Source organism: Oryza glaberrima, chromosome 5 (genome assembly GCF_000147395.1).
Source record: "Oryza glaberrima chromosome 5, OglaRS2, whole genome shotgun sequence".
Taxonomy (NCBI): Eukaryota; Viridiplantae; Streptophyta; class Magnoliopsida; order Poales; family Poaceae; genus Oryza; species Oryza glaberrima.
The window spans coordinates 16,928,060-16,979,512 of NC_068330.1; the positions used below are offsets into that span (position 1 = coordinate 16,928,060).

Here is a 51,453-nt window from a genome sequence, read left to right on the forward strand (position 1 = left end):
ACGGAAAAGTTGAAAGTTTATGTGTGTAGGAAAGTTTTAATGTGATGGAAAAGTTGAAAGTTTGAAGAAATATTTTGGAACTAAACACGGCGTCACTACTCATACTCAATCTTTGGCATTGGCGTATCAAGCTGATGACTTGTAGTGGTTAGAATACTTTTGATTTTTCAAGTATGGAAGTGTAAGACATTTTTTCATGTCACACTTTAGTTATGCCCGTAGTTTTGCTGCCCCATCGAGCTCGCCAAATCTAGCCTCGGGTTCGTCGGATCTGGTGAGCGGCACCGCTTTGGGGACGATGCAGCTGATTGGGGCGGTGGCCTCGCCGGCGACCGCTGCCGCTTCGCACGGATGTGGGGGTGTCGCATTAGGCCATGGTCTCTCCCAACGCGCCGCTCAACCCGTGCCTCATCCTGCACCTACAAGTTTTGACGAAGAACATGTGACTTAGTTTGGCTCCGCGGACTTCGGTTAGGAACGCCACACACGCATCTTGGGGGGGGGGGGGTGGAATATCTGATGTGGATGGTTGGGGGCAGAATGCCACCTCACTGCATTGTGAACGCCCTGGCAGTTCTATCATTCCTACTTCTATTTACTCTGAGATTCACCTCAACCTTTTAATCCAAACTCTCAAAGGATGCCCCGATTTGGCCAGGCATTTCGGCGAACGCATGTAGTTGGCTAGGCTCTACTCCATCATTCCCAAAATAAATAAACTTTATATGAAATATGATACATTATAATATTACAAATTTAAATAAATCTCTTTATGGTGCTATATTTTAAAGCTGTATCATGGAGCCTGAGAACGCATGACACGACAAGGCAACCGAATCCGTGCGGGAAAACTCAACGAATAGGCAGGCATCGACGAAAGCAAAATTAAAAAAAATTATCACCTGGTCCCGATCGTTGCCTCGTTGCGCATGGCTGCATGGGCACTTCCGCACGCAAGTGGTGACACTCGGGTAAAGCTGCGCGGCAACCGCATCGTGAGGGTGAGGCCTAGGGCCAGTTGGCCAGACACCGCCGGTGCATGTTATATATTGGATGTATTGGTGCAATGCGATGCGAAACACTCGCTCTCTTACTCGATGGCCCACTAGTCCACCTCTCACTGTTGTTCACCGTCTCCTGGCTCCTGCCCCACCTATGCCCCTCATTTCCACCACACCAATAGTGATTTTTGGGGTCACCTCTGCACCCTTCCAGTCAGTTCGTTTTCGCCCCGTGCTAATATTTTCATTCTAACGGATGAGTAGTGTATAATTTCGGGGAGGAAAAGAATGCATGATTAATTTCTACTTTCTAGTAATAGAAATCTCAGATGAAGTCATGAAACCTACATGGTTCATCTAGAACTTGCGTGGAATTTTAGTGCTTCTTATGAAAGTTTTGGTTTTCCATCTCCAGTTTTCCTCTATGTGTGTGTGAGAGAGAGAACAGCACAAGCACAAGCACAAGCACAGCTACGTTATGTTTGTTCCGATTCTCACGAAAGCAGCAAGGTAGTATAAAACGGCAATCTTTCCGTGCAATGCAGTGAGCTGAATGCTTTACACAAGATTGAATTTCGGAACAAGCTCTACTAGGGCCTCTAGCTCACCTCTCTTCGCTTCCAATTTCAGAAACCAGCTTCACAAAACCCCTCCAAAATTTATGTAATTACCTCCCATCTCTCCATACTGCCATATCTAACACAAAACCCCAAAAGCACAAGGGCTAAAATGCAAAAACAAATAGCAGTAAAATTGTAAAAAGCTTGGCACTACACTAATCATGGGTGGCCAGGTCTTCCCTTTACAACCCAAAATCAACTCAAATCAAATCTCCACTGCTTAAGAGCTTCAAGCATCAGCAACCTTGTCCTCCTCTTCGCTTGGAGAAGCAAGAGCAGGAGAGCAGAAGCAGAGTGGAGTTTAGCTAGCGAGCGCAAGCCACCATGCGCGGGCCACCGCATGCTGCGGCGGTGCTCCTCGTCGCCGCCGCCGCCCTCTGCCTCGGCGGCCGCGCGGAGGAGCTCGAGGCGTCGTCGCCGGAGTTCAACTACCCGGCGGTGTTCAACTTCGGCGACTCCAACTCCGACACGGGAGGGCGCGTGGCCGCCGGGTTCGAGTCCATCTCGCCTCCCTACGGCTCCACCTTCTTCGGCTCCCCCTCCGGCCGGTTCTGCGACGGCCGCCTCATCATCGACTTCCTCAGTAAGCTCACCTCTCTTGTTCTCACCCATTTCCTTGTAGATTCTTCATGTGGGTGGCAGTGCGTCGTTCACATTGCTTGTTGCAATCTTATTCCCACATGGTAACCGGGGGCATCGGCGATGTGGCTTCTGTCTGAATTGCATCAGAAAAATCGTTGCTCGTCGCCGATTGGTTCTTGGTACCCAATCTAGTGTTGCAAGAAACAAAGAATCGGCGTGCTGGTGATACTGTTCGTCGTCGATCTTGACGGCAGTGAGGCCATTTGGTCCGCACGGTGGTTGGGGAAAAGGGCGAATTAGTTAGGACTGTCCTTTGCAGAACATACCAGATCACCAGAACGGCCGTGATGGTGGTTAGAAGATTTAGGATGGGGATTGGGGCATCAATTGCCGATGGTCAATGATATCAGTGTACTCTGTTCTAACACCGGAGGAATTGTGCTGGATGTGGGTGGTCCAATTCGTGCAATTTGTACCGCTGTTACTTGCAGCATTTTGGTGGGATTTTCGTTAGATCTGGAGGAAAGGATGTGCTGTTTCTTGATCCGGTTTCATCGCATTTGGGGAAATTAGGTCACTGTTGTTTTATGCTTTGACTCGCGGTGAGCTTTGCTCTGTCTCCATCCAGCTGCCTACTTGCCTAGTGCCTAATTTCTTGGGTGTACTTAAGAGTGACCCACCAACTACCGTGTGTAATGTGTTTCCACTTATTTAGTTTAACTAGGCTACTGCTTTTCAGTTTATTATTGGAGTTGGTGTGGTGGTGTCACTAAGAAACCATGGGAGTTGGAGGCGTAACTATGAAGGAAATCTAAATGGCCAGCACAATTTTAGTTGTAGAAAACACTATCACAAGTTGCTATTGATCACCCCCTCCCCCCACCTCCTTCTCTTCGTTATTTCACATTACTAACTTTCACAGTTTTTGAGATGTGACCTGCAATTGGTTTGTGCAATCTACAATTATGGTCCATGTAGAAGATTAGTATTCTGAAAACATTCCTCTGAACAATAGGTCTAGTGATATAGTTTTCATATAATCACTATAAACCTGGAACCTTAGATTCTAAATATTGTTGCTTTAGTGGGTTAATGCATTACATTTTGATAGGAATAGCAATAGCATTTCGCTACTATAAATTTCAAAAAAAGCATTTCGCTACTATGACTAGGAAATTCTATTTTCACACTTTTGCACATGAGAAACTTATGTGGGCCACTATCTGACATGATTTTAAACTTCCTCCTGCAGTGGATGCAATGGATATGCCGTTCCTCAATGCATATTTGGATTCTGTTGGTGCACCTAACTTACGTGCGGGTGTTAATTTTGCTCAAGCTGGCTGTTCAATTACTCCAGCAACGGCAACATCTGTCAGCCCATTTTCATTTGGTCTTCAGATTAAGCAATTCTTTGCATTCAAGGACAAAGTTACTAAGCTTCTATCTAAAGGTATGGCAAGGTTTTCCATACGTCACATCTTTAGATGTTGTGGATACAAAGCAAAATGGAAAATGTCTTCTGCAGTATGTACCCATAAAAGTCACGCAGACCGAATGAATTTTGACTGAAGGTGGCAATTTTGTGTTACATAGGATTAATAGGGGAAAATAAAGAACTGCACCTAGAAAATACTCCAAGATGATTAACAAATCAAACTTAAAATAAATTAAAGAGGACATAAAGTTGAGACGTTGAGTGAGTTTCAGTGAATGAAAATTTTCAGAACATTTTAGGCCAATATTGTGTTTCTGGAAAATTGTAGAAGTTTCCATTATTTATCATTGTTCATTCGCAATGATAACAAGTTTTTTTTGGAATCCTTGCAGTGACTAGATTTTAACACTTAGCAAGTTTTTTTCGTAGTTCCATTATGTTTTTTTAATCAATATATATCAGTACAAGAATTAGAATGATATTCTCCTCTGTTAACCTAACCACCTGGTGTCTTTGATTTTCCATGTTCTAATATAGGCTATGTAACTTTATTAGTGATGGAATCTTATTTATTTACTTTGCAGGAGATACGTACAGGAGATATATTCCTCAGTCGGATTACTTTTCGCAGGGACTTTACACGTTTGACATAGGTCAAAATGACCTTGCTGGTGAATTCTACTGGAAAACAGAGGACCAAGTTGCTGCATCCATTCCGACTATTTTGTTGGAATTCGAAACTGGGCTGAAGGTTTGTATACACAGTATTTTCATTCTTAAGCTTTTGCAGTGCATGGAACCTTTTTTTTTTCTTCAATGGTCTTCAGTAGTTTGTAGAATATGGTTTTCAGTCTTTAAAAAATAATCTGTTTGCCTTGGCCAAAAAATAATCAGTTTGCCATTTTTCCATACTGGTCCAACTATGTACTGTTTGATTGAGAAAGGACCTACTCTAAACGTTTTCCTTCTTTTTCAGAAATTATACGAGCAAGGTGCCAGGAAATTCTGGATTCACAACACAGGTCCTCTTGGCTGCTTACCTCAAAACGTAGCTTTTTTCGGCAAAGACCGATCCCAGCTGGATGAACTTCGTTGTGTAGCAAAGCATAATCGTGTTGCAAAGCTTTTCAACTTACAGCTGCATGCACTTTGCACAAAGTTAAGAGGTGAATTCGCTGGGGCTAGTATCACTTATGTTGACATCTACACCATCAAGTACAGCCTGATCGCTAATTATTCGCGCTATGGTATGCAACCAAACTATCTAATTTCCTCATTGTTTGGTTATCTTGAAATCAAATACATGATTTATCATTTCTATAGTCAGTATATTACAATGCTGGGAGCTTTTTTTTAACATTAACATGCTTCAACTAGAAGACTTATGATGAATTGCCACCATCAGTCCTGAACTAGGCTTCTAATTATGAACCTCGCTTGAGGGAAATAAAGATGCTTTTTACCCTTTTTTTTCGCTATTTGCTCATTCCCTTGCACTGCTACACTTTTTTTTTAAAGACAAGGAATTGTACAAGACACTACACAACAACATTTTCTTTCTTTGGCTTTCTTCTACTATGCATTTGGACACATGCTGGATCAGTGATGACTATTGTAGCTAGCTCATAAGAATATTAAGCAGTAGGCTTTCAAAACAATAATCCCTTCAAACAACACTCTTAATTTCTGCCTTTGCATTATTACAGGGTTCGAGAATCCCATCCAAGCATGCTGTGGATACGGAGGGCCACCCTTGAACTATGACAGCAGAGTACCTTGTGGGCAGACAGCGTCTCTGAATGGTAATCTTGTAACAGCCAAAGGGTGCAAGGACAGTACAGAATTTGTCAATTGGGATGGAATCCATTACACAGAAGCTGCGAATTTCCACATCGCGTCGCAGATCCTTACAGGGAGATACTCTGACCCTCCATTTGCTGACAAGATGCCATTTCTCATAAAACCGAAGTTCTAATGAGCAGATCTTTTTTTCGCTTTTATAAACTACGAGGTGTTGTATTTGATTAAAAAAAAACGTTGTATTTGTTACTTGTCAATAGATAATAATCACATATATAGCTCTTTTCAGTTGTTCATATATACTTCGACTACTACTGCTACAAAGCCTCAGCGATGATTAACTAAAAGACATGTAGTGGTTACAGTGACCTGAGTAGTACCCGAAGGTACTGAGTTCAAATCTCCTATGGAGCGAATTTCAGGTTGGGTTGTTTGCAGGGTTAAGTTCCCTATCTCAATGGCCGTATATATCCGATTGGATATGGAGGCCGGGTAAAAAATACCCTTCTCTAAAAAAAATAATAAAAAAAAACTAAAAGACAGGTTTAGTTGCATTGTTGTAGCATGAAATTTTTGCTGGAGAGTTTGCACATTTTGCAAGAACTGTTGCAGCATTGCTGGAAGGATAAAACAGAGCAAAAACTAACAACAAAAAAATGGTTATAGAGAAAGAGGAATCGGGGTAAGGAAGTGCTGATTTGCACCTAATTGCTCAGTGCCTCAGTTATGCTACTACAATAAAAATTAACCGGCACGGTGGTGCACCTGTGTTCATCATAATTCTCTGTTTCGCCTCTAAAATTCCGACAGAAAACCGGGAGATTTAGCCATCTCCTGAGCAAATTTACTGTACAGAGCAGCACCATATGCTGCTCATTTTTTCTCTCTTTTTTTGTTGGAAAGAACAGGTAGCCGCTGCTGCTCACTTCTTGGAGATGTAGGCGTAGTACTGCGCCATGGGCACGACGAAGGCGATGACGAGCAGGCCGCCGACGACGAGCGTGAACTGGCCGCGCTTCTCCTCCGTCTCCTCCTTCGTCTTGAAGTTGGACTCCCTCTTGTTGTCCTTGAACGTCGGCCCGCCGGGGTCCGGCAGCCCGTCGATCGCCGCCGCCAGCCGCTTCGCCGTCGTGTAGATCGCCTCGTTGTACTTCTCGTCCGTCGCCAGCACTGCAGTGCATGCACGATCAGACCTGTTGGTTTTGTTCTGCGTCGTGAACGGCAGAGCACGCCGGCGTCTGGGGCGAAGGCTAACCTGGGAGGTTCTCGGAGACGGTGGAGTCGAGGATCTCGTCGCCGACGGCCTGCACGAAGGCCGGGCCGCCGGTGATGGCGCCCTCCTTCTGGCTGGTGACGAGCACGACGATGCCCTTGTTGTTGCCCTCCTCCACCGTCGGGTACCACTTCTCCAGCACTTGGTCCGCGTACTCGAACGCGTCAGCTTTGCTCTGCAAGGAATTAACGTCACGGACGAGCCGCGCGCCGGCGGCGAGGTGGTCAGAGACGCGCGGTGGCTTGGCGGCGGCGTGATGTGATGCGATGTGATGGCGTACGTACCGTGAGCTTGCGCACGGTGATGAAGTTGATCCTGATGTTCTTGCGGGACTCGAGGTCGCGGACGAGCCGCTTCACGTCGGACTTGGTCACGCGGCTGAGCACGCCGGCGTCGTCCACCACGTACGTGTCCTCCGGCGGCCCGCCGTTCAGCACGTCGAACTCCGACGCCACGGCCGGCGCGGGCGCCGGCGCCATGCTGATTGCCAGCGACAGCGCCGCCGCGGCCAGGCCGTGCTGCAAGAACGTCGCCCAGCTCCCGACGCCGCCACCGCGGCCGCCGTCTCCGCGCCAAGCGGCGATCGCCTGCGGCGGCGGCTGCTGCCTCCTGAGCGCGCAGGAGACGACGGACCTGGCGGGAGACGACGACGACGACGACGCCGACGCGGCGGGGCTCGCCGGCTTCTTCTTGGAGCCGCGGAGAGGGGAGAGCAATGTGGAGGGGGAGAGGAGGGTCTCCATTGCTGCCGTGCCGGCCGCTGCTTCTCCGGGGAGAAGGAGGGAGCTGAGCTGAGCTGAGCTTGTGATCACTAGAGTTTCTGCTGTTTTGTGTATTGGAAATTTGGTTGCAATGGCGTGGGTTGGATTGTGATTGGGTGGATGGGATTCTGGAGCCGGATAAGGCGAGGGGCCAGCGTGGACAGCCATGTCTGGTCGCCATACTACAAGGGCAGAACTGCACAAGGGTTTCTGCCTCCAGGACGGTCGCTCTGCTCCCTCTTACTCTTCTCTAACCAGACGTATATTTGTCCTTTTTATTGCTAGTAAATTACCCATGGCATAGGATAAAAAAATAACCTCTTTGCCGTGTTTTTAGTAGTAGTTATGTTTATTTTTCCGGATTTGCTATAAACCTTTTTTCGGATCAGCTGTATGGCAAAACATTGGTTCAATACCCAAATGCATTACCGCATACAATTCCACCGATACAAATTTGATGGACTATAACATCTGGCATATCTCTTCTCTATCTCTATCTCTACTATTATAAAAATTAAATATGTTTTTACCGATACTTGGTTACGTCATCCATGTATGAGTCAATTTTTAAATTCGTTCGTTTTTGGAAATACAAATATGTATTTGAGTCGGGTTTTAAATTCGTTCGGTTTTGAAAATACAGAAGGAGATGTATAAGAACTTTCTTTAAAAATACTCACATGCTAACTTGAGATGATCGGACTCATAATTATAGCTCATAATTTTCTAAAAAAATATATATCTAAACGAATACTACAGTAAATTTTATCTTAACTAAACCGTATAATAATAATAAGATTAAAATAGTCTTCACCCGTTGCAACGTACGGATATTTTTTCTAGTTAATAATAAATGCAACTACTCCCTCCGTTTCACAATGTAAGTCATTCTAGCATTTACCACATTCATATTGATGTTATGAATGTGGTAAATATCTATCTAGATTCATTAACATCAATATGAATGTGATAAATACTAGAATGACTTACATTGTTAAACTGAGGAAGTATATAAGAAGGTAAACTCCTGCGTATTGACTCAGATTGGAATATGCCGTGTTGGTGTTGCATTAAATCAGCCTTTTTTATACATACAGTCATACAGAAGTACAGAGTATATATACTGTGTACATCATTCTTAAAAGGTTAATTGCATGTTCTAATATTGTACATCATAGTAGTAGGTCTTGTCCCTCTAAAATGTATCAACTAAATCTACAGGATCCATGGAGCCCAACTCATGGCCTCCCTGAGGGAAGCACTCACTATTTAGGACCGCTAGTTTCCGAAGGTCCAGCACGCTCCACCATAGCATCATAAAGCTGTCGGCCGTTCTGTGTTGCAACACGCCAACACCAAATCAAATTCCATATGATACAACAACAAAGTTAGTAAAATTAGTGGACTTACAAAAATCACAGGGAAGAAATGAATTTGCCCTTCGGGTTTTGTTTGGGTCTCCTTGAAATAAACCAAGATAGGAAATTGTGGCCACCACAATTCCCAGTTCACAAATGTTGAGTACCTGTGGGTGCATTCAATTATCAGGCATTACTACTGTTACCATGATCAAAGCGATTTATCGAGCAAGATAGCCCGACCTTTGGCGTGTGATAGACATGTTTTAGTTTTATGGACATAGAACAAGCAACTAATGCTTAGTTTTTGACATATCTTTCACTTACGAAATCATTTCGACTGACTTGCCAAAAGTATTCTGTTCTGGACCACATATGGTGTAAAAGATATACATGCCTACTTACCTCCAACGATTCTTGCCACCGACAAATACATTTTCACCTGACTCCTCTAACTGATCGCCCACTTTCACTTCCTGCAATAACACAAATATAGAATCAAGGACACTCATGAAATTATAGATATGAAGACCCAGAAATACACCTTAATCCACATAAGCTATGATGTGAAAAGAATAACATCATTCATGTGACAGAGAGTCATAACAGATTTTTTTTAAAAAAGGTAAATAATTACAGATTTACAGATCTTAGCAGTAATGCATTTACTTAGCAACATAAGTATTTTACTTGAGAAGATAGAGAACACAAACCAGGGCCTCATCATCGAAGACAAATCGTACTCTAGTAGTCTGCAAAACATTGAGATCCGTGTTAGCATGAAAATGAAGCAAACGATTGCTCAAAAATGACCAATAAAATTCAATCAAAGTACAAAAAGGCAAAAAATAAGGTGCTCTTCAAAAAGAGACGAAAAAATAAGCCATGGGTGCTAGTTGATGATGGAAATGCTTATGAACAACTAGTTTTAATTTGAATTAATTAGCAAGAGGAGCTCTTGCAACACTGCATTCATGCAGTATGGTCCATGAAGTTTGATTTCAGATTACTCAATATGGTCTTAAAGATTATATCCTACGGAGAAAAGATAGTATCACAACATCTTAAGCAGATATTATAAAACCAGAGCTTAATCAGGCTTGCGCTGACCTGGAACAAAAGAAGACACCCCACTAGGCCTACAGGTGCAGCAGCAAGAAGATTGTCTGCATATGCAAATGCACCAGCTATCCCTGTATTTGGATAATACTAGTTAATTAGTTGAATTGAGGAATCGCAATGCTAACAACTAATGCATCTTTAGACTTCACGTATAAGTACAAATCTAGAAATATTCTACTCAATAATCACGGGGCTCACCAAGTATAACAATTGGCAATCGATAGTCAGGGTCAGGGACGATAGTCTCTCTGGTCTTCGACTTTCTTCCAAGCTGAAAAGGAGGACACAGGTTACCAGATCATAAAAAAAAATGTGAACTAAGTTATCTTGTGCACATGAAAAATCTGTAGAATGAAAACAAACTCAAATTCCATTTCACTGGTAAATTAAATTCTTGGGTGTTGGCAAGCCAGGATTTTTAATGCAATTGTGCATGCAATGTTTATAAACTATGCTGGTTCATTATATCCGCTCCCCTTGGATGATTTAATTGGTGCATCAATGCCATTATTTTGTGAAATAAATTTTAAGCCTCTTCAATCATGAAAAAGACAACTTAAATTGAACCACATCAAGAGGTGCTAAAAAGGAAGGGTAAACTATACAAAGTCTAACCACGTTTACTATTGTTGCACGCCGTTGCCTCCCACCATGTACCATAACAGAGTTCCATGATGCACTAGCTAAAGCCGCTCGACACGAAATCACACCTTGAACTGCAGAAGTAGAAAAAAAAACAAATCACCTCACATGTACAACATTATGATAACAGCAATGCAGTATATCATATCGTAGTAAACAACGGCAACTTTTTAATTCAGGACTGATCACAAAAATAGCAAATACATGTGAGACATGACCCTAGCTGCAACAAAGCTGTGACCTTTCACAGTCTCTGTTAATAATTTCTGGTACATGGAGGAGGCAGGTAATCAACCAGTCACCACCACCGCAAACTATTCCAATGAAGGACAGTTCCCCTATCTCGCTTTACATATCAGCAAGTACATGGCTTAAGCACAACTGGAGCCTATTAGTGCTAGCTTCTCATCTCAAGATCTAGAGCAGTTTTCACATGGAAGGTCCTGAATTCCTCTTGCTCCAATAAACATGGCACAAACGAGTCAGTAGCCACTACTCACCACCCTAACAAAGCTCATCACTCAAGAGAAAGAGTGTGGTAACTAAGTTGTCACTATCGTCTACTGGCAGCAAGGGTTATCTACCATAAATGGTAGGAGCCCATGGTAGTGCGAGAAAGAGCTGTTCTTGGATTGGGAGATGGTTACCTTTGGGAGGAGCTGCCAGGAAGAGTGGGGAAGATAATGAGAGAGTGGACATCATGGCTCCCTCAGCTTATGTTCCTGACCTTCTTCGAGCTTTTTGTTTTTTTTCCACCCTCTGAACCTTCTATCGAATAGAGAAGCACTCAAGCTTGTTATTTGATCTGCCTCACTTTTTTTCTTGGGCTTTTTGACGGACCTCGTAACCAAGAACTCCACGTTCGGCCACAAGAGTTGTGCAGTTGCTGAGGGTGTCCACTGCCAATTTGCTGTTTAATACTGTTTTTCACGAATATGGTTTACCTACATACAAATCCGGGGCACGGATCGGTCAGATTCCAAATTGTCACAGATAGGCTAATGGATAGCATATGGCATATGCATAAAGTAAAAAAAAAAAGAAGAAAAAAGATGCAACTTAGATGCTTGGATCACCCTTCACACAATGTGCTCGACAACCATTTATCGCTGTTAATGGCATAAAACAGGATGCGACTATGGGTTGAATATCTGATGGATTAATCCCATTAGACACTCAACATGCTACATTTGTGAATGTCATTTTTTTACGGAAATTTGAGCGGCCTGTTGCAACAAGAAAAACAGAGAGTTTCAATCGCAATGATGACAACAAAACGTTCTTGACAGAAACGAACCAACATCTTTCTGTTTGGTCAACTGATGACCAAAAAGAAACATGAGATGGCTAATAAAATACATTTATGACGAATACAACACTACACAAACAAAAGTTAAATTCAATCCACGCACCAGAAAATAGAAAAACAAACCAGACTTAACAAGGTGCAAAAGCATTTGCATTTGGATTTGTTATTACTCTTCCATCCAAAAAAACAAATTTGACCTACATGTCTGTGGAGTGACACGAGATACAATTATCTATGCCACTAATTTTTTAGAACTTCTATAATTATCTTGGCCACATAAAAGATGTCAGATAACACTTCCATCATACAACTTCTATTTACTAGCTTCAATACCCAAGTAAAAGAGTTTCAAAAGTAACAGACTTGTATGATCAATACATGTTTCCAGCAAAAAGAAAGAAAAATACAGATATTGTCCTCGATGCAACACAGGACACAGACATCTTGACTGCAAGAGAAAATCAACCTTTTGTTTGGCCACAAATACCCCGGTAAAAAAAACAATGGAAGATAATTTGCAACAAAAAATATACTAGTTATTACTGAGAAAAACTGATGCAATCATATGGAGAAAAATAAAAAATTCTGCGACGGGACTAGGTGCCTCGACAGCAGCGAAGTTTGGGAATGCCCTAACCTGACAAGGCCGGGACCCGCCTCGTCGGCGGCGAAGACGTCTCCGTCCCTCAGCCGGGCTCGATGGACGGGTGGAGCACTGGATTCGGAGATTTGGAAGAGAGAGAGGAAGAACCAAGGGTGAGTAGATAACAAGTGAATGGATCGGACTCTTCAGCTACAGAAAGGTGAACTAGTGAATAGTGGGCTTTGATTCTGCAGGGGAGGTGGTCCGTGGTCCGTGGTCCGTGGGCCGTGGGCCGTGCACGCGGAAAGGAGGGCCCACCACCGTGCCGTGCTTATCCACCAAAAAATCGGTTCACCCCGTGTGCGTGCGCGTTCCTCTCGCCACGGCGAACTTCCAGCCTCTCCCGCCGCGGCTTCCGCGCCGTCCGCTCGGCAGTGGCGCCGCCGCCTCGCCGCGCAATGGCCCCCGCCGTGCTCCTCCGCCTCGCCCCCTCGCCGCCGTATCCCCAGAACCCGCCGCCCCGGCGGCGGAGCCCCGCCTCGGCATGCGGCGCCTCGCGCCGCGACTTCGCCATCCACACCGCCATCGCCTCCGCCTCCGCCGCGGCCGCGGTCTCCGTTCGTCCGGCCACCGCCGCCGCCGCCGACGAGGAGGCGCCACCGGGGGAGCCTTCCCAAAATAAGAAGGGCTCCCCTCTGCTGGGCGGCATCGCGAACACCAAGTCGTGGTCGCAGTACTACGGCAGCGGCTTCTCCATCCGCGTTCCCCCTTCCTTCGACGACATCTTGGAGCCCGAGGTCTCTCGTCTCCTCCCAATGTCCCCTCGCGCGTTCGGTTTCCTCAGGCATTGTAGTCGCGCGAGGCCGCGAGCTCAACATTTTGGTTTTAACCTCGGAATTTTATCGACAAATCAGGAGTTCAACGTCGGGATGACCTACTACGGCGACAAGGCGAAGCCCAGGACATACGCTGCTCGCTTCGCGTCTCCGGACAGGTAGGTAAGTAAGGTCCCGTTTGACTTATCGAGCTCTCTAGCATTTCGAGATATGCGTAATGATTATAAATTTTACAATACTATTAATCTCAAATTCGCCTACGAAAATAGCTCTAGGAAGAAATTGGGTAGAATTTGTATCACTAAATGCATTCAACGAGCTAAGATGATTACCCTGTTATTTTTCTGTAATGCAGGTCTGAACTTGTAAGCGTGGTAATTAAGCCATCGAATCAGCTCAAAATCACATTCCTAGAGGTTTGCACAGCAACTTGTTATTTTTCTGTTACTATAGTTTGATTGTTTTGTGTTCTCCCTCCCGAATTTTTCTGTATGTGCAGCATTTATTTTGTCTAAAAGAAAAATAATGGTAGAGCACCGGTTCGTTTTTTTTTTAGTTGGTCGTGATGCAAGATAATGTGATGATTTGTATAATCTGATGTTCTCAACTCTTTGGAATGACCAACGACCCATTTCCTAATCATTAAAGCGGCTTAGCTTTGCACACTAGTTAGTAGTTACTATAAATTGATTTACAATATTGTGCAGTTGTCTCACTGTGTTATGCAAGGTAGTATGATTGATGGCACTTTATATTTTATTTTATTTTTTGATAAAGAGAGGCAGGATCCTCCTGTTTTCATTAACGAAAACGAAATGATGACAAGTTTGATGGTGCTTTATATGTTGATAATTTACCATCCTTTGATAAACACCCCTAAACAATAATAAGAATTATATAGAAATAAATATAGTATTGATAACACATGTCAAGTCCCAATTAATTATATTTATAATGAACAATAGTAGCATGGATTCACAGAGAGGCGAGAAACATTACTTTTTTTGCTCCAACTGACTAGTAGAAACTGGTACTGCACTAGTAGGTGCAGGAGTGTTCATAATGTTTCTTTATATCAACAATTCTCTGTAATCAAGGCCCAAAGACATGTTTTTTATTTTGAATTATTTTATGTTGCACACAATCAGCCAAAAAATTTATGTTCTGACACAAACATTGGTTTGTAGGCCAAAGATATAACAGACCTGGGCACTTTAAAGGAGGCATCAAAGATATTTGTACCTGGTGATTACTGTTATCTTAGACTTCAGAGATGATGTACTTTGCTTTTAAAATAAGTTTCTAAGATGAATAAGGACACGGCGTATTCACAGTTTTCACTTATCAAAGGAATTGCTAACTCTTGATCTAGCTTCTTGTGTGGGCGCTGCTGTATATATGATGTTTCACCTGAATGACCTAACATCTAAAACATCATGTTTACAAATTGAAGGGGCATCTTATCTTAACAATGTTCTTATGATGTTGGTTAATTTTGCATCATTTTTAAAATAAATGTCCAGCAGGGAAGTGCACTATTAACTGCTTTCATAATGAGTTGCACAATGTACTCACATGCTTACTACATTCTATTTTGAACTGTTTCTTTCACATTGTACAACTTTGTCGTTATCTACTGTTGTCTTCGTAAAACTTTATATGATCAATATTGATGCTTGGTTAAAATATTCAAAGAAATATAAACTTGTATCCATTTTTTGTTTCCATCACTTCAAAAAATTATATGAGGAAACATGAAGCAAAAATATTCTGTTATCATGTAGTGCTAGCATAATGTACTCATTTGGAAATATCTGACTTAGCTCTTCCAATTTGTTTGTAAATTCTTTTGTCTCATTTCATAGGTGGCGCAAAATTATACTCAGCTCGAACAATTAAAGTTAAGGATGAAGATGATATAAGGTACTATATGACCTTTTCTATTTATTTTGAGGCAAAAAAAATATTATCCCTCATCAATAAGTGTCCCAATTTGGACAGAATTGTTCTTGTATTTTGATTTTGGTCATGAGAGATTGGTTCTGCAGGACATATTACTTTTATGAGTTTGGTGTGGACAAAGAACATGTTGCTGTAATGGCTACTGTGAATAGTGGAAAGGTATTCACTCATTTCCTTTATGTTTTTGTGGGCAGTTCTGTTCTGGGAAAATGTTTTCCTGTCTTCATGTTTGTTTCTGTTCTGGGAACAACAATGGACCAAATATACAGATGTGCCGAAAGCTTGTAATCTGTAGCTTTATCTTAGAGATTTAATGACATTATCGATTCATTTTCTTTTTAATTGCTGGACTTTGGCATCCTATTTCGGTCACAGTATTTAATTTGAATTGACATGTGGTGTTGTGTGGACAGACATATATTGCCGGTGCCACTGCTCCAGAGACAAAGTGGGACGATGATGGCGTGAAGTTGCGATCGGCTGCTGTATCTTTGTCTGTTTTATGATGGAAAGCAGAATACCAAGCATTTATTCAGAATTTCAGGCCGCAGCTGCATAGATGAATCATATCATCTTATTTTTTGGTCGTGTTTTTTTAGATAATAGATAGATAAAACATGTCCTCTACACCCAAATGGGTGTACGCAGCCAAAGGATAATACAAGAATACTTAGACCCAACAAACAACACACAACAAAGGCATCCTTTAACACAGGTTTAGACCAAGACACACGAGGGAGACTAAAATTCAGTTTCTAAAGTTCCAACCAAATTTAACTCGTCTCTGAAAATGATTTGAAAAAGGAGTTAGTCTTGGCTCCATTAAAAACCACATTATTATTACTTAACCAAACATTACAACATAAAGTTGTGATTCCTAAAAAAAAATGATCCTTTAGTGTAGGTTGAATACCATTTAGCCAATTACAAGAAGATTAGACTTGCTAGTTGATGGTCGAATTCCAAAAATAATAAAATGCGTGTTCCAAATGAATCTTGCAACTTGGCAATAGAATTGAAAACTATCACGGTCACTAGGAGCAATCTGTACATAGAAGTCACTGAAAAAATTCCCATCCTTTGAACCTTCCAGACAAACGCACTGCCACAATCTTTAAAAAAAATATGCCATGCTAACAAATTGTTACCCACTAAAGCCCTTTAAAAAAATATCAAGTGGAACCCTGGAGAACACTTCACTCACGAAAGAATTTTTTGTTTCTAATCAGATTATACAACGTAGGGGTATAAAGTGTTAAGGGGATGATCACCCAATCAGCAGTCGTCCAATCTTAACCGGGATCCATTGTGCCAATTTTAAAAGAGCCACAGGGAAAAAAAAAAGCCTATGTTTTTAACCTCAAGTATTGTCCAAAAATGAGAATAACCCATCTGTTTTCGCACCTTAATAACGGTACTTTTGATAGGTATTTTCTTCTAAGCAAGTTCTGCTAGCTTCACTAATAAGCTTGAAACCACTTGCCAGGCAAACATTTATTCTGGATATCCAGATTTAGGATTCCAAGACCCTTTTTTTTTTGTCTACATAGAGTATTCCATTCAGTAAGTCACTTTGCCAGAAAAATCAATATCAGTAATAATCCAGCTTCTCCAGGATTCTCCTTGGGACATCAAAGAAAGACAACATAATCATAGCCAAACTATTTAGTGGGACGACTCAAGTTTCCCCCACCATCATAGACAAACACTTTCTCTTGGTGACAAGGGAACATGGTTCCTACAACCAATGGCGCAGACCGGTTGGATGCCACGTTACCTCACCCCTAAGCCATTGAACAAGACATAGACCAATCTCGGGTCAACACGTGGCTCTCCAATAGGATGGCAAGCGAAGCCCCACGGAGCTAAGGAGGAGCCCCAAGCCTTGGGGCACAGCGGCCTTGCTAGGGGATAACTCCTTAAATCTTGGACGGAGCTCACCAAAGGGCCTTCGGGGCAGAACCTGAGCTAACATTCATAATTGAAGTTGGATGGATGAGCCATTTCTGCTTGGGCCCTTGATGTCTCCCCATTTGAGGGTGACAAGATGTTTACCTCGGGGCGAGGCGCATGAGAGATAGGGCAACAACTGCCGCACCTACCACCCATCACTTCACCCCTTGCCTACCTTGATAGGGATGTGGGAAACCAAGTGGCGCGGTTGACCACCGCATTCCCACTAGGCCCACTGTTTTTAACATCCTTTACCAGCCATTGTCACGTAGGTCCCACCACCGGGAGGGTGTGGTGAATCCTATTCCCACATGTTTGCGTGCATCAAGCGGGGGTGCGTCACGAGCTTTCACCGCACCTTGTTCCCTGTGGATCCTATTTGGGCCTTCCTGAGGCTGACAGATCGGGTGAGAAGAAAAGTTGCTGACAAGACATTCCACACCAAATCCTTGTAAAGTTAGCTCCTTCCTCGAACTTTGGTCATGTGGTCTTCCCTAGAGAACTAGAAAGGAGATCTAGGAGCAAGGGGGAGGAGGTCGATACCTAGTGGGTAGAACACTTATCCGCATACTTATCAAATTCTTAGAAAATCCAGAGGAGAAAGGAAGAGGAACTACTTTGAGTCTATGATAAATTTGTAAGATGCTTCACAACCAGGAGAGATATCACTAACACAACTGGAGTTGGGTGTTAGCCCGAACCTATATAATTCTTGCTTGTTCATTAGTTACCTCTCCTCTCGGGAGCCCGAGCTCCTTCTCACACATGACTCGCCCCAGGCCAAACTCACAAGAGCACAAGCCCAAACTAGCGACTGACTTATCTATCTTAAATTTCTAGCCATAGCTTGGCATGAGTTAATTATGCATCTCAAATATTTTTGACCATAGGTGTATGATTATCTAACTTCTAGTTCATCATAGTAGCAACAAAGAAATTCATTAATGGTAAGTCGAAATCAATTCCCCATGGATGTGAAGTATGTAGAAACAATTATATGCGTGTATTGATGTAAAAACACGAGGCCTGGGAGATCTGCTTAACTCTAGTGCAGGTCCAAAACTTGTCTTTGGGTGTGTGAGCGTGCCAGTTGATTTGATCCTGCAATTAACAAGAAACTGTTAACAGTGAAATTTGGTAAGCCCGGAGTAGTCATCGGCTTAGAGTCAGCATCGGCTTCGAAGTCCTGAGATTAGCCGATGAGAGTTGTCAAGTCGTCAGTTGTCGGATTCTTGCTATATTCGGTTAAGGAAATTGATCTACTAAAGGAATCTTATCTAGAAGAGACCGAGTTCAAAGAGAATGCGGCGTGGCAAGTTATCTATTAATTAGGAATAGTTTGTTAGTTTCCTTTTATCTTTAGGAAAGTGTGTTTAGTGTCCTATAAGGACTTTATCTTTTCCTTTTATCTTTAGGAAAGTTTCTTTCTTGTCCGACAAGGACTTGTATCAACCCATGGGTATAAATATGTACACCTGGGGTCTATGTAATCTATCTCCACGATCAATACAATTCGGCGCATCCCCACCCTTTTTACTTCTACTTTTGTTTTACGTTCCGGCGGAACTTGGCACCCGACGCAGGGTTGCATCGGTGTTCGATCTCCGGCTAAGGGGTAAGTCCAATGTTCCGCCGGTCTAGGCAATTGTATCGTCTACGTCGGCGTCGTTCAAGGCTGCATCAGTACATTCGACCTCTTGGATTGCTCTGGTTTGGATGATATATTTGCCTACATGTTTATCATATGTCTATGTTAATCTAGTCCTAGCATATCAATTTAGCTCTATCGGCTACTTCTCGTTTTACGGTTTCTGCCGGTATCGGCTAAATCGCGTTGCTAGATTAGATCAGCTTAGACATCTACCACCCTGAAAACTCAGTCAACGGCTTGATTGTCTAGATATTATGTTTCTTTTCATACTCAGTGCTGCATCAGTTAAGTTTGATCTACTAAGTCGTGCTTAGAACCATAATCTCTAGCCTGCTTCTTGATTGCCAATAAGGGTTTCATCGGGGTTTCAGCCGATGAGTTATCTAGACGTTGCATCGGCCCATAAGGATTGCATATACATATAAGTTGGATTTAGCCGATGACAACAAAGGTTTCACTGTTTAATCTAATCTTGTGGATTTCATGACATTGGACCTCCAGCCGATATGTGCTTTAACCTTTGGATCGATGCTTATTTATCATATCATTATATGTTGATTGGTTTATACTGGATTATACTATTATTTTATTACATCATCATCAGCCGATTGCCTTTATATCATCATCTACATTGGACTCGGCTGGTATCGGCATTGTCTATTATCGCTATCGGCTGGAATCACTACATCGGCTTGTCAGCCGATCGGCTGTTTTATCTACTGTTTACATATCTTGTCAGTTGCAGGATCAAATTGATTGGCACACCCGCATCTCATCATATTTGGACCTGCACTGGAGCTAAGCATATCTCTCAGGCCGGTGTGTTCGGTTTTTTCGTCAACACAAACAAAGACAAAGAAACTGTGGTTAAATCTATAAATGATAGCCCGATCGGCTAATTGCTGATGACATATCATTTATCTTTGAGCCGATGTCATATATGCATCGATCGGCAGTCATTAAGAAATAAGAAAGAACTAAATCTACTCGATCGGCTGTAGATATCAACGGTATATAATCTTTATGTCGATATATACTTAAATCAAGTGATTGGGATAGATCGGTCACCATGCCGAGACAGTATAAATCACTTAGATCGAAATATATATTGACAACAAGATTATATATGTTCATAGCATAGCCGATCAGATAGATCTAGCATGTATCGGCTAATACCTCGACACCACTCTATATTAAGATATTAAAGCAAGAAGAATATACTAAACAGAAAGCCTAATATATTTGAAGGCAATAAGATCTTAACATAAAGGGCAGATTTAACATGTCAATAAAGCATATAAGATAAATGTAGTTAAATCAGATAAGATTGGCTGAAACCCCGATACTACCCTAATCGGCAACCAAAGACAGGCTAGAGGTTGAGATTCTAATCACGACTCATAAGATCAAACTCAACTGATGCAGCTATAAGTATGAAAAGAAAGACAATATCTAGACAATCAAGTCGTTGAATGCTTCATAGGGTGGTAGATATCCTATATAATCTAAGTCAACATCGGTACTTAACCTAATCGGCTGCCTTCTAGCAACAGAAGTTAGCCGATTGAAGGTCAGATAGCAATATTGCCAGAGATTATATAAGATATATGATAACTCGACGAATTACATAAACGAGATTAGAGTATCATAAAGATGTAAGCACTGATCCTGAGAATGCAAGCCGCCATAACAAGTTTTACCTCTTGTTGAAGATCGAAACCGATGCAGCTCAACCCGAAAGCAAGAACTCGTCGAAACAAAACGAAAGTAAAAGGGTGGCGATGCGCCAAAATTGTGTTGAACGTGTGTTAGTTTTATTACATGGGGCTCGGGGTCTATTTATACCCAAGAATTACAAAATATGCCCATATCGGACACGACTCTTATCTCTAACAAACTCTAAGATACCATAAGTCTTTGCGACAGACTTTTGCCCAAACATATCTCTAAGAAAATTACATAAAATATCTTAATTAATAGATACAATTGCCTTCTCAGGACTCTATCCATGCGTGGCAATCATCATGAAGTACGTCAACCTAACCCGACGACATATGCCGTGTCATATTGTCGGATTCGGCTCAATCGGCTAACGCTGTTCGACTCGAACTCTGTCGATCCTAGTCACAGCCGATTCGGACTTCAGCCGATCCTCACTCTGTTTCCGGACGATCTCTATCTCGAACTCCGTCTCGATTCCTTCTTCACATCCGATCCTTGGATTACAAAATTTGGTCGTTAACAGCGTGTTGCATGTAGAGTTGCATGTGTCATGCATATTTGGTTTGTTATTTGCATGATCGCCTATAATCTTTATCCAACAACAACGATTTGACTCACATATCCTAAATTCTATATGAAAATTCATATCAATGGTGAATTGCATTTGGAGATTAAGGTGACAGATATTAACTCACGTATCCTAAATTCTTGTATGAAAATTCATATCGATGGCGAATTACATTTGGAGATTAAGGTGACAGATATTACACTATATCTTTAAGAGCTATAAGATGGGACTTATATTCACATGTAACTGCTGACATACATACTACAAATCTTGATCATACACTACACCCTAGGGAAATGAACATTAATAGATAATCGTTCCACAACTCTGGCTTAATGTATTTCTAGGGCTGTGGGGGAGGGGGAAGGGGGTTGTTACCGTGGAGACTAGTGCAATGTGCGTCAATGGTAGGGTCATTTGCTATGGCTTGGCGGTCTTAAATCTGGCTATTAAGCCAGTATAGGGCCTGACGTCGTCTTATACCATATGCTCCCAGAATGATCATGGCGACCTAGGCAGACAAGGATGAAGCAATGGGCATCACGTTTCCTCTGCCTTTGGCCAAACCCTATGTGGTTCCTTGGTGGAATCCTCCTATGCCTTAGGCCATGCACATTACCACTCCCGTCCTCCCTGCTGTCCCCAGTGGCAGATCCAGTGTGAGGGTTAGCTAGATCTCCATGGAGAGAGAGAGAGAAGGTCATAAACCCCAAAACTAAGAACATACTCTGTAGTTGGAAAGGAAAACTTTCATCCAAGAAAGGTTGGGTCGCACTAATTTATTTGTATACCCCTAAATGTCTAACTAATCCCTTCCATACCCCTAAGATTCAACCAATCCTTTTCATACCCTTGAGTTTCTATATTGATCTCCTACATGCCTATTTCCATTAGTTCACCATTATGTTTTCCCTAAAATGACCATATTGTCCCTATTTTGTGTATTACAAAATGGTAAGTGTCCTCGCTAATAAAAATTTTGTAGTTATAAAAAATATTACAGTGGTTGAATACATACTCGCAAAAACATTAAAATTTTGAACTAAATAAAAATAGTGTCAATACTGGCGAAAGGTGAATACACGGTTATGAAAAAATTCCACATTTTTCAAACTGCATATTTATTCAAATAATAATTTTCAAATTCGACGCAAAGCTTCAAAATGTTATGTAAATTTCAATGAATTGTCTTTTCAAAAAAGTTAAATTCAAAACCACATATTCGGTAATTTACTGCTTACCATTTTTTCACAGCCCAAACAATTTCTATATAGAATATTTCTAACTTTTAGTAACATGCCGAGGACAATAAGATCATTTTTTTTTTGAAAGAAACAATAAGATCATTTCCTTTTTTAAAAAAACTAATAGTAAACTAACAGAATAGGCATGTCAAGGACAAAAATACTCCGATGTATACAAGGGATCAAGCAAATCTTGTGGGCGTAGAAAGGACCGCGTGAAGTTTCAAGGGTACTTAAGGAATTGACCCTTGATTAATTTAATGCTTAGCAGCCTTCCTATGTACTTACCAAACATCTCTAGAAACTAAAGCTGCCACTTAAGGTCAAGATTTGTTTGGTATTGCAATGTGGAGCTAAGGCAACATAACTAACCACAACTAGTAAGGTAGTCAAAAGCATTGTTCCTGTTAAACACATGTTCTAATATTGTAATTGTGCTCACTCGATTTGGTCTATTATTCAAGTGATGTGAGATCTTCCTCCACCTCGAAGTGTTTCTCACGGGTTTGGAGATGGCTTTGGGGAATCCAAAATAATATGAAACCTCATGTCTTGGTAAAGGCGGATGTCATTTGCTGGTCGCTTTGATTGTACGTGAATGATATGGTTATTTTTATTAGAAAAACATCATCTCTTCAGCTTTTCATGTTTTATTATTCACTAATCCATTGGCTCCCATAGGTTATACTTTAGGAGTATGCAAGATTTGGTGATTGCGTTATGTCTGCATCTAGAGAAAGTGGTCAAGGTGTTTATTACCCTATGATGTGAATGGCCATCTAGACGTTGATTGGCCATAAAACTTCGTGTATTTTTTATTTTATAAACTTGAGGGTGTGTGTGTGTCTGTTTTGGTTGTGTGTAACTATGTGTCCTTGCTATGTAAAAGCTGAGGGTGTTCTCACTTCTCATATAGATGTGTCTTCTCGATGTAATTGGTTTTTCTATAGGCTAGATGTAATTGGTTAAGTTGAATAAAAGCTATTGTTATTTTTAAAAATCCAAAAAGGAGGGGATGAAACCTTCTTGGACCGAGTCAGTGGAAGTTAACTGGTTAAGAGACTGCAAATTCAATTTGTAAACAAATTTTCCAACCGGAGAAATGTTAGGATAAACGGCATTACAATTATCTATAATCATTCTCTATACAATGGAAATGGCAACCATGTATCTCAAACAAAATGGCAACTTTCACTTGGTCATCTCCTATCTCTTCAGTTGGGAGTATCCATTCATCACATTTACTGGTAGGAGAATAACTCAACGATTGGTGCTGGCAAATCCTATATGCAAACAATTAAAATCGATGCATAAGCATAACTAGGTACATCTGCTGGTACAAACCAAACAAAGTGAGCAACACCAAACGCATCATCTACCTCTACTATTTAGAGCTTACTGCAAACTCAGCAGGACATGAACATCCATCCAGTAGTTCTTTCTCGCAACCAAAAAGGGAAAAAGAAAACACTGTTCCTGATTGATCCTGAGCTCAACTATGCCTACCCATATATTCTACCGCTTCCATCTCTGCTACTCACACCCGGGCTAAATTACAGGCAGACCAAACAAAAACAACCAGTCACCACTTCGACGACAAAATTCACAGGGAGGACACACCGATTAAGACTGAACTTCCCGCGCGTTTTCGACTTTTTTTTTCCTTTTCTTTTTTTTTTTTGTTTGCCTCAAAGAAGAAGAAAATGCGGCCTAATGGTGACCACGACGACGCCGGCGAGGCGTGGCGAGGTCCGGTGAGGTGACGTTGTTGATGTCAGCCCTGGGCCTCGATCGGCGACATCATCGCCGAGAACCGGCGCTTCTGGATGCGCGGCGGGAGGTGCTTGTTGTACCTCTTGGGCCCGACCGTCCACGGCAGGAAGACACCGGTGCCGCTGCGGCTCATCCGCTTGTTGCCGCCGGCGGGGGCCATCACCATCGGCCTCGCCGGCGCGGGCGCGGCGACCATCATGACGGGCGCCGCGCGCACGGCCATGCCCCACGCAGGCGCCAGCACGGCCTGCGGCGCCGGGCCGTAGCCGATGATGGCGCCGCCGTGCTGCGGCTTCTGCTGCATGCCGGGCGCCGGGATCGGCTGCTGCTGCTGCGGCGGTGGCGCCTGCCACAGCGTCATGGCCTTGGTGGGCGACGGGAGCGGGCTGAGGTCCACCGGCGTCGACGGCCTCACGCGCACGAACGTGATGCTCACGCGGCGGTTGGACGATGGGCACACGACGTGGCGAGCCATGTCCGCGCTGTTCCCGCGCATCACCAGGAGTGACCTGCAAATTCGACGCAGAGACGCCATGAGCCCATGTACAACTATACTAGCTTAGCTCTAAAAACAAGCAGATGATGTCAGTGCGATTCGATGTTTTACCCTTGCTTCAGTGAGAGCGTAAGGGGTCCCTTGTAGTTGCCATTGCTGTCAGTGACAAGTGACCTTCCAAATGCCATCGTAGTCTCGGACAGCAGGAGAGTGGAGATTGGATTGTCCAGGTGAGGAGGCTTGAAGTAGGGCTGCGAGTGCTCATCCTGTCAAACAAATCCACCATAGCGTCAGATTGTCAGAGAGCACAACCTGGACAAGACTTTTGAGCAAGGATATTTGTTCGTCTAAGCTATGTAGTTGAGTTCTTGGTGCATGCATGTCCTATATGGAAATTACTGATGTCCTGGTACTCAAGTTGACTTTGTGTAGCCAAAGCAGATCATTGGAAATCAAGCAAGCTCAAGATCTTCATAAAAGATTCAACCTAAATTCCAACTGATTTTTCATCACCTACGCTTGCCATTGGATAAATCCAGGCCCATCACTAGTCTAAAACAAATCCAGGCCCATCCGTAGGTATGGGCCTGGATTATAGTTCTACACATGCAGATGTTGGGTTTGGGGTGTATCCAAACGAGTAAAATGGTTAGGAAGTCATAAACAAAGTATACGGAAGAAGTAGATATGTCAGAAATTTCGAACTTTCTTCGTTCTCATATTTTTTACACTTATCTTCAGCCTTCCACTTGTAGAACAAGAAGTGAACAATACAACTGTTCTGGCATTTACATGAAGAGTGATTTTATTATATTATAATGATGTTCCTTTCTTAAAATCACATTCTTTATCCATTTCCTTTTTTTCCCTAGGACCACTAGGCTAACCATACTTCCAATTCTATTCAATATTATACGACAAGTTTCAACGAAGTATAGAAGAAAAGGGGCATTTGGGTTCGTCGAGTGTACTGTCATACTATTTTATAAGGGAACCAGTACCTACCTCATCGAAGAAGTTGATGATGACACTGTTAGGTTTCCTGCTTTCTGGTATTAAACGCCAAAGAACAAGATGATCAATGACAGCCTGGAGGACAAGGGGGATTGCTTCTATGTGACCTGTACGCAGAGGAAGGAATGAATAGTTGTAAACCACCATTCAGTAGGCCATTACGTTGTGTGGATAAGACATGTTCATGCAAATATGATATGCCACACTTCAAAGAATATTCTTGCAACTGTAAGTAAGTAGAACAAATCACAGTAGAGTTGTCTAGTTTTTCGATCATACAATTAGATTCCTCTGTGGTGGGCTGAAATAGTGGGACGCCAAGCTGAATGATCTCCCTCTTGTTCCCTTTAATCTGCTTGTTGAAGAATATGAAGGTTTCACCTAAATTTTGAACTAGAGAGTTAGCTCCAAACTGACAAAATTGATAGCAGCAAAGGCAAAGGTAATAGGAGGGTCGCATTTCAAGGTACAAGGTAGGCAGGAACAATCAACATAGCCAAACATGAACAATCAACAGAACCAATAGGGAAATGCTACTAGGTTCCTCGAGATGATAAAATTTTTAGTGTAAAATTTAGGTACATCGAGATACCTTTTCAAGGACCATAAAATTTCTCTACTCAAGAACCAAATAAGGCTACAAAGTTGAGATCTTACTTGGATCAATGTTTTGTGGTGCAGAACCCATTCCGATAAGATAGAAGCGATCTAACATGTTGTCATAATTAAACTATACTCTTGCTCAACGTCTTCTATTGTCATTTAAGATAACTTGAGAACTCATGGCTAGTTAGATTAAGTTAAAGCAAATACACATGCTCGAGTCCATTAGGTATCGTAGGCACAAGGTTTGTGACTATCTTGTGATCTTGTCAAATGCAAATTATACTTTTACTTGATTAGGATGACTGGAGGTGGCATCTATCTATGCAGTACGCTGGCAACCCCAGCTGAACTCTGCCGTTTTGGCTTTCAATTAAAAGCCGGGCCACTGGCCTTCCGTCTAAAAAAAATCTATCTATGCAAGAAGTGTATAAACTTCAATGTCTTAGCTTCATTTTCTATTGCTTCTAGCACGATATTATGTGAAATATATGGACGACAGTTGTTATGAACTGGATATCCAGATATCGGAGTCAGTTACCACAAAATAATATCAAACAAAATCATCACCACCAATAGATAAAGGTAGCAATGCCTGAACTAGGACCACCTTTAGATGCTATGGACGCAAGAATATTTTTGGTATCTTAGAAGAATCAATTGGAGAGCACCAAAGAGATATGGACAAAAGTAAAAAGTATGAAAATAAATAGCACCTAACGTTAATAATGCAAACATACTCCATATCAGGGATCTTTAAAACTACATTTGACGAACAAAAATGTTTTTAAGCAACAAAAACACCAACTTACCTGAAAGCTCTCCATTTCTGCCAGCCTGACGAATTTCATTGATGAAATCAGCAACCTTCATGAGCTCTGAAGTTGTGAACACATCTTCATAAATCTTCAGGCCTTTCACAACGTTAACCTGATCATACAGAAGTCATAAACACCAGTCAAAAACAGCAATTAGAAGAATGAACGTATTAGATGAATGGAAGTGCTGCTAAGTCCTACAGCATCTCCTAGTTCTTCAATACAGAAAGTTTGCCGAGTGATGTAAAGAAGGAACTCGCCATGTGCCCCTTCACGGACTCCTTGGCCATAAAACCTTTCTGAATCTTGATCCTCTCGGGGCGGACGATGCACTCCTCGTGATCAGAGCAGATAGGGTAACTCTCTGGTAGGCTGTGTTCCCCTTGAGATCCTTGGTCAGTATGATCATCTGCTAAGTAATATAGATCTCAGATGCATCCAAACAGTGGATATGTTCTTAGCAATTAGATTTGAACTCTGTTTTCAAACAATAAAGATGTAAAGTTCTTTTAACTGCGGTACCATGTTTCAAGGAAAACATCTATTTCAAAGAGCAATCAACTTATGATAAACAGCAGAAAGCATGAAAACTTCCAATCACGGATATGAGTATATATGACTGGTGACGCTATAAAAAAAACTGCACCCATGCCGTAGGCCTTATTTTTATAAAAGAAAGTGCATTCTGAGAATTCAGTTTAACTGTTCATCTTTTAGCTTGCAAGCACAAAGGATACACATCTAAAAGCCGATAACTCTTATCATGTTGTTCAGGAAATGAGAAACCAAGCTAAGCTAGCTAGGGTACTAAACAATCACCGACAGATATTATGGGTTGAGGCTGTCTAAAGAACCTAATAAAATCGTAAACCTCCTAATAAAATAAAATATAAAATGTACTTTCTACCCGCTTTTCTGGCCTGGCATAATTAGATCCTCAGTGAGAGTTCGTTAGTGGGCACAGTCACGCGGCACCAAGGTCTCCAAGTCTATCGCCCAATTGCATTCACACAAAATTGTTGTCACCTACCGTTTTGCCATCACATTTTGAGACACGCTGTAGTTCCCCTTGATCTTCCAAAATTCCCATCATAGCCCAGGAAGAAATAACCTAGTGTCGAGGACTCCTACGCTGTAGTCCTTTTCATGTCATTTTCGATGGACAGCATGAGGAGAAAAAAAGAGGAACCTTTCGTGATAACGCAATAAAGAGAAGAGCGAGCACAACGGGAGATTCTTCCCGCAAGTTGAGTGAAGCGTAGATGGTCATTAGTACATATGGCATAAGTGTGGGGGCGAGCACCAAGCAGGGACCAATACGTGTTCAATAATTGGGCGAAGACAATGTATAAAGACGATTTGCATCAGACCACCCTATGCAGCACGCACAGCAAAACCTTTTTCCCCCTTTTAGCACAAGAAACTCAAGAAATTGTTTTTCCTCCTATCTTTTAGAAGAAAAAAAGAGTTACTCGTGTGTAGTCCGTCAGTAGTCAATTTGGAAGAGATTGCAGAAAATCTTCTGAAATCCGGACTGGTTGCAAAGGTGGCTGACTAGTAGCAGCAACTAGCAAGTCGCCAAATCGCGGAACACGATCACATCACCAATATACAACGCAGAAACAAACATAGCGTCGCACTGGCTACGCTGCCCTAACCTGAATTATCAATTCCAAATCACCTACAGTTGATCTAATCATGTGGAAGTTCAAAAGTTGTGTACGCCGTCGCCGGTCGCCACACCTACCCACACACTTGGGCTGATGGTAGCAGGCTTGCAGCCTCAAGGCGGCTAAAGAGTAAAGACTTAACACGAGAGCAGCCAAAGAGCACAAAGACCTGTCACTGGCCAGTGGCCACCATACGGAGACAAAGAGTTCTCTCGAGAAGGCGCTGCCAGTGGGCCCGAGCTACCACCTGCGTGATTGGCCCCGGACCCCACCAGCTAGTGGATGTCGGCCAACCACGTGTAACACAGCTCAGACTCCGTCCCGACCGATCCGATCGGCACGGCACCAGATCCAGCCCTTCGGACCCCGGGAATTCTGGCTTCTCGAACCCGATCTGGGTCCAGCCGGTCATCGACACGTGCAGGGTTGGGCACGAAGGAATTGATTTTTCCACGGTGACCCGCCGCCCGGCGAGTCTCGTGCGGGTCCATTTAACTCTGCCCAGCGTCTGGCTCCGTTTGATTGCGATCAGACGGGCCGTGCCGTCGCGGCGCACCGGCTGGCTCCACCGCGCGGACCTGACATGGCCTGACACCATCTCATGAGATCCACGTTGCAGTACTAGTAGCACGGAGGATGGGAGGAAGTTCCCTCTCGTGTGTACCACGCTCGATACTGCCACTTAGTAGGAGTACTATTTTTATTTTCATCTAATCTATCAACTCTGTATTCTTAATGTACTAATCCACTTTCTTTACTTTCAAAAAGAATCACGTTCTATTTGTTTGCTTTTGTTGCAAAACAATGGCAAAAAACCATCCTTCGTCATTCTAGGCTTCTAGCCCAAGGCGAGGATGACATATTCACACTTTCCTATTTTTGTTTTGTTCTTTTAAATGAGTGTGTATGATTTCTCATGTTTGATCACTACCCTTGTGCTTGCCTAAGGCAGAAGGAGACGACTAGAGGTCACTCGAGCAAGAGGACAACGACCGTCCCTAATTACGTTTTTGACACCCCCCAAACCAGGACAAAATGATGATGACAATTCTACACACACAAAACCGAAATACTAGCATGTAACAACACAAAACAAAACTTAAAGCACACCAACTTACTCCGTATTTCTCCCAAATAAAAAAAAAAGTCAACAGTTTCATGACAGTTTTTTTTCAAGAGCATTTATTTCTTTGAAGAGAAAAACGCCTGTTCAAAGTTGATGCCACACTGCCACGCATCACGGCCTCCATCTCCATCTCCATCTCCTCCAAGTGAGGAGGAGGCACACAGTCTTTTTGTCCGGCGGGTTAACCAGCAACCCGAATCTGGTGATCTCCGGCCGTCCACACATGCAAAACGCATGCACGGCAATATTTTACGCCGAGCCAATCAGCGTCGGCTACCTCACACCATATGGAGCCCCCCACTCCCCCAGGGCCCAGGTTGATGAGAGCCGCTAGAATCCAACGCACACGATGTTTTCCATTCAATTCAAGGCCACCGCCGCCGCCGCTCTGAAGCCAACCGCCGACCCACGGCGAGAGGCCGCCGGAGGCGTCAAAAGGGCAACCACAGCGTGGCACGTTTTTGCTAATCGCACTGGCAGAAGCGGCCGTACCAGCGGTGGTACTTTCCAGGGGGACCAAGCCAAAAGGGGTGGCCGAGGCGCGGGCGCGCGCGTGGAGGCGACGAGACGGAGAAAACCAAACAAAAGGAGGCGGAGGAAAAGAGAGGAGGAATCCAACGGCGTGGATGGAGAGGAGAGAAGGCAATAAAGCGGTAGGGTTTTAGCGAGGTCACGGGCCGCCGCCGCCGGCACGGACGGCGTCGATTGACAGGGAGGAGCACTGCCCCGCCGTACGATCTCCCCGTCCCAGGAAGAATCATGGCTCCGCATTTGGTGCGGCGTTGAATAATTTGGCCCTCTCGACCTCCATTTTTTCTCCTAACCACCAAGCGTGATGGACCCGCGCGCCAGGTCTAGTAGTACTAACCATGCAGATGCAGCTTGTGCAATGGTATTTACCGTAGAAAGGCATCGTTTGAAAGTCTAAATTAATCACTTTTTTCTTTTAGCCCCAAAAAATAGGAGATTAGAGGACAAAACTTGCAGAGAAATCCACAGCAAACGACCAGATCCAACTGAAGCGGGCCAAAACTGGAGATCCATTCTACGGATGAACTAACGGAAACGATGACGGATTTAGCAAGAAAAAAAATGCCGATGCCGAAAATAGGAAGCAACGATGGTTGGAAAAGCTATGGCCTATGAGGCACATGTAATTAATATGCGCGTAGGAGGATTAATTAGCGGGGGGGTGATTGTACTTACGTCCGTCAGCGACGGCGTCATCTTCCGTGGAGGGTGCCTTGCGCTCCGACGAATCTCCGGAGGAATCTTCCCCGTCCGCCTCGTGGTCCAGCACCTCGGCGGCGGTGGGGGAGACGGGGTTGTTGACGGCGCCGTCAGGCTCCGGCTCCGGTGCCGGATCCTGAGGTACATGGTCGTGGTCGGGCTCCTGCTCCTGCTCCGGCTCCGGCTCGGCGGCCATGGCGACGAGCTCGTCCATGGGCTCGTGGATCACCGTGGACGCCGCCTCCTCCTCGGAGTAGGCGGCGGAGGCGCGGGCGTCCGCGACGCGGCGGAGCTCGGCGGCGACGTCGGCGACGGAGTAGAACTTCTGCATGTGGAGGACGGGGAACCAGTTGAGGCGGCGGCGGTGGAGCGCGGCGAACACGGCCTCGTACTCGGCGTCCCCGCCGATCTGCGCGAGGTGGCCGCACAGCGCGTCGATCACCGCGTTCGCCGCCGCGAACTCGCCGCGGAACCACCCGATCACGGCGTCCCTCGCCGCCACCTCGGGCGCGGCCGCGGCCGCGGCGGCCACCGGCGACGCCGGTGCCGCCCCCGCAGCCGCAGCAGCCCCCGCCGCCGCGCCCGTCGTCATCCCTCCGGCGATCGCCAGGGCCCCTCCTCACTGCACACTACCCTCTCTCCCCCTCTCTCTCTCCCCCTCGCACACCCACCACCGAATTCTCGAAGCCTTTCGGTAATGGCGTTAAGGTGTTCGACGCCTTGTTTCTAACCTCTAACTGGCGTGGGTGGTCTCTCGGTTGGGAAAATTATGGGGGACGGTGTGGGGAGCGCTCTCTCTCGGGGCGCTCCTATAAATACCAGGAGGAGAGGAGGACGCGGCCGTGGGGTACCCGTAGCCGCGCGGCGCCCAGGGGAAGGGAGGTGACGTGGCGCGAGGGGGCTGCAGCTTAGCGGGCGCGCGGGCGCCGATCCGATGATCCGACAAGGAGGAGGTGGCGGTTAACGAGGTCCGGTCAGCTTCGCTTAGCGGATCGCTGCGGGGCGGGGGCGGCGGCTGCGACCGCCCCGTCCTACGAGGGGAGGCGCGTGTGGACCGCGCGCGCGCGGCGCAGGACGGGGGCTGCGGGTGCGGGATACGGCGCACGGGCACGTCGTCACCGTGGCCTTGGGAGGGATGCACGGCGGCACGGAGGTGCGGCCTGGTCTATGGGGAGGTCATCTATGGGGTCATGGCCTTGCGTGGACGCCCAGTTCGGCGGGCCACGCGTCATCTCGGCCGTCCGTTTCAGTGTCAGATTCTTGGCATTTTTAGGTCTCGTCCGTGTGAGCCACCATAGGGAAACACAGGATCAGCTCGGTGAACCGGTTTTATGAAAGTATCTCTACAATCTATAACCCAAATTAATAAGAAACGGGGCAATTCTCATTTTTATCAGGTCTCATGAAGGTCGAAGATAACTTCTTAGATATGGGTTATTGGATTGTAAATAATAGGAAACAAATAAGGTTCTGGGAAGATAAATGGCTAGGAAACCTAGCTTTAAAGACAAATATCCATCTTTATACGCTATTGTCCGAAGGAAAAGTTCTACTATTGCTAATGTTATGAGATCTGTTCCACTCAATGTTTCCTTTAGGAGATCATTAGTTGGTCAAAATCTTGCATATTGGCATGAATTGTGTGCTTCTATTGTACATATTCAATTGAATCAATCCTCTGATAGCTTTAGATGGAATTATCATCAGAATGGAATATTTTCTGTTAGGTCGATGTATCTAGCTTTAATTAATAATGGTTATATTGAGAGAAACAAGATTATTTGGAAGCTTAAGATGTCACTTAAGATTAAGATTTTTATGTGGTACTTACTTAAAGGGGTTGTGCTAACCAAGGATAATTTGGCAAGACGAAATTGTAATGGCAGTTTAAGATGTTGTTTTTTATGAAAAATGAGACTATTTAATATCTTTTTATAGAGTGTCATTATGCAAAATTTGTTTGGAGAGCAGTACAGTTCTCTCTTGGTTTATGCCTTCCTACTACCATATCTAATATGTTTGATGGTTGGCCCTTGGGGGTAGACAAGAAGAAGAGTAAACTCATACTTGTAGAAGCTTCTGTCATATGTTGGGCTCTGTGGTTGACTAGAAATGATATGGTTTTTGACAAATCACCATCTATCTCATATATGCAGGTAATTTTCAGGGCAACATATTGGCTCCGATTTAGGGCACAGCTGCAAATGTGTGAAGATAATCGAGAGCTTATGAAGGTTGCAGGTCGTAGGCTTGAGACAACGGTCATGCAACTCCTTGCAAACTATGGATGGAGATTCACAAATAGACTTGAATAAATGTGCTCTCCTTATCTTAGTTTGATCTTTTATTTTGTTGGGTGTGTTTAATTCATTTGAACTACACTCAGTGTTTGGGTGTTACTTTTGTGAGAATTGGCTGTAGCTCTGATAAGCAAAGACTGGAATGTTTTATTCCATTATATTAAAAAAAAGAGAATTTGGTGAATTTTCGCGTGTAATTTATTTTTAACACATACACACGTACCGGCAATAATATAAATAGCACATACTCACCCCTATGTCTACATACAAAATACACCTTAACTCACGGATCGAATTGAATTGGATATACAATTGTTATTTACGTTTCCATAAATACAACTATAGTTGAAAAGCGTTGCCAAACCTGTACAAACATATCGATCAATCATTGTCGATATAATTTATACTCACGAAGATTTGACTATATAGAGTAAATGTTTTTTTCTCCGATTTATCGTGTTATTTTAATCTATGAAAGTTTATTTCTGTGTATGTTTTATGACTTTTTAGCTTGATGTGACATCAGTACCTCAGTTTCTTCTATAGATTAATTACAATTACATAAAGTTTGAGTAATTAAGAATTGATAGTGAAAAATCCCATGCTCAACAAGTTACCTTGCCTACATGGAAGTGCACAGTCCACTACTAGTCCTTGGATAGATGTTCCATCTGATATGATGAACTTGCTGGATTATTTCAACATCATGACAACCCTGTCCCTTACTTTGTCTTAATGTACTTTCTAGGTTGGTAAGTTTTCTCCTCCTAGTCTTGGTAGTGCCATTAAATTCAAATCTTTTTCATCTAGAGCATGGGGATCCCAATTAAGTCTAATCTGCTGCTACATATGACCCGAATCAAAAGTTTCAAACATATGCATCTTGTTTGATCTCCATGTTCATTCCTGATTTCTTAATTGACACGTCTTGGGATTTGGACCTTGAACATGAAGGACATTGTAAGATTGTGAAACGGTTCTTAAGATCCTTTTTGGTTCTGCAGAGAGAGTGAGAGACCATGACCTATTTTAACCCGAGGCAATTATTTATCACAATCAAGCTGTGTCTACTCCATTAGTTTAATGGCACTTTTTAATTTGGCACTGATTTGGTTCGGTTTAAATAAGGGCTTGTACATCTGGGTGGTTGGTGGATGCGCTGCGTCTGTTCTGGAGTTCCTTTTTAGGAAGCTTTTGCTGCGGGGAAACACACACCAACTCAATTATATGGCATGTGATCAACGATTTTCATCGAAACCCCAGCTGGTTGCGTCATTAATGTTATTGAAATGGCACGCATTTGAGAGTCGATTGATCATAACTTAATTATCACAGCACAGTTTGAAAGTTGTTTCTTTTAAAACCAAATATGACAAGGGAGCGTTCGCGAAAAATATGACAAGGGAGGAAAATTAAGAAAACACAACATTTGATGAGAGGTGTAGAAATTATCACGTTAATTCGAAAAAATATGCACTATTTTGTCACGATGGGTTGACACTATACGATATCGATGGTCTGTATATTGATCGATATGGTTGTATATGTAATGTAGTTGTATTTATAAAATTTAAGCAAGAGTATTAGATATAATTTTATTTTCAAAATCTAGATTCATATTAAATTACATAGGAAATTCTGAAGAAGAGAATTACAACTAATATCATTCGTTGAGAAGAGACAACATGGTACCAGCTCCAACATTAATTTCATAGGAACTGTGCATCACCAGCATGGAGACGCAATGCGGTTGAGCCTCTTGCTCCGCCTGTCATCGCTGCTACTTGATGCACACCGTGTTTAGAGTTAACTAGCACCTTTAAGATATCTAATATACCATGTACTTGTACGTGTTGATTTCTATATATCGGACATACTTCCAATTGGAGAAGTCTTCAACATTAAAGTTTCTTCATGAATTTCTCATCGATCTATTTCTCTATAAATATATACCAGGCAAAGCTTTCACCATCCTTTCAAAAAAAAATATTCTCATCGATGGTATCCCAGATACTATTAAAGCAAGTTTAATAGTATAGTCAACTACTAGCTCCAAATCATCTATAGCCAATCTAATAGCCAATTCATACAATAGTTGCTTACTATACAATTAATACCTGGTCCTACCTGTCATACACACATTACGTCTTGGAGTCCGTGCTGTAGCTGGCTACAAATCTGTAGGCTGCTGCTCTTCTCTCTTCCTTTATCTCTTTAAAATATGTTTATAGCCTGCTCTTAAAACAAACTACTACTATGATTCCACTTTAAAACATGAGTCTATTAGTACAACTTTTATACACTAAGGGCCAGTTTAGTTCCCAAAAAGTTTTTCTCAAAAACATCGCATCGAATCTTTGGACACATGCATGGAGCATTAAATATAAATTTTTTTTAAAAAAACTAATAGCACAATTAGTGAGAAAATCGCGAGACGAATCTTTTGAGTCTAATTAGTCCATAATTAGCCATAAGTGCTACAGTAACCCACATGGCTAATGACAGATTAATTAGGCTCAAAAGATTCGTCTCGCGGTTTTCAGGCGAGTTATGAAATTAGTTTTTTTATTCGTGTCCGAAAATCCCTTCCAACATCCGATCAAACATTCGATGTGACACCCAAAAATTTTCTTTTCGCGAACTAAACAGGCCCTAAATATACATGTAATTTAACTAATCATTGGTTAAACTTAAATCTGGAAGTCTAGTGTGAAAGCAGCTTCTGAGTTCATGACAGATAGAGCCCACCCTCAAAGCCCCACACATCAAAGGGAGAGGACTTACGAGGAGCTTCTTCGGTCCAGGGTACAGTGTGTACCAGATGGTCCAGATGTTATTCACGGCTATGGAACGGAAGTAATCAAGAAGCCTGCTTAGCTTGCGACATCAATAGGTCATCAGGCACGGGCGCACATTTTTCTTTCCCCTGTGCCGGACGAGTTGACCGTATATGGTATGACCCTCCCCAAATAGAACGGTTTAACTGTTACAGAATCAGTATGAAAATGCCATGTGCAACTTGACAAGCTTTGAGATCTAGACTTTCGGCAGGAGAACTTAAAAGACCTCTTGTTGATTTTACTATTGCAAATTTCCGTACATTCACTAATCACAGAGGGGAAAATATCAAACAAGAACCACAGAATTTTGTCTGCTTTGATTTTTGCTTGAACGGGACAGTTATACTAGAAAAAACAAATCAACTGTCACGATGCAGAAGGGCGACGTAAGGCGCAAAGACCACTGAACTGTTGACGTACGTGCTGTGTTTAATGTTACTGTTTTGTTGGCCGTGACAACAACTCAACAAGAGCAACTTCCATGACGTGATGTTGTCAGCGATCCTCTCTGTGTGACACTGTCCAAATTGCATTATTCAAAGCCTTCGTCTAGTGACCGGGTCGGGGGCTACATAATTTGGCTATAATTTATTTAATCTGAACTCGAGCATAATTGGCTATATTATAGTCGATCTAAATGCACAAGTTTGTCTTCTCATTCGAAACTCAACTCAATGACAGGAGGTGTGAGATATCTTACTTTAGCGTCCTGATGAACCCATAATGCTAGTTATCAAACACTGTTTGGTGATATTATAAGGAGCTTTTAAATGGTCCACGTGTTGAGCTGATACCTTCTCCCATCTCTCTCTGTCCCCCTTTGACAAATTTTATACTTTTAGATTCTTTTATATAATATGCATAGATGATGTAAACTAAACCGAGAACGATATTTAGCATTTACGGTTGACATGCGGGTCCTACGTGGCAAAAATGTCGTCAGGGGGCACCTTTCGCCGCAGAATGTGAGATGCAGATGTAAATTCATTCACACTCATAATTGAACTTTAGTATTCTAAAATTATTTAAGTTGTAAAAGACAATATAGGTATTGTTTCCTCCATCCCCACGTATATCAACTTCTACAATTTAAAATTTATTTTATAGTATAACAACTTCTCTATATACTTTTATATCTCAACCAATTATAACCATTTTTTTAATTTTTCCACCTTATTTCTTTTTTTAATCAATCACAATATTTCCCATTTAATTTAACCTATTTTCTTAATTTGTGTGGTTGAAGTGAGCGTAACTCAATTTGTTAGGTTACTTGTGATGGAACCAATCCACCCGGGTTCAAATTCTAGATTTAACACAGGTTCTCGTATTTACGGCTAATTAACATGGGTTCAAATCCTAAATTCGACACAGGCGCTCGCATTTACGGCTAATTATTCTTTCAGTGGTAGGCAACGCACTCGTCGACAACGAGACACCCGTGATGACTTCGTTAATCTCAAGATATTTATTTTATCAGTGGTAGGTGACGTACGTCGATAGTGAGGCGTCCATGATAACTTCATCAATCTTAAGATATGCTGACCTAGTACTTCAGAGGTGTAATTATTCTTTCAGTGGTAAGCGACGTACTCGTCGACAACGAGACGCCTGTGATGACTTTGTCAATTTTAAGATATTTATTTTTTTAGTGGTAGGTGACGAATGTCGATAATGAGGCATCCATGATGACTTCATCAATATCAAGATATGTTGACCCAGTACTTCGTAGGTGCTCACAGAGATAGGATGTGTGTGTTTATAGGGGTTAGTACTCGTTGACAATGAGGCATCCGTTGTGACTTCGTCAATCTCATGATATTTGTTCTTTCAAAAGTAGGCGATGTACCTCGACAACGAGTTGTCCATAATTGCGTCATCGATCTCAAAATATGCTGGTCCAGTCATTCCGTTGTGCTCACAAAGGCAGTGTGTATGTGGATGTGTTTTGTACTGTACATGTTCCTAAAGTAGTATCTTTCTTCGTAATATTACTAAGGTGACTGTTGCATATTTTGAGAGCACTTTTAGATATTTTAAGGAGAGACTGATTCCTCTAGTAGCAGTTGACCTTTGGAGAAGCAGGAGGAAGATACTATCGCCAGCTACAGTTATAGAGGTCAGAATTGGCCGTAGGCAAGGATCTCATCACGGCCTATCTTTCCCGGCCTCGAAAGGCTAAACCGGCTCACGCCAATAATATTTGCTGCCTGATCCTGCAGAATGCACCTGCACGTCCTATGGAACTAAGAAATTTTTCGGGCACACTCAACGGTGGAACGAATCAATGGAGTGGAAATGAAATTATGCAGGTTTCAGCTATTTTTTATGACAAAAAAGGGAAAGAGTTTATTGATAGTGCTGAATCATGGAAATTTCATACGCTGCCTTCATTAGATATCTGAGCTTCAACTTTTTTATTTTGTTTTCTCTCTCTTTCCCTAGCATAAGCCGGTCTGGCTGATTGCGTTGTGTAACTAAAACTCTTTCTTCTAATATATTGACGTGAAATCTTTTTATGCGTTCGCGAAAATTAGATCTCTGATTTGAGCTAAGCTATATGCAGTTATGCGTGTTTGTGTCAAAACTGAGTTTAACTGTTTGAGAAGAAGGGGAAAGGAAAGATTGGGAAGATACATAAAACGAGGTGAGCTATTAGTGCATGATTAATTGACTATTAATTATTTTAAATTTTAAAAATAGATTAATTTTATTTTTAAAAGCAATTTTCTTATAGATTTTTTTTAAAAAAACACAACATTTAATAGTTTAGGAAGCGTGCATGCGAATAACGAGAAAAATCTAATACAAAAGGTCATGAATGTACATGTGGTGCCCGCGCGCATATGCTTATCTTTATACAATAGAAAAAGAATACAAAATATTATTTCTTAAGTACAACCCAAATGAGAAATAAAACGAACAAATTAAATCGGTACAAAGGCTTGAAACTTTCACCTCTAATTATAAACTGTACGACTTAACAGCAACAGAAATATAATTTGAAAGCAAAACTTTTATAAAAGCTAACAATGGAAAATAAACTTCGATGAAAAAAATATTGAACTATTAAATTTTAAGAGTGGCTTATAAGCCGTAGGGCCAACTATGGCAGCTGAATTTCGAGTTTGTATTTCATATCTTCACTTAAACTTTAAAATTAACATTATATGCTATTGTAAATTATATTTTGATGATATTGTAACTTCCCCTAAGCAATGACCTCAAACTATTTCTATTTTTAACTTCCGAGCCATGACTTCTAGGGCGCACACACTAGACGCAAGCATCGAGGGTCAATTTCTGTTCATCCTCTTCACACTTCTTTCAAATTCTGAAACATTCGAAATTTTATAGAAATTTTACAGAAATAATTTAATTCTTCTGAAATTCCACTAAAATCCCTCCATTTCAAAAGAGACTTCAATGTGCCCGAACACAAAAACCAACCAAGGAATCCATGCCACTTGACGCGTTTTGCTAGCCACGAGAGTGAATTTAATTTGTGTGTGAGAACTTCAAATTTCATATTAAGGGTTCCTTCGAATCTCATGATCGTGAAAACAGAGTAATAAAAAAACATAAGATTTTCAAAAGAATAAAAGTGTAAAACAAATTATTATAAAATACAGAAAAGCCACATAAATGATCTTTTGAATAGATCACCGAGAAAATATATGAATCAGATGAGAGATATGATCAAAGAAGAAAAAATTAAAAGGTTGGAACTCTTGATAACTTTTCTTCAAAATATATGCATTGAGCCATTATTAGGAATTTCATATGATTTTGAAAGCTTTAATCCTCTGTTTCAAAGGGTCAAATAGGAAGAAAAAATCCTATAGGATTTGAATCTACAAAATTTCTCTGTTTCAAATGGGGCATAAAAGCATGACTTTTAGTTCGATATTTAGAATCCTTTGGCCTGAAAGTTGACAATTGATTAAAAAAAAGTAAAACCCAATGAAACCCTTGGAAGGACTAAGGAGGTAGAGCATCCAGCATCAATGAGCAATTCAAGCTTACCAGATACCACTCCCCAACATACCACGTCGCCACGCACCACCTTGCACAAGCATCCAACCCGCCCTAGTCATATATATTCTCCCTTACATACAAGTATTAGATGTCATTATAACACTACAGCACTATGTACCGACAACCATCAAGCTTGAATAGATGCATACCTGCAATTTTCCATGTCTAAGTCACCAGATTTAGACGCCAATGGTTGTTATTATCTTCCCCGCTTTGTTTGTCAATCGTATGGTCATTTTGGTCACCGCTACATTGTCATCGTTGCAAGCACCTAAGAATGTTTGTCATGCAATCAGCTAGCTAGTCCATGCCTTTTCTCTCTCTCCTCACGTTCAAGCTTAATTATTTTCTCTCTAGGCATGTAGCACATTTTCAAGATAAGTACATTAAAGCTTTCAATATTAATATTATTTAGATGATGGAAAACCCTTCTAGTAGTACATATTAAACAAATATTGACAAGCCTAGGTTGATAGGGCTCTCGGACTTCGTCTCAGCTGGCAAATCATGATAGGGCCTACGCGGTCCAAGCCTTCCTCTGGGTGCCCCTCCTTTGATTCGGCATCCTCGCTGATGGGAAAAGGGAAGGAAACATGTCTCTTATCACTATAGTGATGTCTATATAGTGATGTCTATGAAGTTAGGAATGTCATAGAATTATTTGCTATTCTACCTATGTGACAACTACTATATCCGTGGGATTTTCAATTAAGATTTAGAAAGACTTATATGTCGCGTTGACAAGGATCCAATCAACGGGAGTGCCTTTGGGGTGCGATTCACCAACTTGCTCGGTGATGCCAGCTTGCAAAATTGTTAAAAGATTGAAGATAGTGGTCAATGTCTACTCATATACTTCTACGCGAGTTGAAGTTGGTTAATGTTATGATTGTGCTTGTCTGCTTGTATCTCCTACGACGTTTTATGACATGAAGTTTTTTTTTTCTTTTTGGCACGTTTAATGTACATTCAAGAAAAAAAAATCCTTGTAAAATTACTTGGTTGGGCATTTCAATATAAAAAAGAGAAAATCCATGAAATGCCATCAACAAGCACCCTAATTCTAGAAATGCCATCGATAATAGCAGCATCCCAAAAATACCATTGCACAAGCTTCTTTCTCCCAACATAACCATCAATTCCGCACTGCAACAACCATTTTTTTATAATGACCAAATTGCTCTCGGGCCAAAATATACCCAGTTTTTATGGTAAAAGAAAAAAAGAGAGATGATATGGTGAAATTTTTTACCCTAGACCCCTCAATCCCGATCCAGGCGGCTCTCCCGACTGCGGCGCGGCTCTCCTGGTCGGTGGTGGCGGCGGCGAGGCCACGGTCCACGGCGGCGGCGTCACGGTCCACAGCGGCGTGGCGCGGGCGCGGCGAGGAGGCCACAGGCGGCGGTGCATCGGCCGCAGCAGGCGGCAACGCGACGGCGTAGAGGAGTGGCCCGCAGGCGCCGGTGAGCAAACATTGCAAAATGATGATGTGGGTGAGCAAATGGTTGTCTAGGGGTAAAATTTCTTTTCATACAATTTAACGGAGAGTTGTTAAACAACAGTTTGACTATGATGGTATTTTTGGGAGAAAGAGATTTGTGCAATGGTATTTTTGGAAAGTTGCTCTTGTCGATAGCATTTCTGGTATTAGGGTGCTTATCAATTAAATTTTATGGCTTCTCTCTATAAAAAAATAAAAAAGAATAACCCCTAGTGTACTCTTGAATTCTTTTATATTTTCCCCGAAGATCTTTGGAGCTAACGAAACCACAAAAGCCGTAGTCCTCAGAGTACCACACCTTGTCCCATCTCAACAAATGTATGTAAAGTATCAGCCTGCCACCTAACGTGCGAGTAAAATACTCACTTTGGACGCCGGACACGGGTGCGCCTACACCTCCAGCCACTCTACCGTTGTTTTTTTTAATACCACCACATTAGCCACGAGCTTCTGTAGCCACATATCCTATCCTGTGAAGAGACACCCCTCCCCGTTCGTACAAACGGCTGTACGGGCCCCAGAATTCCAGCGCCCGCCACGGAGCCTCTGCACGGTCGCGCGACACGAGCTAGCACTGCACGCACCTGAGACGGCGATCGATGACTCGGGAGTCGCTAATACCGACACCGGTTAGCTCGCCGTCCTTGTCGATCCGAGCAGAAACACACGCTACGCTTGGTCTCGGCCGCGCGCCGCGCGGCGCCCCGGTGCCCAACGCACGAACGTGACGACATGCACGCGCGCGACACTAGCCGCGAGCGAAGAGATTTCAGTGAAGCGTAGCGTGTGTTTCTGCTCGGAGCGGTTGCTGATAGGCGGGAGAGGGAGAGAGAGAGAGCTAGTGGCAGCACGGGAGAGGCATCATATCGCCGTATCGGCATCAAAGCTCAGGTAGCGGACGAGCGCCCCCGGACGAAGATTCCGAGGTAGATGCGGATGGAGGCGCCGCGTTCACACCGCCGTGCGGTGCGCCTACGTACGTGTTCGTCTTTGCTTTCGTCTCTTGTACCACTATACCGTAATACCAGACTACCATGCTAGCTACCAGCTGCGCTCCATTCCGCCTCGGTTTTCACTTTTCAGATCATATATATGGATGTTTAATTTCCCCTAATGAAATTACAGTGGTATACTGACGTTAGTCGTTAGGTCATCCAGTTGACTGATTGCATGGGAGAGGAATAAATTAAATGAATGAATTTGTGTGATTGCGTATAGGAGCACGTCACGGTCGGAGCATATATGAGATTGTGGCTGAAGGATTTGTATTGGGGGAATTCGATCAATGATCTGAGGTTAATTGGGACCCAGACCAGGGGCCGGTGACCAGGGGAGCAAGCGTGGCCTCTCGAGCGGGGAAACATATCTGAATCGGCATGATCGTACGGGTTTTTATGTGGCATCCATGTCACATGATGGCAGCATTAATACGGAAGCCAAACAATCGGGTAGGTTTGGGACTCATGTTGTCTCGATGAAATGTGGATTGATTCGTTAGGTACCACCGGACATTGGGTCGTCCAGTGTTTTTCTGCCTTGGGTTTTTCCTCCCATGACTACTGTTCACTGCGGAACGTAGCGGTCGGATTATGTTGGCGTCCGCAGCATAAAGTTATGTAGGGGCTTGCAATATTGGCTCGATCAGCACGTCTGGCGACTGAACGGGACTACTACTCTGCTACCGGATCAAACATGCAGGAGCCCATTTACGGATTTGATTAGTTATTATCCGCACTGACAACCATGACATGCCCGTTCGATTCCACAGGGGACAGTAGTGCCCCCGGTTCAGTTATCTGACCAATGATAATGCCCCTAGCCCAATCTATCGATCTCGCGCGCGTTGCCTCGGCAAATGAGGCTACGCCGTAATGCGCCCCCTTCGACGCCACCGTGCCGTGCGCTCTCGGCGTCCGCGCGACCGACCAAGAGACAGCCCGACCCCGACGCCGAGCAAACCACCGACCCCGCGAGCCAAATCACCGCGCGTTGAGGCGGCCGAACCCCGCGCGGTGGGGAGTAGTATGGGTGGGGTGGGGGGGATCTCGCGGTCTCGCCGTCCCGGCGAAAGAATATCCCAACGCCGCGCGAGCGCGAGCGCACCGGCGTCGCCGTCACGTTTGGCGGCGTTCGATCGAGTGGGCGCGCCCAAGCCAAGCTACCACGCGCGCGCGGGGGGGCGTGGACCGACGGGTGCAGCACGCGCGGCTGCGCGAGGTGTATGGTTAGGTATACCGTCGTAACCGTGTACAGTTTTCGCACACCCCACCGGTGAAACGGCTGGACCAAACTATCTAGCTAGTAGCTAGCTCTGTTACGTCGGGATCGTTGGCGGCGCGGCGCGGCAGATCGTTTGGGCCTTTCGCTTAGTAACGTCTTTTTTTTTGTTTTATAGGAGTATTTCTTCGTCACGTAGCCACACGTTGAACCGGTAAACCCGTAACGCGCCATCTACCCCCGGGACAGGACTGTCTGATGTGATCTGCTTTAAGATCTGGTACAAGAGAAAGGGTTTCCGGCCGGCTACAGAAAGAGGATATTCGTACTGACGACACATCCTCATCAAGGTGTTAACGTTGCTAGGATTATGGCCAAATAGTGAAATAACCAAAGGCTATGGAAGTTAGATTGCTTAATGTGATCGTTACCATAAAATCAGGTCTCTAAAGCTCGACTAGCTAGCAGCACTTGAAGCCCCCTCCTACACACGGGACGTAATATCCCTCTTTCTGCCGATTCCAGGCCTATGCTAGAACTCTAATACTCACCATCAGAGCTTAGTACACCATTCCGCGGTGAGGGACCGGCTAGGCAATAACGCCATAGTGCCAGTACATGATCTCTCTAACGACAAGTTGCCCGTGGACATCGCTGAACCCGAAAAGGATGTGCCCTGCGCCATTGCACTACGAGATAAGGCTACATCACAGTACGGACCCGACCCCGACGGTGTGCCACTAGCTCCCGCATGCAGCTGTCACCTCACCAAGATCTCGCAGCTAGCTCACTACCGTTCTATATCATGCAAATCCTCCACATACCCATGGCTGATACTGTGATACAACACGCATACTGCGACGAGGCTGCCCGGCGCACTAGCCAATTATCGTCACGCACATCAACCAAAAGCCGCGAAAGTGCCGCGCGGCCCTTGGTCCCCGGCTCTCAGGATAGGCAGCAACTTGTATAGCCATTCACTGCACGTAACCTTGTCGTTGCAGTGCACTGGCTTGCTATGTGCAGTGCCCTGTTCGTGCTGACATTCCATATCGAGCAGGCAAGCAAAGCGATGGCAAATGTGTCCTCTCATATATACTCGTAGATCATGTACATATATGGTAAGATGGGAATGGGAGGGACTGTCCCATACATGGCCGATCATGATCTCACCAAATCTCGAGAAATGATCGGACAATAATTAGGGTAAGTCCCTTATGTTTATGCGGGGATCTTACTTATGACTAAGGGGGTGTTTGGGAGGGAGGCGCTAAACTTTAGCCCCTCTCTCAGAAACATAAGTCCCAAACACCCCCTAAGTCCCAACTCCTGCGAGTTATACCTATACAGTTATCCATTACAGAACTGCTTCCTTTTTTTTTTTTTTTGTTCATGTGCATTTTATAATACCAGGTAATACTTTATGTGATTTTAAATAAGTGACCTGTGTTGACGGTTACCCTGTTTTCTAGAACATGTTGGGAGGTGTCACTATCCAAATTGGGACTGATCCTCCTAGATTAGAACTGAACTGTATGCGTGCTCAAGCTTTTTGCCAGTAAATGGACCTGCTCTGCTGCTCATGTGGCCTACTTTTGACTTTGCAACATTTTTTTTTTAAAACGGGTGAGGATAAAAAGGGATAAAAAAGGTCGACGACAAAAGATCAGTTACATCAACTAGGCATGCTTGCAGAGAGAAGAGTAGCAGAGGGAACAACAGAAGATACAACCGTCGTATCGTTCTGTCTGAAATTTTTTACCCACTCTTCCAGAAAGAAACCGCGATCCTTGCCGAAACTGTTCTTGCAAAGTGCAACCCGGGGCATCCGGCTGAAAGCTGAATGGTATGTTTCAGTCGTCAGTGGATGCAGCGGCGCTCTCGCTTTCAAGTAGTATACGTATGGCCAGCGTTCGTTTTCAGGTACAAATCAGAAGGGCATTTTTCATTTGGCATCTTCTTTTACGTGCGTTGACCACCAAGTATTATGCAAGTATATATGCAGGTGCAAGTAGAGCAGCAGAGGATAGATGTAAACTACAGTCTACAGGAGAGGTTCCAACTGAAAACCAATGGCATACTAGCCAGCTCAATTGTATACATATTCTGAAGCTGTCAAGTGAACCATTCTACCAATGCCATATGCATGGCTTTGTTAATTGGCTAGTGACTTCATCTCCACTTAAGGCTACTTTCTTTGAATTCAAGAGCTCTCTTACTCTAACAGGGAAAACAAACAATCTGCCATTAGATAAAGAGGAGGTTGCTACACCGGTGTAACCTAACCATCAGAGAAGAACCTTTGCTGATTGGCCATGTTGTGTCCCCCTTTACTTAGTGCAGTTGTACGTGGCTCGGTGCGCACCGGATCGAATTAATATGTGATTTCGCCATAAGTTAACACCGACACCACCAAATCAGGATGATGCTTTTCCTTTCTATCGAGAGGTCATATGGATGAGCTTTATGGTGTCACATGTTTTTGTGTGTGAAACTTTGGATGCCCCTGCCTCGACTGAGATGTAGCACTCAAACACCTCATTTTGAGCAGACTACAAATACAATGCACAGAGACAGAGAGGTTATACTGACTCAAGAGTTTTCTAGCTCTGTAAAGGGAATCTGCTCTCTTTTCCTATTGTAGGATAGGTTTACATGCATTGATTTAGCTGCCAACTAGGCAACTTGCTAGTTAGTGCAACACAAGATGGACTTGTCGAGTTTAGTTTAGCTCAGTTGGGGCTAGTTACATATCTGACATGAACGTCCAAACGACAAGAAGCCGGTTGAGTGTATTACGCACCTGTGTGTTTTGACGGACTACAGCCACGGGTAATTCCAATTGTATAGCAAATTTAAGCTTCTCATCGGTGAATTGATTGGTGTAAGTAACTTGCGGTACTAATACCGAAAGGTCCTTTGACATTGACAAATGCCCAACTTGACAGAACTGTTTTACATATATAACATCAATGTTCAAAACGTTTTTACAACTGCATAAACTTACTTGATGCAGCCATGCATGGAAACAAGAAACCGGTGATAGTTGCCGCGGATCGAATTAACCTGTCCCATCCCAGTCTTACTGCAGCGCTTACATCAGATTCGCGGTCTCCCAATTAAGCGCGAAGCTTCCGTGCTTTACTCACCCAAGATCGCGATCGAGAGGCGCGGCTCGGCTCGGGTCGCGATCGGTGATCCATCGCCGTCGACCCCCGGATGCCGTGGCGCGAGGCTCGCCCAAGCGTTTTTTTTCCGCTCGAGCGTTCGAGGGTTCGAGCTCTAGCTGACACGGCGTGAGCGCCATAAATTCTCCTGCGCTATAGCTCTCGCCATCGGCGTCACGGAGAGCACAGAGGCAGCTGGAAGCTGACACGGCGCGGGAACGCACGCACAGGAAGCCGTTTTTTTCCGCGCCACGGACGCGAGTGAGCGCTGCAGGAAAGCGGCATGTAGCAGTTGCTTGAAGGGAACGGAGGATCAGTTCGAGATGCCATACGGACGATCGGACAGGAGTCACAGGACAAGCGAGTTACGTAGGGAAGCGCACGGCTGGCAGGAAGAGAAGATACCGCCAGATAATTTGTTGTAGCGTTAAAATCTCGCCTTTTTTATCGATCACGAAAGACATACACGAAAACCTGCGACCATATAGGCATCTTCTTCATGCTACCTCGGTTTGATCCATTCACGCTTTTTAAACAGCTAAATAATATATTTCGCGTGAAATTTTTTTATATATATAGAAGTTACTGTAAAATATTGAATAAAACTATTCGTTAAGTTTATAACAATTAAAACTCAACTAAATATATGTTAATGGTTTTCTTATTTTTGGTGTCCTAACTTATTTATTTTTATCTTAGGTAGAAACGAACATTACCTTATATTTACATACCAACGAGCACATACATTTTAAGGTGTACGTTTAACATGCGTTTAACAGTAATATATCATCCATATCCTCGTTGTGTATTTATTTATTAGTGTTTATGCAACTACTATAACGTAAAACTGAAAAAGTTCTCAGCTCAGCAAATTTAATTTGTCCATTCCTGTCATCCACTTGATAGTACTAGTTGATAGTACAACTTGCGAGAGAGGTTTTTCGCTGATGAATTCAGTGACATTTGGTCGTGCACTCTTGCAACCTTGTGAGTTGTGACACAGAATTTGAGGTAACATCCCCCCCCCCCCCTCCCACCCCCTAAAAAAAACTGTTTGTAACATCAGAAACACATAGTCTATACTAGTATATAGTTAATCAGCTCTTGCCATTTAGTATTTGAACATGATCCTTTTCTTGTCTTCTCATCGTTTAGCTTCCATAATTATAAATTAGATTTTAAAACTTAATTTTTAAGTTGATTGAGTTTCTTTTATCATACTTCATTTTTCAGCATTGTTTTATAAACCTCTAATAAACATAAATATAAAAGTTTTACCCCTAAATTATTTTTTATTTTTTCCACTGCCCAATGTATCGTGAGGAGTTCCGCCGGTTCCCAACTCCCTTCCTTAATTAGAACGTGCCAATAGCTGCTTTAGGAAAAATCCAAGCTACTATCGATTATACTGTCATCACTTCAGAGGTTCGACTTGAGGAATTTGGAGTGTGATGCCCCTGCAATTGCAACGACCTAAACCTATTTGTATGGTCCACCGTGATTTTTCCAGGATAGTTGTGTCTTCATTTTGATGGTACTTGTCGTTTTAACAAGAACATAATAAAAAGTAATCTTTGACCACTATTTTCTATTATAATACATATAAAAATATTAATAAATATACTATTTTATTAGAGTAATTTTAAAAATTAATCTATACATATGGAGATTTTAGAAATTATTTATAATTAAAGATTTTAAAATTTCACATTAGACTTGTTCAAAACGATCAATAAGTATTACGAACATGAAAAGAGTATTACATTGCACATCCTAATTAAAAAATTTTAGCACTGTACCCTCCGTCCCAAAAGAAATTAACTTCTATGGATAAATTATTTGCCGAGATACGTCCAGAAGTTGTTCATTTTAAGAGCCAGTTTAAGTTTAATAGTAGGACAAGTAGTGAGAGAATTTGAAAAATAAAAAGGGTTAACTCTCATGCAAAATTTATCTGTTCACATGCTTCAAGCTAAATACATTAAATGCATATGTGAGAGATAGAAAGAAGAAGGAAAACATATATAACCTTATAGCTTATTACTATTCTCTATGTCCCACAAAGACTCCATTTTTCAACTTTTATATAAAGTTTGATTTTTCGTCTTATTTAAAAATTTTATATGATTATTATTATTATTTAGTGATAAAACATGAATAATACTTTATAAGTGACTAATTTTAAATTCTTTTCACAAATTTTTTTAATAAGACAGACGGTTAAACGTTGTACACAGAAACCCAAAAATGAAGTCTTTGTGGGACGGGGGGAATATTTTGGCACAACACCACCTCCGCATCTCCTGGAATTGGAGCTCAACCAAACAATTTCAGCTCCACCTAAAATGGGAGTGGAGTTGGGTGGAGCATTCTTACAAAATGAACAAGAAAGGTGGAGCTAAGGGCCTGTTTGGCACAGCTCCAGCTCCAACTCCACCCCTCCTAGAGCTGGAGCTCAGCCAAACAGTTTCAGCTCCACCAAAACTAGGAGTGGAGTTAGGTGGAGCTCTATCACAAAATGTACTAGAGTTGTGGAGCTGGGTTTAGGCAGCTCCACAACTCCACTCCAGACTCAACTTCTGGAGTTATATTTAGGAGTTGGAGCTGTACCAAACATACCCTAGGTACAGCTCTAACTCCAGCTCCACCCCTTCTGGAGTTAGAGCTCAGCCAAACAATTTCAGCTCCACTAAAACTGGGAGTGGAGCTAGGTAGAGCTTTCTCACAAAATAAACTAGAGTTGTGGAGCTTTTAAGCTGCTCCACAACTCCACTCCAGATCAACTCAGTTAGCTCTAATATTAAACTTGATCTAAGGGAGGGAGTACTGCAAAAGCAGGCATTTATGAATGCAGAGCATCTTTTCCTGAAAATGTACATATAGAGGAAGGTTCTTGCTTTCCTACGACTGATGGGCACTAATTGCATTTCCAGGAAAGTAAAACTGTATAAATTAGCTAGAGGATTCTCTTTTTTTTATCATAATGAGCATGACTATTCCCTTTCCTGCAATTGGAGCTCACCGCCATGCACTAGAAATTTATATAATTATTGCGTGCCTTTAAGCGGTTGTCCACGTGGTATCCGAATTGAAAGGCCATACAAGTGGAGAAGAGCTTGCCACATTTGGTTTGGGAATCATTCAGCAGGATAACACCTCTTTAATTATGCTGTGTGTAGCTTATATATGTGGTGGGAGGTTGTAAATGTATTTCTTCTATATATTATTAAAAACTCATATTTAGTATTACTAGATTTTTTTTAATCTATCAGATCAGCTATTTTTGTGCTGAATATTTGGTATCTACGACTTTTTTTTTTAAAAAAAACTAGTTTTATGTTTCTCTTTACACAAGTAATATTTAAATTTGAAATTAAGTAGGACGATTGATAACATTATACCTTATGCCTAATTATCAAGTAGTTTTTTCATGATTTAACAATTCTAAAATTCCAAATTAATGAATACCAAGTTATAGTCATTTTGGAATCTCAATCATAATATTTTTATGGTCTAATGATCTAAAAAAAAATTAATAAATACCAAGCTAACATTAATTGTTAAAAATATATGGTACACATCCCATGTTCCTAACTTCTCTATATTCTCGTGGGTAATTTTACTATCCTTAAGAAGGTACCGGAGGTACCATATTTTCTTGAATAAAATTGAAGTACCAAAACTTTTAGTGTAAAATCTTGATACCTCCAGATACTTTCTTAATAACTATAAAATTTCTCTTTTCTCGTATGTTGTTTCTCTTTCAGTTTCTAGAAACTCCTCTGATATGACCCTAGCTAGTAATAGATGGTATATTTCTTTTCACCACCATTTCATTTGCATATAACATGCATGAAGAATCCGCTCCAAAATTGCAACGCGGTAGTGTTCCCGATATGATATGTTTTTTTTATAAACCCACAAGGAAGTATATTTGGATCCTTGTAAGGCCAATCTTTAATTTTGTGCAAGATATGTATCTGATTCTCGTTATATATGCTGCTTATCAACTAACGGGATAAACTAATTAAATTACCTTTACCGCACTCAACAATTACGTGCATGTTTCCATCGGAGTTACAGTGAGTGATCCGTCCACCCAATTCAACATCGACACACGAGCTAAGCTACGCACAAATTCAGTCTTGCGTATATCTGCTGAAGAGCGAATATAATCGATCGATCGATCAAGCCATGTGATCCTCTCCCTTAGCTTGCACTGTTGAGAATATAGG

General features: G+C 42.7%; 5 protein-coding genes across 5 annotated transcripts; 2 read left to right on the plus strand and 3 right to left on the minus strand.

Annotated features, from left to right (window-relative positions):
• The first annotated feature begins 1,792 nt into the window (after positions 1-1,792).
• Positions 1,793-5,715, plus strand: LOC127774006 (GDSL esterase/lipase At1g54790). Its single transcript, XM_052300270.1, has 5 exons — positions 1,793-2,204; positions 3,456-3,656; positions 4,226-4,392; positions 4,618-4,888; positions 5,348-5,715. Exons 1-5 carry the CDS (start codon positions 1,946-1,948, stop codon positions 5,614-5,616), a joined length of 1,167 nt encoding a protein of 388 aa, XP_052156230.1. The 5' UTR covers positions 1,793-1,945; the 3' UTR covers positions 5,617-5,715.
• A 409-nt stretch (positions 5,716-6,124) lies between these two features.
• Positions 6,125-7,558, minus strand: LOC127774008 (UPF0603 protein OsI_019212, chloroplastic). The gene is made up of 3 exons (XM_052300272.1): positions 6,999-7,558; positions 6,697-6,889; positions 6,125-6,611 (listed from the first exon to the last, which is right to left on the minus strand). The coding sequence occupies exons 1-3, from the start codon at positions 7,455-7,457 to the stop codon at positions 6,364-6,366; spliced, it is 900 nt and encodes a 299-aa protein (XP_052156232.1). The 5' UTR covers positions 7,458-7,558; the 3' UTR covers positions 6,125-6,363.
• A 951-nt stretch (positions 7,559-8,509) lies between these two features.
• On the minus strand, positions 8,510-12,691 carry LOC127772682 (uncharacterized). Its single transcript, XM_052298635.1, has 9 exons — positions 12,544-12,691; positions 11,245-11,541; positions 10,571-10,671; positions 10,154-10,226; positions 9,944-10,026; positions 9,547-9,585; positions 9,239-9,309; positions 8,886-9,000; positions 8,510-8,809 (listed from the first exon to the last, which is right to left on the minus strand). The coding sequence occupies exons 2-9, from the start codon at positions 11,297-11,299 to the stop codon at positions 8,741-8,743; spliced, it is 606 nt and encodes a 201-aa protein (XP_052154595.1). The 5' UTR covers positions 11,300-11,541; positions 12,544-12,691; the 3' UTR covers positions 8,510-8,740.
• A 173-nt stretch (positions 12,692-12,864) lies between these two features.
• Positions 12,865-15,870, plus strand: LOC127772805 (uncharacterized). The gene is made up of 7 exons (XM_052298782.1): positions 12,865-13,286; positions 13,404-13,483; positions 13,681-13,741; positions 14,513-14,570; positions 15,191-15,248; positions 15,374-15,446; positions 15,701-15,870. Exons 1-7 carry the CDS (start codon positions 12,948-12,950, stop codon positions 15,791-15,793), a joined length of 762 nt encoding a protein of 253 aa, XP_052154742.1. The 5' UTR covers positions 12,865-12,947; the 3' UTR covers positions 15,794-15,870.
• Positions 15,871-23,620: 7,750 nt separating this feature from the next.
• LOC127773514 (RNA demethylase ALKBH10B-like) lies at positions 23,621-31,948 on the minus strand. The gene is made up of 7 exons (XM_052299595.1): positions 31,132-31,948; positions 27,390-27,538; positions 27,124-27,241; positions 25,988-26,089; positions 25,700-25,815; positions 24,806-24,960; positions 23,621-24,707 (listed from the first exon to the last, which is right to left on the minus strand). Exons 1-7 carry the CDS (start codon positions 31,745-31,747, stop codon positions 24,200-24,202), a joined length of 1,764 nt encoding a protein of 587 aa, XP_052155555.1. The 5' UTR covers positions 31,748-31,948; the 3' UTR covers positions 23,621-24,199.
• Positions 31,949-51,453: the final 19,505 nt, after the last annotated feature.

Coding starts and splice junctions, on each gene's coding strand:
- LOC127772805 (XM_052298782.1), top strand. CDS start 12,948: ATGGCCCCCGCCGTGCTCCTCCGCCTCGCCCCCTCGCCGCCGTATCCC. Junction 13,287..13,403: donor ACGACATCTTGGAGCCCGAG/GTCTCTCGTCTC, acceptor TCGACAAATCAG/GAGTTCAACGTCGGGATGAC. Junction 13,742..14,512: donor TCAAAATCACATTCCTAGAG/GTTTGCACAGCA, acceptor ATTGGTTTGTAG/GCCAAAGATATAACAGACCT.
- LOC127774006 (XM_052300270.1), top strand. CDS start 1,946: ATGCGCGGGCCACCGCATGCTGCGGCGGTGCTCCTCGTCGCCGCCGCC. Junction 3,657..4,225: donor TACTAAGCTTCTATCTAAAG/GTATGGCAAGGT, acceptor TTTACTTTGCAG/GAGATACGTACAGGAGATAT. Junction 4,889..5,347: donor CGCTAATTATTCGCGCTATG/GTATGCAACCAA, acceptor GCATTATTACAG/GGTTCGAGAATCCCATCCAA.
- LOC127774008 (XM_052300272.1), bottom strand. CDS start 7,457: ATGGAGACCCTCCTCTCCCCCTCCACATTGCTCTCCCCTCTCCGCGGC. Junction 6,890..6,998: donor TCACCGTGCGCAAGCTCACG/GTACGTACGCCA, acceptor AATTCCTTGCAG/AGCAAAGCTGACGCGTTCGA. Junction 6,612..6,696: donor CGTCTCCGAGAACCTCCCAG/GTTAGCCTTCGC, acceptor CATGCACTGCAG/TGCTGGCGACGGACGAGAAG.
- LOC127773514 (XM_052299595.1), bottom strand. CDS start 31,747: ATGACGACGGGCGCGGCGGCGGGGGCTGCTGCGGCTGCGGGGGCGGCA. Junction 27,539..31,131: donor TGACGCCGTCGCTGACGGAC/GTAAGTACAATC, acceptor ATTACTTAGCAG/ATGATCATACTGACCAAGGA. Junction 24,961..25,699: donor TCATCAACTTCTTCGATGAG/GTAGGTACTGGT, acceptor TTTGTTTGACAG/GATGAGCACTCGCAGCCCTA.
- LOC127772682 (XM_052298635.1), bottom strand. CDS start 11,299: ATGATGTCCACTCTCTCATTATCTTCCCCACTCTTCCTGGCAGCTCCT. Junction 10,672..11,244: donor CCTGGCAGCTCCTCCCAAAG/GTAACCATCTCC, acceptor CTACTTCTGCAG/TTCAAGGTGTGATTTCGTGT. Junction 8,810..8,885: donor ATTTCTTCCCTGTGATTTTT/GTAAGTCCACTA, acceptor GTTGCAACACAG/AACGGCCGACAGCTTTATGA.